Raw genomic sequence first — 58,210 nt, forward strand, 5'->3', positions numbered from 1 at the left:
GAAGAAGCGGTATAAGAGCACATTCCTGCAAAGTTTAGCTCATCATCCTCCATCGTTCCATCGGGACAACCGTCGTTACACGCCACGCTGGACTGGAATTGGAAAAAACAGCACGCCACAAAAAAAGAGGGCCGAAAGGTTCGGCAAGGACGATATGGCATATGAAATTGCGCAGCAGTAAATAAAAAAAAAGCATCAGCGTGATACGCGCGGTCGTACGTGAGCTTTGCTTCGTTTTGTTTGTTGTTGTTTTTTTTTCCCCATTTCCCGTTACACATTCGAAAAAATAAGCGAAGGCGTTCCGGTGCCCATTGGCGAACGATATATGGGTGTTACAATGGGAAACCACATTTTAAATGGCATGGCTTGAACTTTAATACTGTTTTGCAAATAAAGTTACCGCACGCGATGGAGTCCGGTGTGACGAAGGATGAAAACGGGGACCATGGGAGGATTCGGTGATGAGAAGTGAAAAATATCCCACACGCTTTCCGTATGGTATGATGATTTATGAACAGGATGGCAAAGGTTTGGTTATATTTTTTTGCTCAAAAAACATGAAAGCTTAAGCTTATACAATGCTTATGAGACAAGTTCATTTAGAGGCACACAAAAATTGATAAAACTGATTTTGAATTATGCATATTTTCTTGTGACAATAGCTGAAAAAATAAGAAGCTCTTTTTTGGTTTTTGGTAGACATTATAATAGTACTATTATATTTATTAAAATTAGCAGTAGTTGATCTGATTTCTCTACTTGGAGTGATCAATTACTATAAGGTCCTGACTCATTTTCATTTATTTATTGATCGCTGTATGAAATTTTGCATTGTCCACTTGCTTTTCGTGTAGTAGGACTGATTGGCTCATTTATATTTCATGCGCAATTTATCGTAATGATGAAGCTGACACGACATTTTGTGCTTTTCGGTTAATTTTGGATTTCATCTCACACGCAACAATGAGCCCACGTTCAATGATCGATTTTTGTGTTGAATTCTAGTAAAATTCAATAATAGAACAAGTGGTCAAAATCAATATGATGTTGTCAATAATTGATTATATTTATTTGTCAGTGAATCTGCAATGGAATTTAATCAAGATGGTTGTTCATATAAGCTGATATTTTTAAAGTGATAAACAGAACAAAAGTGTTTTTCAACTTATTTAAGGGAAATTTCTACCCCTTTTTTCTTTGATAGTTTTATATTCCAAACGAACCACATAAAACGACCGACACCTTTATTAAACTTTTCGTATGCGAATCACATTATATATATATATATATATATATATATATATATATATATATATATATATATATATATATATATATATATATATATATATATATATATATATATATATATATATATATAAACTATATATAAAAACTTAGTTCAAAACTAGTCTCAACTGCTTTTCAAATAATCATCATTACATTCAAACCACCAGAGTGATAATTCCATGTTTTTTACAACACAAGTTTAAATGGTATTAGCTCAGTTAAAACAATATACATATTTTAAAAGTAAATAACAGCTAAAGGCTTTTGTGTAGAGTGAGATGTTATATTTCAAATAGCTCTTTTACTGTATAAGTTACTTAGCTCAAGTGCTAGATTGTACGATCCATCGACTTGTTAGTGCATTAATTAAATTAGGTACAAAATTTATCTATATTTTCATTGAATATGGATTCATAACTGCCGTAATAACCTTTTGCATTGTTGATCGTCTCATTTATACGGCTTTTGAGGTAAAAATATTTAAATTTAGCTAAGCTACATGGGCTTCTTTGCAACCGTAAGGCTTCCGAGAAACCCATAATCGGTTTTAGTTACAACACACAGCACAGAGCGGTGATTTATAGCTACTGATTGATAAAGATGATGTTGCAGTTGCACTCGATTGAGCTCTTTACGGAATTTTACTGTTTGGTAGCCGGTTTGCTGCTCAACCAACCTATGACGCAGTGAGATGGGACGGTAAAGATGCATCAGGATGCCGCAGGAAGCAGATGACCGCGCTTGATGGATCATGGCGTCAGATTAATGGTGGTAAATTTTTCACACCGTACATGCGGCCATCGATTTGTGGAGCTATGAGATAAATGGTTCCATCCGATCACGTGGTGTTGCCACTTTACGCCCTTTGTAGCTGGTAACCGATGCAGTAGTTGGCTCGCGCTAATGGTTGTAAATGGTTTTGGCTATCATATTTTATTGCTCATATCAGTTTTCCGACACCTTTATTCAGCGCTATCGAATGTACCAGTGATATTAATATTTTTCATCCGTTTTCTACTTTTTTTCAGAGAAAATTACCTGCACGATAAAATTCTGACCATATATTGGTGGGGTAAGTACTCTTACGTACTTCTACTTTTCTACAATTATCGTAATTTTTGCATAAATAAAAAATGCTAACAACCAGATGATTTATTTATTCATATAATATATATTACATTTATTAGTTTGTTTATTTATTTGGATTTATGTTTCAGAACCTGTTTAAAAGAATACATTAAAAGAATCTTTGTGGCTATAAAACATTTATATATTGTTTATATTTTACCTGCCTGGTCAATCTTATCAAAATTGTGATATGAACTTTCGAATTGCTACAGTTGCAAATATTTTAGTACAATTGTCTTACCATCAGGTAACGATTCTTACTATACTTACCGATCAGGTAATGATAAAAGCTAAGGCCATGGAAAAAGATATATTATTCTTTAGGCAATTATTTGTTCGTTCTTTCAATTATCATTGATTATTTTTATTAACATGCTTGAGACTGTTATTGAAAATATGTTTAAATAACCTTACAGCAACAGTCATTTGCTGTTATTTTGTAAATAGATAATGTTGTCAGAGGATGGACTGCCAAAAAACGAAATTATGTGTTATAGTTATCTTCACGGATTGTAAGAAGAATCGTTAGGTGAAAAAAATAATATTCTAGTCACTTGGGAGAACTCCCACATATGATCTATTATCGACGATTGGACGTGAATAGATTTGAATGATTACTCCTCGTATCGTCATGACGAAAGCCGTGCTATACCGTCGGGAGGCGTATTGGTAATGAGGATTTCTGTAGGGATTGCTTCATTTGGTGAATAAGCATGATTATTATGTAGGATCACCGTTCCCACGTCGATGATGACCATATCACGCTAGGCAGAGATCCTTTCCTGCTGCATTGATTCGGAAGCGAAGAGTGTGATTTATTAGAGGACACGTACTACCGTATAATACGAATAAATCGGGTCTCGAACATCAATATTATTAAGCTATCATCAATACAGCGTGAATATTCGTCATCTAAACATAGACCTTTAGAAACGTATTCGTTTCGAAATTAAAAAGCTCAAGTACGTGAGTAAACCTAAAGCAAACAATTTTATGTATCTCAGTTATTACAGAACTTTGTGCATAATTCTGCCTCGCTAATAGCCGTGAAACCAACATCAATTCGATGCTGGGGTAAAACTTTCTCTATTTGGCTTCCATCACTCTCGGGGCGTGAGACGTGGATCCAACAATGCTCAGAACAGAGTGCTAATTAACGTTGTAACTCTTGTAACCAGCCACTGGTAGCCCTGGTTGGAACGTGAGCACAAACGATGAAACGTTCGCGAGTGTAATCTACCAAATAAAACGATACGATATGTTACCAGCAGTGATGTTGAAGGAAGGCGTGTACGAAGTTTTATTCCTTTTTTCCTGAAATACACGATCAATGATGATTATTTGGGTTGATGAAAAAGCTTGAATCCTGGTATATTTTTGTATTTGTATTATATATTCAAAACTAATTAGTTACTTTCGTGATATAGTTGTTAGATTTAACTTCATGAACCACATTTGAAGGCCTTTTTTTAATGCATTTTGTTACTGAGAAAGAAATTTTATTTAGCAGATGTTCATCATAGATCCCAAAATAATGCAGCCTTGTAATGAAAGTAGTTTGCTGTAATAAATGGTGATAGGCAAGCTTTGCTACTAGATAACAAACCGATATCATACCCAACGATAAAAGAAGATTTATTATTATGCCATATTCATGCCTTATTGACGTGCTGGTGCAGGTATCCAACAGTCGACAGCGACTGATGATTGACAAAAGAGCCCGTGTATCAATACATAAAGCTTATAGCGAACGTCGATTCACAAGCAGAACCTATGCGGTAGTCTTTCTGTAACGAAACGAATATTGCATCTTTCAATAGGAAACAGAAAAAAACATGCATTTCACGCTCGTCGCATAATGGGGCCTGCAGCGATGTGATATGGGAAAAATTCATATTGCACCAGCATTGATTGACCATAAATCGTGCGGAATATTTCGCCATAAGCTTGCGGAAGTTAGATGGGGATATTAAATTGAACCGTTTTTTTTTTGTGCTGCTGAGCATCGCACAGTTTGCGTGAAAGGAATATTATCGATCGTTGACTTGTTTTCTAGGTAAATTATGAATTCCTGAAACCTCTTAAACAAATGTAATTTAACGTTTTTCTTCTTGATTGGTGTGTCCTGGAACATCTGCTTTAGAAAAGCATACTGGAAAAGAAAATCGCTCGTTTCGATGATTGCTTGGATCATTATCTTCGTTTCATGTTTTTTCAAGTCCTTTGTTAAAATCTCATTAGCCCAATGAAGGGAACGCAGCATCCATTTGCTACGGATAAAAAGGAGAAACTACGATTCTTTAAAATCATTGCGAGCGAATTCATCATTTTCCTTTATGGTGGCTATTACGTACAAGGATAACATGATAAGCAAGTTTATATCATTCTATGGCATACATTGATACTTGAATACATAAAGGATAATATTAAGAAAAAGATAAAATATGATCCATTTTAGACTCTTCGCACGATAGGACCCTATCGATATGATATGGTGGAAATTTATATTGCACCACCATTGATTGACCATAAATTGAGCGGAATATTACTCCATACGCTTGCGGAAGTCATACTACGTGGTTGAATGGAATCGATTTTTCCACTTTACTGAAGACAACAGTACATTTTTACTTATAATTTTTCTCAACTATTTGAATCACATTATACTTATTATTATTATATGTGTAGACGAATTATTATTTTACAAAAAAAATCATCCTTTTATGAAACGCTTTAGATTGAACAAAATAAAACAATAAAATAGATTTTTTAATTAGTTATAAAAAAATGAACTGTTTTGATTGCTCATAGCAATTTAAAGCTGATCATAATATTATGGCTAGGATGCCTTTTAGGTTTATATTTATTATATACTTGTAACTTTTGGAATATTGCATAGATTATGTTTTAAAATACCTTGAAATATCAATGAATTTTATTTGCATATTCTAAACAACGTAAAAGTGCATGAACCAGTATTCTTGAAACGTCGCTACTAGTACATAGAAGGCACTAAGAAGGTATTTTAAATAGCTTACAAGGCGTAGAATGATATAATAACAAATTACAATGAGACATTTTTCTTACATTTGCTTTTGCTTAATAGAACAACTTGCCTAAAATGTGTATGGCAACAATAGCTTCTTTCCCATCACCGAACAAAAAAGAACAAAGATTCATTCCAGCTAGGATGTATCATGTCAAAGATAAACTGTGCTGCTTATCGTAATTATTGGTATGAGTTTCAACCATGAATTCCTCTACTATCTTAATAATCTAGCGGTCGTAATTATCGTTTTAACGATGGCAGATCTTCCGCTAAATTACGAGAGGTGAATAATTTTCGGCAACGCTGCCCTGCGCACGGTCATAAACTGTTTCATAGCAGATCAGTGAAGATTGCCGGGACAATTAATATAAAGTACCTTTGCCGACGTTTCTCGCCCGTAGCGGCAGTTTTGCGTGGCGCTACAAGATTAGCTTCAATTTCGTAGCCGCATTACACTTGTAAGGACGAGTAGTTTATGATCGACCAGAGCGAAGGACCTAACGCGTAGGGAATAATTTATGAATTCTCTCCTTCAATGGAACGAGCGCTCGCGAATGTCTGGCTCGTAAATTGACTCCCATTGTTCCACGGCGGAAGTGCGAAACATCATAGGAGATCCGTTTTTCTTCTTTATTTCGGACGGAAATTGTGTCGTACCGTCAATCGCATCACTTTATTAAGCTCCCATGGTTTCGGGTTTCGTCTGCGTAGTTATTTTCGACCGACAGCCCATTGCAGCCACATTGGATATCATGTTCATGTTCATTCAGCTTTGTTGTGTAATTTTACCAATGAAGAACATGTGAAAGGTATCGTTTTGAGTCGATGTAACACATGTAAAGGGTGGGGTTGATGGAAGGTTGATTACCTGTGAATTTTCCCAGAATAGGTACCAGAGTCGATGGAAGTAGTGGTTGTTGTATTCTCGGCCAAAGTTGTTTTAGTTTCATTTGCTAAGCTCGATAGCGTTGCTATGAAACTGAGAATCGGAGAGATATTTGAGTTACTAAGGAGGTCAAGCGTTATGTTTAACTTTTTCCGGTCCATGTCGTTCGAGGAAATGGAGTGCTCTTTATCGAACGGCGGTTCGGTTTTCTTTTCTCGTTTACATCCGATTACTCGAGCTTGTGCATGTGCAGTGCATGTGGGTCAATTGAACTAAATGGCAAACAATGCAGTAAAAAGTTTATCTGATACCGCGAACTCCAGCGCGTTTAGTAACACGAGGCTTGGTTGAGGTACAAACTGACGGATCCTCCGAAGTGGCAGGATAAAGTTTTACGGTTATTGGAAGCGCTTGATTAAAATTCAAAGTACGAGCTCGATGTTTAATCAGCGCTCAAGTGCATCAGTTGCAAGATGCAGCCACGTTTTCGATCGAAAATTTGCGGTAACTCTCGCCGGGTTGGCTGGTAAGGTGGTTGTAATCTAATTTAAAACATACTTCCTTTTCTGGCGTGCCATTTTCTGCTTGAGGTGGCTTACCTCTTTGAGTATACTAATTAAATCGCTTTTAATCAATTAAGAAATTCAAAGAAAGAAAAGAAAATTTAGATTAAAATTTGAGATTAAACGAAGTTAATAAACTTTCTTAAAAATGACTTACCTATTCGACAATCAATTAATTTTTGTCAAATTAATAAGCATTTTACCGAGCACTTGTTTCTATTTATCCAGTTTCTATTTATGCAATACCATGATTGAGTTAATAGGACTATGAAAGCTTACTAGCATTCATTTCCGCAAAAATCTTTATTAAATAGCCACGTTCTTGAAATAAAATAATTTAAATTATGTTTTAACTTGTTGATCCTTGTATTTTGAATGTGTGCGTCATTTTGTGACAGCAATTTTTACCAATCTGCCATCACGTTTACCAATTCTTTACGTGGCTTTGAATTTTGCAAGGCACCCGTTAGCTACATAGAAAACTGAAGGCAGCTTCTGATGCTATGCCACAACCGAGAGCCCGTTTGAGTGACGTTTTACGGACAGAAGCCTAGAGGCTGCTCCCACGAAGGTGGGAATACGCACTCGAAGAGATCAAAGGCTGTTGAACGGATTAGGGCCAAACTCGTGCTGTGCTGTCCGCTTGTAATATTTACAGTCCACCGTACACGGTGTGCTGCCTGTGCCTGTGCTTACAAACAGGACGATGCGCTTCTCGGTGGTGACAGTCTATTTTCATTACAATTCTAATTCATTCGCTACTACCTTGGGGGACCGTTAGAAGAACGGCTGTTCGTTCTGCACATTCACCGAAGGACTGCTGCTAGCAGTCATACCATTTCACCTGTGCTGTTGCGAGAAATTGTGTTACGCTTCAGTTCACCAACGAAACTGGATGTGGAAGCGCGTTCTAGCACACCTGAGCCTGCGCGAGACTGGGCCAGGCTCTTCTCCGAGCCAGGCAAGCGAACTCATCCGTAAAGGATGCCACCACTGACGTTTGCGTTGGCGTATGATGGCCGGATGGCATAAGTCAGCCAGCAGTTGCGTCGTGCTTCATGCGAGCATTCTGTGAAGGATAACAGCGCGGAGAGAACAACATTAAACAACGGCACCTGTGCGTGGTTGCAAACAATCCGTACGAGCAGCTTACAATCCGCTTTTTTTTCTGCTGACAGACGTGCTACAGACTAGCAGCAATGTAATGAAGGTGTGGGATGGTTTGGAAAGAACGCATCTCAGGGTTTTTGAGAACGATTGGAATGATTGGGGAGAGAGTGTCTGACAGTAGAAGTGGCCATTAAGCTGACATCTCGAAGAGGAAGTCTTTCCACATCCACAGGAAAGCATTCGCAGTGCAACAAACTAAGGCTGCGGAAATGGAGAAAATGGAGCTTAATTTAATATGTTTTTTTTTTACTGTTGTGATGCGTAGGATGGAGAATTTGAAATAAATGTTTTGAAAATTAATAGTAAGCTGAATAGTTTCTAGAGCTGTTGAAAACTCAGGATATAAACTACATACAAAACGTTTCTCGATATATTTTCTCTAGGATACATTTTACAATATGATGCATATGATGCATATGCAACGCTTACAGTGCAGAATTATTGGATTTATTTTCTTGATGACTAGAACAACCTTCTAGCGGACTAAAATGGACTGCAACGTGGCCATTCTTAAGTGGATTCTCCATGCTGCTTGACCAAAACCACCAACCAGCGACTACCAGTCGCAAAGTAGCCAGTTAGTACGGCTAGAGATATTGTTTGCAGAGAATCCCATTGTTTCATGACGAACGCGCCAATCCAGCAAATAGCTGCATGCATTCACAATTAGCTTCACGTGGGCAGTGGCAGTCATCTTTCCATTCGGCAGAAACGATGTGAGTTAGCCAGCAGGACAGCTGCAATAGCAACAACATTCGAGTGTTTACGCTAAGCATGTTGTGCTGAAGATTCGCCCTATCCAGAAACCAAAGAGCACGAATGCCCCTACGCTCGGTGGTCCGTAAGTGTACTTGCATAATTTGCATGATTACATTATGGTTTGTAATTGCAATGGTCTGCTAATAGGTCATGGTTCTGGCGTGGGCTGCTGTGGGGCATGATTCGCTAATTTTGCTAACGGGAACATGCAGAGCGTGTTTGTTTTCACTTTTCGGTAAATGCATATTCAATGATGCACCGCGACGTTTATGTGCGTTTTAGATGAGATGCGTTCTTAAAGGACTTTAACTCCATGAGTGGAAAGCGTTTTTTTAGGGACATTCCACCAAATGCAATGATTTAAGCGTAACATGGTGACATGGCCTCATGGAAAATTTGCCGTCACCCAATTTTTGAGTGACGCGGCGTTCAAGGTGTTAAAGGACTTTAAGGGAGGAGTGTTGTGCAATTTTTTTTTGCGGTGCATTTATAAATCCTGGTGAAATTAAATTAGCATCCTGTACCACAAACGTATGTGGATCGTATTCCCAAATATCATCAACTTTAACCGCGGTTTTTTCTTTCGGTCTACATATAAGCTTTCTAGTGTTGAATTCTAATGCGCTACCAGTCAGCTCGCAATTGAATGTTGATTAATTACCATTCTTCGTCGGATGAAATATGCGCCGGCGAAACCACCGGAATGAGCGAACCGCTCGGAAGCATTTCATTTCTGGTTTGAAAAGCTAACCATTGTTGATTTATTCCGTCCAATTACGGGAGAATGTGGGGCTGCTTTTTGCTTTGCAAATTGGTTTTAGATTGGCAGCTCCGGTGCATAAAGGAAGGTGCCGGAGCTTTAAATAATGTTGTTGAATACTAATAACCAAAACAATGGCGTCCACAATGAGACCCAATGAGCTAGGGAGTGAAAAATTCTCCATCCTTTTGTTCGCTCAACGTGATCGTTCTCGAATAATACACGGTAATTTTATTTTGTATCATGCTAATGAGAAGGCACATATCGATGAAGCGACAATTTGCCGAAAAAATCGCGCAACCCACATCAGGCTCCACTGTTGACATCCACACCCGAGTATTCACCCGAGAGACAAGGATTACGACGCGGAGAACCGATGCCATGAGTCATATCAAAAAAGGAATGGCAGCATAGAAAATCATGGTGGTACCGCAGTTTGTCTTATAGATTAAATTAAGCCACTCAGCGACTGCCAACGGGGCTGCCAAGCGCTCCCAAAAGCTCGACAGAGAGGCTGGCTTACGACGGAGGTTTGCTGATGTCTGCGTCTGGATGAGGGTTCCGGGTACGGTTGAGTTCGTGAGAAACAAAACAACCGAATCGGACGGACGACCACAAATATCCAATTGGGAACGAAGAACGGCGCACACCACAGCGAGAAATGGATTTTCCCGAGTCTGACAGAGCACTCCGGCCGGTTACACCTCGCTCAAACGGTGCTCTGGGAACGCTGGCGAAACGTGCGCTTTTCGCTTTCGTTTCGTTTCTTGCCATTTCCGAGCTTCCGCATACTGCTAGAAATCGGCAAACTTCTTGCGCGCGAACCGGATGGAACGTGGAATTACCGGAAATATTTGCTTTGTCTGTTATTTCGAACATGTGAGGAACTGTATCTGATAAGTGTAATGATGAGATTACACGACGGTACACAACTGAATTAAGTTCGTTCGGCGTACCGATACTGCCGGAAGTCCAAGACGCAAAAGCAAAGCTTGTTTTTGGGAAAGCTTTTATTTTCCGCTTTATAAGGCATGCTTTTGTTGAAACGATCGATCGATGGAGTAATAGCAATTACATCAAGCAATAACTTATTTATCTCTACGCCACAGCCATTTTAACATCATTTGTGCAGTTTTTATTATTTTATACTCATCTTTCTGTGTGACAAAATAAAACGTTTCTCAACGTGGAGATATAAAAGTACATCATATGAATCAATCTCTGAAATATTCATCACAACCTTTTTTTGGATTGATCCAGATTGATAGCCTTTCCCAGCTTGGTTCATCGATTTGAGCCAAAAAAGTTTTCAAAAGCAACGCCTCCGGGAAAATATGGTAGATTTTAGAACGAATTTCGTTGTCTTCACAAAGGTCTGCGGCCCTTCCATCTTTATTGCTCATTTCTCGAAAAGGTGTTATAGGGTTTTAAAACTTTTTTGTTAATAAAAAGCAAAAACATCTTATATAAAAGCGGAATAAATTATTAGCATGAAGAGATGAATCGTGCAAAAACGAATTATTCTTACGAAATATCATTTATTGTGAAATTGTTCCTTCAGGAAGGCACATTGAAAAACGACGCATGTGACATGAAGCAGAGAATAAATATAGTTTGATGTTTGTTCAATAATTAATTGATACACAATACCGATTGTTTATCAAGGACCAAGGTGGGTTGGGTGGCAATTGGATTGAATTCCACCTTCGGGCCACCGTACAGATTCGTTTACTGGCTTTGTGACGTCCGCATGGTACGGCGCTAATCTCCGCTATGGGTACTCTTGATAACAATTTCACGTTTTTGGCACCGGCGCTTCGCTCCCGCTAACAATCGATTTGGCGATAAATCCACTCGGTCGGGGAATACTGGCAATTCACTTGCAAGGAAACCCGTCAGGGGCGTGCCCGAAATTGAAATGCTTCGTGATCAGCAATTATCGCGTAATGAACGATTGTTTGATTTGCAATATAACACGAATGCTTGGAATTAGGTGTACCACCAGTCGACCAGCGACAGCCAACCGTAAAGGGTAGCGCAGCAGCTTGGGTTGTTGCCAAAATGCGGCTCGTAGTGCTTAGTCTCTGTGTTGTCTTGGCGCTCGTTCCCGCCAACGCCGCAACGCTGAAAGATGGTAAAGTTGATTCGTTGTATCATATCCGAGCAAAAAAAAAAAAACAAGATTTCGTCTACCACCGAGCAAGGGTTCACGTGTTAATGGCGTTATGTGTGCGACATCTGGATGTTTTCTCATTCCTCAGACCTCGACAGTGATAAACGGTATCATCCGAGGCTGCCGGACGAAACGGGCCCACGGAAACCATCAAAGGATGCTGAGCAGGAGCAAACGATCGAATACTGGCGCAATCAGGCGAAGGCAACCGTACAAAAGCTGTTGCAAAGGAAGGAAAACCGAAACGTCGCTAAGAACGTGATCATGTTCCTGGGTGATGGTATGTCCATCTCCACCGTTGCGTTGGCGCGCATTCACGCCGGTGGTGAGGAAAAACCGCTGTTCTTCGAGGACTTCCCGTACATCGGAATGTCCAAGACGTACTGCGTGGATTCACAAGTGTCGGATTCAGCGTGTACGGCGACGGCGTACCTGACAGGCGTTAAAGGCAACATCGATACCATCGGTGTGAATGCACACGTCATGGTCGGTGACTGTGTGGCAGGACAAAATAGATCCACACACACTTCCTCCATCGGACAGTGGGCTATCGATGCGGGCAAGGATGCCGGGATCGTGACAACTGCACGCGTTACGCATGCGTCCCCTGCCGGACTTTACGCTCACACGGCGTTCCGTGATTGGGAGGATGATTACTACGTGAAACAGGACGGTTGCGATCCCGAGCTTGTCGATGACATTGCGGAACAACTGGTGTATGGTGAGACGGCTTCGCGGCTACGTGTCATTTTGGGTGGAGGCCGGCGAGAGTTTATGGATCGTGATATTCACCAGGATTACGAGTATACTGACCGCAGAGGATACCGATCGGATGGCCGAAACCTGATCAATGAATGGCTCAAAAATGGTCCAGTCGGAGAGAATCGCACTTTTGTCTGGAAGCGATCGGATCTAATGGCGGTTGATCCTCACCGGACTGATCGATTGCTCGGGATGTTCGAGCAAAGCCATTGTGCCTACAATTTGGACAAAATCAATAACAATATGGTGGAGGAACCTACTCTCGCTGAAATGGTCGACAAAGCTACGGACGTGCTGAGTACGAACCCTAACGGATTCTTCCTGTTCGTTGAGGGAGGTCGTATTGATCATGGACATCATGATAATCGTGCCAAATACGCGATCGACGAAACGGTAGAGTTCGACAAAGCGATCGAGCTGGCTCGCAAGAAGTTCAGCGAAGAGGACACACTGATCGTAGTCACGTCAGATCACTCGCACAGTGTCAGTTTCTCGGGATATCCGGTAAGGGTTGAATTCGAACAAGGCTTAACTTGACACTTACTTTGGAACTTCCTTTTTTCCTTTCACCATCTGCTAGACGCGAGGAAACGATGTGTTTGGTACGGCTGGAAATGGCAGAGATGGCGTACCGTACATGACGATCAGCTACGCAAACGGACCGGGTTACAGCAAGCACATTGATGTTGAGGCTGGTGCCAGACTTGACGTGCGCCAGATGAACAGAGACAATTCGAACTTTGATTTCCCCGCGATGGTGCCACTTTCCTCGGAAACGCACGGTGGTGAGGATGTCGCTGTGTACGCTTCCGGTCCTTGGTCGCATTTGTTCACCGGTAACTACGAGCAGAGTGCCATCCCGCATATGATGGCTTATGCTGCTTGCATCGGCAATGGAATGAAGGCGTGCAATTAAACCTTGGCTGGTTTGGTGAATGAAGACTCTTGTCAATTCTCGGTGTTGGAATGGTTGTACATTCCGGGGGTCATCGCAAGAAGCAAAAAAAAAAAGAAAACCTTGAAATATTTAACTCTCTCAACAAGTTTTTACCCCAGATTACTTGAATTCAAAGGATCGAATAGTTTTTCAATGAAACAGACACTGGCCGTTTCAAACTGACGTGGAATCGTGCTGAACAAAAAAAAAGCGAGTCGTACAATTCACGAAACACAAAACATTCCGAAATCGTTCATCAAACTCATCAGGTGCGGCTGTTAGTGAAGGTCTTGTCTTCGATCAATCGTACAACAATGTAAAACGCTACGATAAGCAACTCGAATAGGGTGTTTGAGCCGCTTCGGTGGTTAAAAAAACCCCCCCACACACACACAATTGGCAGAGTTCCTGGTCGGGTGAAGAAGGAGCATGGCAGCATAGGACGAAGATAATGATAATGCCACTTCAGATGCGGTACCATCGATACTATTATCTGCAGTCACGAGAGGCTTCGCGACGGCCAGCCGCTTCATTATCTTAAAACCAACCGATTTCTTTCAACGAAAATTCATCCGACCAGTGGTTGGGGTGCTTTGAAAAGTGAGCACTTTAGTTGTCCGCTGCCATTCAATCAGTGATGAGGATGCACCGAACGTTGGGAACTCTTTTGGTGATTGCCACCGTTCTCGGGGTGGCTTTCGGATCGTTGAACAATGGTAAAAAAAGAAAGTGTGGTACCGTTTAACCAGACGATCGGTGCCGGATCTACGGCAGTTGATATTTATTATGTGCATCCTTGTTTGCCCGTTTAGATAACGATAACGATAAACGGCATCATCCGAGGTTGCCGGATGAAGGCAACTCAAAGCTCCCGAACGGCAGGATCACTGAGCAGGAACAAACGATCGAATACTGGCGCAATCAGGCGAAGGCAACCGTACAAAAGCTGTTGGAAAAGGCGGAAAACCGAAACGTGGCCAAAAACATGATCATGTTCCTGGGTGACGGCATGTCCATCTCCACCGTCGCGATGGCGCGCATTTACGCCGGTGGTGAAGAGAAACCGCTGTTCTTCGAGGAGTTTCCCTTCACCGGGATGTCGAAGACGTACTGCGTGAACTATCAGGTGGCCGATTCTGCTTGCACGGCGACGGCCTATTTGACAGGTGTGAAGGGTAATTACGAAACGATTGGGGTGAATGCTCACGTGCGAGTGCGTGATTGTGAGGCTGCTCGAAATCGCAATACTCACACGACCTCCATTGGGCAGTGGGCTATCGATGCGGGTAAGGATGCCGGTATTGTGACTACGACGCGTGTCACGCACGCGTCTCCCTCGGGTATGTACGCTCACACGTCGTTCCGTGACTGGGAGAATGATTATTGGGTGGGTCAGGATGGTTGTGATCCCGAGCATGTCGATGATATTGCGGAACAGCTGGTGTATGGTGAGACGGCACCCCGGCTTCGGGTAATCCTGGGAGGTGGCCGGAGAGAGTTTATGGACCGATCGCACATGGACTATGAGTACACTGACAAAGGAGGATATCGATCGGATGGTCGACATCTGATCAATGAATGGCTCAAAAATGGTCCAGTGGGAGAGAATCGCACTTTTGTGTGGAAACGATCCGATCTGCTAGCGGTTGATCCTCATCGGACTGATCGGTTACTGGGAATGTTCGAGCAAACCCATTGCGTGTACAATCTAGATAGGGTTCACAAAAATATGGTGGAAGAACCAACGCTCGCCGAGATGGTCGACAAAGCTACGGATGTGCTGAGTACGAATCCGAACGGGTTCTTCCTGTTCGTTGAAGGAGGTCGTATCGATCATGGTCACCATGACAACCAGGCAAGGTATGCCATCGACGAAACGGTAGAGTTCGACAAAGCGATCGAGCTAGCTCGCAAGAAGTTCAGCGAAGAGGACACACTGATCGTAGTCACGTCAGATCACTCGCACAGTGTGAGTTTCGCGGGATATCCGGTAAGAGATCATCGTGTTTTTTTGCTCTATACGTATCGTTTGCGTGACATAATACTGCTCTTTTGTGCATAGAACCGTGGGCAAGACATATTCGGAACAGCTGGCACTGGCAAAGATGGACTACCGTACATGACGATCAGCTACGCGAATGGACTCGGGTTCTACAAGCACGTGGATCCGGAGAAAGGATCTCGTTCGGATGTTCGCGAAATGGAGGATAGTGGCGCTGATGATTTTGTCTTCCCCGCCATGGTTCCGGTTGATCTAGAAACGCACGGTGGTGAGGATGTCGCTGTGTACGCGTCCGGTCCCTGGTCCCACTTGTTCACCGGTTCGTACGAACAGAACGTCATCCCACACATGATGGCGTACGCTGCCTGCATTGGCAATGGCCGTAAGGCGTGTGATGCGAAATAACGTCAGTAAACTCTTCCCGTAGTTGATAGATGTACTTTTAAATAGAAACCTACGCCTAGTCTCATGGGGGTGGTTTCATGTATATTGCCTTGAAATAAACGTTAACAATAATTTTCTGCACTCCACAAACATACGTGCTGTCAAAGAAAAGGTTAATTTGAGGTTCTCATTGAATGCGACAGCTTGACACCTGACATGCGCGGATAATGGATTGGTACCTTTTAATCGGGTTGAACGCGCGCGCGAACTGTTAAGAATAATTTACAGCCGTCTGGGTTGGTGCTCTTGACGCAGTTCCAAGCCGGCACAATCGTCGCAATGATATTGTAAAGATTAGCGGGAAATTTTACTGCTACCTTGGATAATGATAAGGGATCGTTAACGCCGTTTGAAGTGCGGGTGAGTTGTGTTTTTTTGTATGTTATTGATTGTTTGCCAACCTGCATGGCACGAGTCCTCATTTATCAATTAAGCCAATGTACTTTTGAAATTCAGTACATGTTCCAATCGGTAATTAAATGCGCAATTAGCAATTCAGCTGTTTTATTCCTGCTACATGCAAGAGCTAGCTAAACTCGATTGATAACGCGTTCTATATTGCATTTTATCTAAAGACATTTAACGAGTTCTTTCGATGAAGAAAATCAAACAATTCAAACCTCGATTTAACATGAGAGCTCTATTTACAACGCATCTATGATAAGCCATTCTGGTGCGGTCTAACCCAACCTTAATGGAAATAAATATTGCACATCGGTGAAGCGATGTCTTGGGAAGCAAGAACAAATTCCAGATGGTGAAATGAATCGGTTATCGCATCAAACACGCGACGATGGCACTTAGGATCAGAACCGGAGCAAACGAGTAAAGCCCGTTAGCACCAGAGTTCGAGCCATCGTAGTAATCGCCAATTTTTGCAATGTACGAGATGAGATACGGAATGGTGTTCTGTTCGTAAACGCCGCGGAAGAGATGAGACATCGGACCGGACACCCAAACGGCAACATCATCGCCACCGTGCGTTTCGGCATCCATCGGTACCATGGCCATGTAGCGATGATCACGCTTGGTGTAATCGTACTTGGACACGTCCTCGCGAATACCGAGATTCTCCTCCGTGTACGTCGTGTAGTACGACAACCCGTTGGCGTAGCTTAGCGTGGTGTACGGCAGGTTGTCTTCCTCGCTGATGTCACCTAACCCAAGGATATCGTTTCCACGCACCTGGTGAAGGATATTGGCAAACCACAGCATCATGCATCGGTTCCTGCTCGAGAAAAGCTTAACCCTACTCACCGGATAGCCGTTGTACGTCATCGTGTGTGCGTGATCAGCACTAACCACGATCAGGGTGTCCTCCTCACTGGTCATCTTACGCGCCGTATCAATCGCTCGAGAGTACTCAGCCGTTTCGTCCAGCGCTAACCGGGCGTACGTCTCGTGATGTGCCACATCGATCAGTCCACCTTCGACGAACAGCACGTACCCGTTCTTATTCCTCTGCAGCAGTTCAACCGCAACGCGTGTCATCTCCTCCAGCGTTGGTTCGAGTCGGCTCGCTTCACTGTTCTCCTTCAGCTCGAGGTTGTACTTCATGTGGCCACTTTCGAACAACCCGAGCAGGTAATCCGTGCTAGCGGTATCCACAGCAAGGAGTTGCTCACGATTCCACACGTACTGCGAGCGTCCCATCGTTTCGTGCGTTTGTTTCCACTGTTCGATCAGATTTTTGCCATCCTCTCGATAACCGGGCTTACCCTCTTCGTCCAGCGTGCCCACAGGGAGTAGATTAGCTCGTCCTCCACCCAACACAACGTTGAAGCGCTTCGCCATATCCTTCTCAACCAGCTGCTCCGCGATGTCATCCACGCGATCAGGATCACAATCGCCCGCACGAACCTCGACGTCATTCTCCCAGTAACGATTGGCGCTGCTGGCGTACGCTCCGGCAGGTGTTGCGTGTGTGATCTTCGTCGTCGTGATGATGCCCGTGCTTTTGCCCGCATCCTGAGCCCACTTGAGCAGACCCTCGAAGTCTGTGGCGTTGCGATCGTACTCGCAGGTGTACCGGGGTACGGAAGCGGCCACATTCACCATGCCGTAGTTGATCTTCACCCCAGACAGGAATGCGGTGGCTGTGCAGGACGAATCCGACACCTGCCGATTGACGCAGTACGTCCGCACTGACCCAAGATCCTTGAAGTGTTCGAACGATAGGCTGTTTGCTTCGTTGCCGAGGTACATGCGAGTGGCTGCAACCGTTTGCGAGGACATCCCATCGCCGATGAAAAAGATCACGTTTTTTGCGTGGTTCATGTTGTGCTGTTCGGCCAGCTTCTTGGCTAGCGTTTGCTGACCCTGCTCGAGCCAGTAATCGGTATCGAGCTCTCGCTCATGAAATCCCTGTCCCTGAGGTGGTTGGGGTTTGGTATTTGGGAGCGATTTGCCAGCTTTTCCACGCCTGGAGTGCTGATCACGCTCCCGGCCTGGGGAAACAGATCGGAGTGCATTAAAGCGCTAGCAACTCCTGGGAATGTTGCCTTAAGGAGCAGAACCATTTTCACTGCACTTACCACCATCGGGGACGCTGATAAGCTCGCCTGCAACAAGCGACAATGCCAGCAGGCACGCGAAAAGCCTCGTGAACGTTGCCATCGTTTCGCTCGTCTGCGCACGTTGCTTCAACCGCGGCCAGGCGTAAACTAAATCAAAAGGCTATTCGAGGCGTTTTCGTAAGGCTTCCGACTATCGAAGCGAATGGGTTTTATTTCTTGAACCTCGTTATCACGAGAACTGTCACAGATAAATGCTACTTAAGCGTGGAAACAACCCAGCCCAAGTGCGCCAGCACTAAGACGATGATTAGGGTTGTTCGCATCCCGATTGGGGGTGATTTTGTGATTATTGTAAATGCAAACCGAAGCAATGCTGAGCAAAGGACGAACCTCGGATCCGGCGCCATTGTCCGGCGTTGGCAACGTTTGCGTATCTTAACGGTTGGCATTACACAACCGCTCGGAACAGCCGCCAACCGAATGTACCGACCAGTGCCAGACACATGGGCAGCAGCTGGGCGACGGCCATTATGCTCGCATCCCCATTGTCATCTGGCTGGGCGTCGTTCGTCACCCAACCGAACTCGGTGCCGATATTGGCCGCGTAGGCTATCAGCATGGGTATCACGTTTTGCTCGGTGCCACCGCTGAACAGATGCGCGTTTGGACCACTGGCGTACACGCCAACATCTTCTCCACCGTGCGTTTCCGATGTTAGCGGTACCGTGGCGAGATAGCGCTGCCGGTAGTCCTTTAGATTGTAGCTGCTGATGTCGATGCGTTGGGCTGGATTGCCATCGACGTATGTCTGGTAGAAACCCTCACCGTTGGCGTAGCTGAGCGTGGTGTAAGGCAACCCATCTCGGCTGCTGATAGCCGCGATACCCAGTACGTCGTTTCCACGTGTCTGTTGGATGGAGCACAGAAAAAAAAATCGATGCCAATCAGTAACGGATTGTGCTAATGCTATTTTTTGACACTCAAGGTAACCCTTCCCGGAAGTGACGTGTGGCGCATGTGACATCTTCAATCAATACGACACACATTAACCTTCGATTGTTTTGGCTACCTAGCGGACTATAACTTCTTCAAAACGATAGCAGAAAAATGATAGTTGCAGCCCAAACAACGAAAGGATGTTTTCAGGATGTTTCTGCATCATGTCAGGATGATCAGAAAACAAACCAAGATATTGTCAGGATGCTGCTGCATCAGCCTACTACAAGCAAGTACTGCGGTTCCCATAGCAACCAGCTTTAATACGTTATATCGAGTTTGTTCTACTCACCGGATAACCATTGTACATCAGCGTGTGGCTGTGATCCGAGGATACGACAATCAGCGTATCATCAACGCTTGTGCGCTTACGTGCCAAATCAATCGCCCGGTGGAATTCAGCCGTTTCCTCCAACGAAAGCCGCGGTCGGTTCGAGTGATGTGCTGTATCGATGAGCCCACCTTCGACGAACAGTACGTAGCCCTTTTCACTGCCTTCGAGCATGTTGAGCGCAGCTTCCACCATGTCGGTGAGCTTTGGTTTTCTGTCACCCACCTGTTGCTCGTCTATCTCGAGGTTATACAGACAGTGGCTGCTTCCGAACAACCCAAACAGGTAGTCCGTCTTACCGGAGCTAGATGCCTCCAGCATGCTCGCTTTGTCGAAAACGTACTGCGCGGTGCCCATCTCGGCGTGAAGTTCTTTCCAGGCATCGATTAGGTTCACGCCATCCGATCGCGTCCCGTTGATGCCGTCTTCGTCCCGTGTTTCTTTGGGCAGGAAGTAGCGACGTCCACAACCCAGCGCTACCTTCAGGTTCTTGCCAATGTCACCGTATACGAGCTGACTCGCAATATCCCGTGGTTTCCGCTCATCAGGAGTCGTCGGACAATCGGTGTTCACCTCGGTGTCATCTTCCCAATCACGCTCTGCGCTGCTAGCATACGCCCCAGATGGAGTTGCGTGGGTTATCCGTGTGTTGGTTACAAGCCCAGTCGCTTTGCCGGCTTCTTGTGCCCACTGGAGCAGTCCTTTGAACTCGGTTGCTTCGTGATCGTAGTCACAGGTGGTACGCCGGACACTAGCCGCTACGTTGATCATGCCGTAGTTGGTCTTCACACCGGATAGGTACGCCGTTGCGGTACAGGCCGAGTCCGCCACCTGCCGATTGACGCAATAGGTGCGCGTCAGTCCGAAGTAGGGAAACTGTTCGAACGACAGGGACATGTTCTCGTTGCCCATGTACATGCGCGCAGCAGCAACCGTCGTCAGGGACATGCCATCACCGATGAAAAACACCACATTCTTCGCTCGGTGTTCATCCATTTGGCGCGTGGACTGTTCCTCCAAGAATTTCTGGCCAACACCACGCCAGTAATCGGTCTCCTCTTCATGTGCGTCGTAAATCGGTTCAGCCTTCAGCGTACGCCTGTCCGATCGAGGGTGGTGTTGATCGTCATTCGTGCGAATGTCCGCTTCCGTCGCTTGACCGACACAAGCGGATACACCGAGGACCAACAGCACCAACCGGATGCCCATTGACGGTGGCATGGAGACTGGAGAGATTGGCTAGCTGGCGCGAAACAACCACTGCAGAGGATTCCCGTGCACTGACACAACACTCGAGAGCACTCTCCACTCGAAACCTTCCGCTGCGGAGCTTAAGCTGCGTTTGAAGAGGAATTGACCGCTAAATCCTGTAAACCCTACCATTGGCGTGGCTTTGGCGTCTCGCGGTGTTCTCGAAATAATGGCACATTGTTCGATTAGGCCGGGGGGGTTGATTCGGATTCTGAAGCTGTGATTGGGGCCGTCCACAATCGCCCTAGTAAATCTGTTAATCAATCATTCAAGGCAAGGCTAATCTTGGTCTGATTCTCATCCCACCCGGATCCCGTTTCGGTGTATGTACATTTACATTCCAAAATGGGACAAAAATAAATGAAAGAAACCAACCAACCAGTTGCATGTGTACCAAAGGTTATCACGGGATCATTACTACGTGAAACGTGATTTCTTCAGCATGTCCCGGATTGGGAGATATCTATTATGCCGCCAAGCAAAGGTGCGCCAGAATACGGAACGAGATCACTCAAGGAGGCAATCGAAATCACGAGGTGTCTCGTTTGGAAATAATTACGAGCACGTGTGATAAGGAATATTGTTCACCGCCGGGGAAGCAACCGATTAGTTAGGAGACTGCGCTACCAGTAAGATTACATTTGGCGTGAAGAAAACGGTTGTCATCGTCTGGCGCAGTGCAGCTTTATCAACGCAGAATAACACACGTATTGGTTGCGTATAATGTGGCGCCCAAAAGCGCCACTGTATCGATTCGCAGGTATTTCAAGGCAAACATGATGGATTGACGGTGTGGCTCGATTAGAAATACATGTCGATGATGGACGGTATTTTCAATTGCCTTTCAAACAAAGTCTGAGTAGGCGGAAAAGCCTTCAAAATGACGGATATATTCGACGCAGATAATTCGGCGAAAGACTCCTTGTTTCATTTCCTGGTAGTGGTAGTGCTGCCCGTTAGGAACGCGTTTAAATGCTCCGAGCTCGTTCCTCTGTGGCAGCTGGCAAAGATGGCGCGAATGTCCAACGCGCTCGCAACGAAGGCAACCATTCATTAATCATACAAACCGTTACTGACAGCTTGTGAAAAATGGCCGAACACGATTCTTGAGGACAACCCTTTTTCGGAAGTCAGACCAAAGCCCAACCACTCGAGTCATGCCCGACGCGTAGCGTGTTACCGGGAAGCAGCATCTTAGGGGGATAAACTTTTAAAAAACCGAACCCCACCCCGATCGGGCGGCAACCCTTGCTCGGGTTCTCGCTCCTTTTTCCCAGACCACAATGGCACCGTAAATATCTTAATCATCTTCCGGCGGGGTGGTTCTATTTTTCCGGCTGACGTCTGACGGCCATTGTTGCCGGTTTGTCGCCTGACTGGAGGAAAATAGGGTGCTGCACGCGTAAGCTTTTCGACCCTGGCTTGCTTCGGTTAGTTTCGGATTAACTTACGGTATGGTGTCGTAGTGGAGCTGTGCAAAACGGGGTGTTTAACCCCGTCCTTTGTGTTGACCATCAACGGCTGTTTGGCAGCCTTATGGGTTGCATGATAATTCGTTGGCTAGAAGCGGCCAGTCTGCACCGTAGCATCTATCGACAAGAGCGAGATGAGGAGCATTGTTTTGTGGAACGGTTTTAAATTTTGATTCCACAATTCGGAAGCTTTAAAATGATAATAGGAGGGGATTTATTTCATAGAAAAGGATCTCTTTTGGGATGATTTGGTGGTGATTTTTGGGCACTATTATATTTTGAGTCAAAAGAAAATAATATACTTAAATGAATGATGCTACCTCGCTAAGGATATGTAGTTTATCAATTACATATTGATTTACTAATGACATAGTAATTACTATAATGTAGTGGTACATATAATTTTAAAATTGGGTTTTACAACAATTTCATTTAGCACATATGTTGGTATTTAAAATTTGAACAGCTTGTAACTGTCAACCTTTTTGGTTATGCATCAAATGTGTTTTGTTTTACTTAATAGCTGTTTATTAAAATAATATCAATAAAAAGTTTTACAGTAGAATGTTTTATACTAAGCACTTTTTTGTAAGTACTAAGCACAGATATTTTAAACATTCAACTCATTTTAAATGTTAAATTAGTATTGTTTTTAAATGGTTTTGTTTTATTTTAATTATCCTTTTGAACTCCTGTCGAAAGGTAATGCTCACGGTTTTTCTTGGAAACGGTTCTGAAGATCGTTCCAGAAAAAATTACACCTGGCATTATCAAAGAGGCGAATCTGTTGTGAATCGATTCCAAATAGATAGACGATAATAATAAAACGCTGCCGATATTTTCCGAACCAACGAAGATAGTAACTCATTAGCATAGCTCCCGTGACCTGCCCACGGTTTCCAGCGCCAGCATCATAAATTAATTATTACAAATTCCTTTATCGGCCGGTAGTTCGCTTCTGATTACCAGGTGCCATTTTTTTATTTGAGTTGTATTCCTTTCGTTCGTTACATCGTCCAACGGTTATTACCAACCACCGCCGGGTGGCTGCAGAACTTCCAACCATCTCGAAATCGTGCTCGTCCTGGGTGCTAATTAAAATTCAGCAAATAATTCATCTGCTTGCGAAGCGTGAACTCCACCTTCGCCTTCCGCTTCACTGTCTGGCCGCAAACTGGGAATGTCCTTTCCGGTACGGATGAAAGGTCATCGCCAGCGGCAGTTTCCTTAACGCCGCGAAGCGCCTCAATGCGGTAGGCTTTGGGCGCTTTTTTTGTGTGTGCCGAACGGCACGAAAGGAGAACGATCACGGGTGAAAAAAATCAATTATCGACAGGAAATTGATATTCGAGCGTCCCCAGCGTTTGGCTGGAGGGAAATCGATTGGCCGGGAAATTACTTTGGCCGGGTTGCATTGGCATCGTTTCGGTCTAAGCGAATTGAGGGTGCAATGGTTTGATGCTTCGATTGTGGTTTGAGCAAGCATAATCATGTCCATTTGCTTTTTACTTCTCCACCAATCGATGCCATCCCGAGCGGATGGTTCGTTCACTTACGCTGGCGGCCTGACAAACTTCTGGTCGATCGATCGATGGGAACAGATGTTTTGAATACCTCGCATCTAGCCACGTTTTGCAATGCGCTGTGAAAACGAGCACCAAGAAACAATTTATGAGCGGACACATTTGTTTGCTGTTCGTCGTAGGATTGCGCACAGATGCTGTGTGGCATTTCCATGACATTAGTTACATCGCAGTTCGCAGTTCAACCGCGCGAAGTAGCTTTGTGCAGTACGTTTGCGTGATTCCTGCCCAGCTGGGAATGCTAATTTGAGTGATGAGCGAATGCAGGTGATGAGAATTTAATAGCATGCATAATTGAACCATTGGCCACGGTGGTGCGTGTGACGAGGTTCCTTTTTCTCCCATCGTACTAATGGAAGAAAAGCGCGAAAGCTCGCAACTGCAGCTGTAATGACATTTTCCACCCACGCAAGAGGCGTTCACCGACGTCGAAACGGAATGCGGGGCACACGGAATGAGCAATATTATCAACAATTAATGCTCGACAGCATGATGTGCTTGATTACGGTACACGGTGCGAAGTGCACCGGGTGGCGAATGTTGCGCACTAGGAATCGTCGGGAATTAGATACAAACCACTCGAACGGTTTGAGCTCACTTATACGGCAATCATTTACCGATCGGTTGGTTTGCGATGGTGGAATGTTCGCCGCAGTTCACGGAGCACCGACAGGATCAAGTGCAGTGCGGGAAACGACCGTATTGGATGCAGTTTTATAACGGGTGAAATATAATCCACGACTCGCTACGTAATTGGCTGTTTAGACTGATGAAGTGATGTACGATTCGAACCACTTTCGAGCGTGCTAGCGATCATAGTAAGTGGGTGTGCTATCATCAAACATCAACCGGTATTATCACATGATTTTGAATGTATCGGGTAAAAAAATGATAAATGATCCATAAATGAATTGGAGGTTGTTTATTGCAGTACAATTGTCATAAAATTCACATATAAACTATATTCTAAGGAATGTTTCTATCCACATACTTCAATGGGTCTCGATATGCCAATAATCTCACAACTTTGTGTAGAATATGTTGCACAGATGCTCACCCGGGATGCTCCTTCATTTTAGCTGCCAGAGAGCAACTTTAAAGTGTGCTTCTCTGCGCACGCAAACCTCCAACAGCTTTAATTTTTATCACATTAATGGCATTAAATCATTCTGCATTCTTAAGCGGCTAAATCAAATTCCAGCCAACGAGAGAGCGGAAAATTAGTAATTAGTTTCCCATCAGCCTCAGTATCACGCAATCCCTGACCAGTGCGTCCCGGAGCAATGCGAGAGATGCGGCTCGGAACAGGAAGATATTTTATTATTACCGGACAAACATTATCCTCCGGTGCACGTCCAAGATGCTACGACGGATGAATATTATTATTTTCTGCCTCTGTTTGCATTTGTTTCTGGAGGTTTTTGAAAACAGACTTCAAAATTGCCTTCACACAGTGCAATGATAAGAGCCAATGGCCAGTTTGAATTTGCAGAGCTTTTTAAGGATATGAAGCATCAGAATAGCATCAGTGTACATTGCAATGAAAAAACTGTAAATTTATCGTACGTTTGTTGTCTTTTAAGATTTTTACAATGTTTTGGCAATAATGAAAATAATGCAATTTATTTTTATTTCAGAATAACGAGAAATTACACGCCATTAATATACTATTTCCCGAGGATTTCCTGTAAAATCGGCTTGCAGACCCAGCAAGACCCAGAAAAAAAACACAGTAAAAATGAAAGGACGGCATCTGCGACGGCGGTTCAGTCTGCAGCCGTCGTTTATGAAGGACGACTCAACCGAGGAACGGCCAAAGCGAGAAAAGTAAGTTAAACCAGCATCATTTACCGTGTGACTTTCACAGATCCCGGTCAATGTTACGATTTTCTTTTGTCTATGGAAGCTCTTGTCAGCTGTTAAATAGTGAAGCTTTATTTCTGGTGTGACCCCACGAATCCAACAGAAGTCCGTCGAAATACGTCGCCAAAGTTATGGGGTAATGAAAGGCGGAACATTTGTTTTCGCCATGCTGAAACATGGCACGCTGCTTAAGCTTCTCTAAGCTTCATTAATGTCGCAGAAAAACTAGACTAAAAAAACCTAATACAATTTAAAAATTACGAGACTATATCAAGAGCCAGAGGGAACAGCGCCACATGAAACATTGCGTAGATTATCCTCCAAAAAGTAGAATGATTTATAGCATTTTTAAAACTCCTACGGCTTGGTCTTATCACATCGTTGACATTTAGTGCGAATGAAAGAGCACGCAGAAGAGAGAGAGAGAGAGAGAGAGAGAGAGAGAGAGAGATTTATCCGTCAGGTTGTAAGTTTATTTCGCATAACATGGCTTCTGCGATCTCGGTCTCGTGTTCAAGCGAGATAGCAAATAGCAAGGACTATGTCGGAGTTTTGCAAGAGGATTAAAACGAAAGCTCAATACGGGTGTACCCTTATAATCCCAAAGCCCATTGCTTTACCGAGGACATGGACCGTACAAAAGATCAGGTGCCGATTCGAAAAATTAAAGATATTCAAAGTAATGAATCTAATTTCTTTCTAAACTTCAAAGGTGCTAGATCGAGGTGGGAAAAGCCCCAATTAGTGCTAAGTTGGTTTAATGCGGTCATTTATCTTTTCAGACGGTATTATTAAGGACGTTTAGCTGGCTTTTGTGTTATTTTTTAAGGGAGGACTGTTAACTTTTGATGTATAATATTTATGTTTAAAATTGTTTTAATCTACACATGTGCAACATGGTTGCTATTATGCTAGATTAAGAAGTAGATTGTTTGGTTTTATTAGAGCATTTTTAATATGCTGAATAGTTCAAACTTATCTGTGAAGCGAAAAAATGTTACATATGTGAAAGTAATATGTTTTGAATCATGATGAAAACAATAATAACGTAAGCTCAATGTAAATGATGAAAGAAAGTTTGAAATCAATACACATCAGGGAAAATGAAAAAAAGGTAATTTTAAAAGCTTACTTTTGCTAGAACAAAGCGCTAGTTTTCAAGCATTGATTGATGGATCATACCAAACGAAAAACTGATCGGACCGAAGGATGGAATGTTGCTACAGCTGCAGTAAAAGTCCATACTTCATTGATGTTCGCATATTTTGTAGTGTGGAATTGTACAAACTTTACAGAAGCTAGCCACAGGAGAAGTTTGAAATTCCCAGCTGTGGTCATTTTCCTTCCAGCATACTTAGTACTAGCGTAACGAAAGCAATCAATTCCATTCCATTAATGTATTTACATTCCACAACGAATCACTCAGATGCATTCCAACGGATCTTTCATCAAACACTCATTGTGTTTTTGTGTGTTATTTCAATGATTTAGTATCGGATATTTTCGCTATTTTGCAATTTCAAAACACATTTCAAGCCAAATCGCTTTCGTCGGCACCGGATCGATCTGATTGCTGGCAAAATCAGAGAACATGCTACCCGCAGGTAATTTGCTTAGGAATTTGGATTTTCTTTTGCTTTGATTGCCATTAGAGTGATTTTATTACCACACAATGTTGAGCGAAGGTGTGCCTGGGGAAGATTATGCCACGCTCGGATGGGAATACCGAGCACAAAAAGAAGAAGAAAAAGAAAATAACAGCCTGGCCCATAATGGAGCGAATGCCGGAGCAGCAACGATAAAGAACTTCCCGCCGGCGTTCGAGGCAATTCGAATCTGGAGGGGTTTTTGTGAGAAGATGAAAAAAGCTTCGTCATTCGCGCGACCGTGTCGAGCGTTCGAAATATTTGAGAACACGGTCACGGACTTGGGCGGGCGGTCTCCACCATAATGCGACCGTCTCGGCAAACCGAGTCCCTCGGGTACTTTGCGTAGTCGTCGAATGCCGCGTTCCTAGATAGCAGCTGGCCGAGTGATGGGGAGATATTTCCTATTGACATTTTCCTCATCTTTTCCCATTCGGATGCTTTTGCGCTTCGCAAATTAATCTCACTGTCCGGCGAGCCTTATTTTCCGGCGGTGCCGTCTCGCTTTTTGTTCCAGGAGAAATTCCCTTTTTACTCAACAAATAGAAATTTTATGCTTTTTGATGATATTATTATTTTACATTCTTCTGCATTTGACCTGTTCTGGTTATGACAAGGCTCTTCACGAGAATCGAACCACAAAATCAGCACCGCTATTTTGAACTTTGAATAACAAAGCTATTTTTTTTCTCTCTGGAAATGTTCAAATATATCTGCGTGCCGATTGATTAACTTACGCAAAGACAACAAAGTTAAATTATTGCAAACAGCACGCCCGCGATATCAGATATTATATTCATATTGATTGACTAGGTTATGATTTTTAACACAATAAGTTTTTTAGCACTGTTTTAATGCAATAAAACGTTGATTAATCAAAATAATTTAAACGATCTTCATTGAATCTTCAAGAGTACAATTATGAGCAATCACACATAGGTGCGTGGTTAGATTTATTTTTGCACTATATGTCTCAAATTATTTCGCCTTCCCCGATAAACTTTATTTTGATGTTATTGCAAAAAGCTTCTAATTTTATCTGAAGTGCTTTTAAGCACTTTTTTCTCTCTCCTTTCAAATGAACGTCTTATCATCGCTTCCTCTCACGTATTGTTTAAAATTGCATTGCATTGAAAAGCAAAAGATGTGGTTCTAATGCACTGTGTCTCCGATGTGAAAGGAGGCTACGAGAACTTTAGTATGAACTCTTATCTCATGGAAACTTTTGTAATGTTACCGTGCTAAAACAATTGTGCTTCGACCATCTTGCACATATGTCTGCCATTAGAACGTGGAAGAAATGTGCAATGATCCTAGGATACATTGTGTATTGTTGAAATTTAAATTGTTTTGTTGCGTGATACATTCTACTGCATTTCCACTCCATATGGAAAATAAAACACATTCTTGTATGAAATAGATGCTAAACAAAAGAAACAATAGAGGAAAATGAAAGAATTACCAATTGTTCTGTGGACTTGGAAAAAAAATAGTTGTATATTCATATGCACATAAATTTAATTTAAGATCACGGCTCTAAATATGAATAAATATAAATATTTGAATTCATTTAAAAGATGGTTTAGAAACACTTTTAAACAAATAATAGATAAGCGTACAATTCAGCATTTTTCATGGATAGTATATATTTACACTTTTCCTCTATAATAGGCCTCTGAAGAATGATGAAAACTCCATAAGCTCCAACGTGCGACACAAGATTGTCATGATGGGCGCGGCAAAGGTGGGCAAAAGCTCGCTTATCACACAGTTCCTGTACAGCAGCTTTTCGCCAAAGTACAAGCGCACAGTTGAAGAGATGCATCACGGTCACTTTTCGGTTGGTGGCGTAAATTTGACGCTCGACATTCTCGATACGGCAGGATCCTATGAGGTGAGTAGTTGCGACACGAGTGCACGCGGTTCCGGGCAGATGAAAGTGGCGTGTAAATATATACGGACACATCTCAGCACCGGGCCAACAACGACCCCAGTCAAGGGACATTCGATAGACAGAAACGATGCTGTTGTGCTGACATTTCTCTGGAGAGCAGGTTCCTTTTAGATGTTTTCGATGTTTGCTGATATCATCCTGAATGATGCACAACAGTACCCTTGATCTGTTGTTGTTTTTAGCCTGTGTTTGTTTGTGTTTTGGATACCGAACGGTCTGCGTGAAAAGCAGACGGGAATAGTGGGAACGTGTTTCAATGAATGGGAGTAAAATGTATACTCTTGCGTATTTCATTAAATGTTTTCACGCTAGCCGTAACATTAACAATTTTCTATGGCATGGTTTTTTCTGTTACACTTTACTGTAGAAAGCTCTTAAAAATGAGCTTTTTCCGGTTTGATCATTGAAAACAAACAATAGATTGTATTCCAGACGCGAATATCAGATGACAATAGAAACATTTAATACAACCTGATCTAAAGCATGTAACATCCTTTGAAACAGTACAAACAAGGCCGTTTTTTCTTTAATCAGGGGTAATTTTCTGGCTATAAAAACTAACTAATAAATTTATTTTGAATTTATTATTTGATTTTTTTCGTGAAATGGGTGCCGGTATTGTGAAAATTAAAACAATCAAGATACTAATTGAATAAATTAATGAAAAAACGAAACAATCAGAATGTTATCACAAATTGTTTCAAAACAAATCTTAATCATTGCTTGTTTTAAGATTATTTTTTGTCAAATAATATCAAATGATCCCGGATTTCCGTTCACTAGTTTTGCTTTTTAAAATTAAATGACCTCCAAAAGCTAATATGGTTTTCTCAATATATTTGAATATAATAATATTTAGACATTTATAATTTAGAATGACGTATTTCATTTAAGATTATATTTATAGCTATAATAAAGCGTGCTTTATACTACACGGTATCTTAACATCGTGTTAAATGGTGAATCTCCCAAACGTTCAACATTAAAAATAGCCATTTGTACAGACAAAATAGAACAATCGTAGTCCCCACAAAGCATATCTTTTTTTGCACTGATCCGTGCCGCCGGAAAACAACCTGGAGGAATTTTCCAAACATCCTACGACCGTGTTGATGCGTCATTGCCTCAAACCGGCTACAGGGCGTGCCGGTCAAGGTACAGTCCTTTTTTCATTCCGTTGTCGAATTAATACAGCACGCAGGTTAAAAGCGTTTTGCATGGAGCAGCTCACCGGAAAACGGTTCGGAACGGTCAAACCAATATTTGCACGCTCAACTCATTTTTTTCCCGTTCGCTCACCGCGCCATAACAAGTCGTGCGCGGGTGCTTTGCACGAGCAAGAGTAAAGACGGACGAAATGGGCGACTGAAGCAAAAAAACTTTTCTTTTCCGGATTGGTACCTTCGCCGTGCGATCCACTGATAGCGGAACGTTTTATTTGATCAATTCGTACAGCTATCTTACGCTTTTCGTGTTCTGCATCCTTCAAGGATACGTGATGAAAAAAGTTGATCGTTTCGAGATAGTACCAGAGGTTTGCAGACGTAACTATTTTTTCATCGACGTCCCTCGGTACCGACAAAAATTGCCTTGCAAATGCTACCCTTTTTTCCGGTCAACCTTTGATCTCCTTCTGGTTGCCGCTTATCAGAAGACTTGAGCTAAATCGCATAAACTCCCCGAGGAGCGAAGCAAACCCAATCAAATGAGTAGCCTGGGGCTTTAATTTCCATGACAAAGCACAAATATGGATTGCGTCAGTGGTGAAGAAACCAACACGCCGGTGCAAAAGACACGGGCCAGAAGCTAAATGAGCCGTTCACTACCTTCACGATCCTTTCACAACGAATCATTCACGGCGTAGCTAATAAGCCGGAAAAAAGGTGTGATATAATTTGCGGAACCCAAATTATGTTACCAAACAACAGGCACAGGCTTGGGACATGGTGACGCCATCGGATTTGTGCCGTTGGGAAGGTCACCGTTTTTGGCTGGTGCGGATCGGAAGGATGCCTTCGGAAAGCCATTAAAAATTTAGCTTTAATCTAACCCACTTTAATCGTTTGCTGACTCTATTCCGAGATGATGCGATTTCTGGGATGGTGCATAATTTAGGAACACCTTTTCCTTGCCTCCGGCCAGGGGTAAATATTTGCGATACTGCTTGCTAAATTTAACCTGCAGCAGCATTACAACGATTGAAAAATGCGTAGAATGTTGATTTTTTAAAGAGTTTCTCGTGTTATCTTTAGCATGATAACCCTTTAATAATGGGAAATATTTGCATTAATTTTGCAGCAAATTTATTCTTGTTATGCTTTTCGATCCAAATTTGACTTGTCGATAAAATATAACAAAATGGGCTCTCAAACAGATATCAGAACAATGTTTAAGAATACGAGGCAAGCGGCCGAGAAATCTTTCCAAAGTCATACGTTTTAGGCGAAATGGTGCTTTGATCCAATTAAAAGTATTTTACACCACAGATATGTCTCGGATACGTATAAGTTTAAAACGGGTGTTATAGCATAATCTATTTCCAGTATAGAAAACTCAGTTGCACTGGCAACGATGGCAAAAAGATTAATCAATACGTATGCAGAAAGTTCAAAATCAATTACGAACGATGCGTCTCGCCAGTATCGTAAAAGCTTACGTGGCCTGGTTCGCTATTTCTGTACCTGTGAGAATATACCCATAAGAGATTCGCACTCGTTCACGTTGGATCAGATATTTTGAGAAAGCAAAAAAAAAAAAAGAAAGCACCTACGAATTCCCCTTACTCGCCGCTAAGCATGGCGATTACATGATTTTTCAATACATTTTGCAATTCCGTTTTGTCGCTTTTCCATGTGCTTCCGTTCCAATATCAGTTCCCGGCGATGCGCGCGCTCTCAATCTCATCAGCGGATGCATTCATCCTGGTGTACGACGTCACCGACACTGTCACGTTCGAGGAAGTGAAAGCGATACGTGAACAAATTCACGAGATCAAATCCACGACGGCGGTGCCGATTGTGGTTGTTGGCAACAAGACGGACCTAAGTGACGACGACGAGGATCTGCGGCAGGTAGGTGCATCTCTTTTACCGAACGAGTGCTTAAACATTTTGTAATTGAAAAACCTTCTTTGCGTGCGCTTATTAACATGATGTGTCATATTTTGAGATTAGGAATCATGAAAGCTACTTTGAGCTTTCAATGAATGGAAACATATCCATCTATTTGTAACTGACAGTATCGTTTTTATATATATTTTGAAATTTGCAATGATTTATTTCCTTTTTCAATGCATGTTCGTTTTATATCATTTTTAAAATAGACATACTTACATCAAAAATAAACTATAAATCCGTAGACTGTATTTTTGTTAAATAAATTAGAGCTTAGGCTAGGTTAAACTAGATGCTTTACAATTCGATGGCAAATAAATGCAATCGTTGATTATTGCTTCTTCGGAATGAATTCATTGAGTTTCCGAAGAATGCTACCGGAAAATGCGGGTACAGGTATGCACAAGAATACGGTGGTTAAATCGTTTTCCTGTTACATAGTCATGTCAAACGTAACAGGTAACGTTAGGTAGCACATTTTCGGAGAATACTAATTGGTAGGAATTTTGTTAGCCGGAAAAATGTACGATTGGCATACGCCGTTTCGATAGATAACAATGTAATAGTTTCTGATCTGTAACAGTTTCTAAGAAATTTTGTGAGGTTGTGCAAGTATGGTAGCTAACATATATAAAAGCAGCAATAACTAATATCTTTGCTATGCTATTTTAAGCTTGAGAAATATTCAAGAAATATAAAAATAGTTTCAATTTGTATTGAACCAGTTTACAATCCAATTATGCATCATAATTGTAAATATTTTGGGTGAAAAATGTTAAAATATTTATACGAAAATGTATTTAAAATTTGATATTATTTTTTTCGATGTGTGCAATATAAATAAATTTGCAAATGTGTATAATATCACTTCAGAATAACTTGTGAATAAAATGAAATAAATGTTAGAAACGAAAACGTTCGCCATGAACTTGGCTCATTGTATCTGTTATATGCATGTATCATGTGCACAATTATCTAGCATAGAGCTTAGCTTATTTAGAATCATGATTCCACGTGACATTCGCTTTGAATGTCTGTCAGATTGTCATGTATGTGTTACCATTCATTTACAATATGCTTCTTTTTCCTAAAAAAAGTTTTACGTTGCGATAGCACATGTCCAGCCACTTTCAAAGTCATGATCTCTACGTTCCCCGTCAAATCTCTCATGTGTACAGAAACATTGCAAACGAAGAACTTTTTATAAAAGAAACAATGTACGTACGTCAAGTGGTTTTACAAATTCAGTTCTGTCACGCTGATTTCTTTAAAAGGTGATTTAAATTGTTCAATGTGAGAGTGTTTAAATGTGAATATACGTTTGTGTTTAGATTTGATAGGCATTTTTTGATATAGCATAGAGTTAAAAGTGTTGTATAGGAAATACTCTTTTAAAAACTTTCGATCTATGAAAGTGAAACTAATGAGCAAAATTAATGGTAAAATAACGATGGTTCACAATTGAGTATAAAACTTAAAATTCGCTAATATATTTTAGGAATTAAGTTAAAATGAAAATTTAAATGGATATTAATTTACAACATGATTATTGCCGAATTTAACATTGATTCTTCGTGGCTTATATTTATTACTACATCATAAAAAATTAGGTTTGCCATGGGGTTATTAGATACACAAGACTGAATGTTTACGAATGTTTCTGTTGGTTAAACCACGTTTTTACAATTTGAAATGTCGTTTCGAAAACTGCTATAAAATATGCTCATATTGATGAAATCTGTCCTGGTGAAATATTTCACGTTTCAAATTTTCCTCCTTTATCAACAGGTGGCACGTGACACGACCGAATCCATGGTAACGGTGGACTGGGAAAACGGTTTCGTTGAAGCATCAGCAAAACTAAATCGAAACGTGACTCAGGTAATATAATAAAAAAATCAACGACAAAGACCGTTCGACATTCGTTGGTAATACGTGCGATCTTTTCATTACAGATTTTCAAAGAGTTGCTGGTGCAAGCGAAAATTACGTACAATCTAAGTCCAGCGCTTCGGCGAAGACGACGCCAGTCACTACCCCAACAGGCTAGCACTGGAGGAACTGGAGCTCCACCGACGCCCCAAGCTTCACCAAGCGTACACGTTCCATCCGTTGCCCAGTTGCAGCACTTGCAGCAAATTCAGGACAAAAGTCTGGGAGGCAAACGCAATTCATGTATTCTTTCCTAATCGATTTATCGTGCGACTGCTTGAAATGCAATCATCCCATCTATTGGACCTCCTATGATAAAGCAGCAAATCAGCATGAAAAGAAATCTCGTTAAACACATGGAGTTGTGAAGATTTCCGTTACAATCGGTGTGCATTTTGCTTGCTCGAGCAGTCGATGCAAATAAGCAACATAGCTCTATCACAGGCGCTTTCTCCATACATTTCTAAGTAATATGAAATCAGCAACAAATGGGCTTTTGCAAACCATCTCCGTTCCATGATAGTTGTATCCTTTTCATTGCAAAATGTTGAGATGTATAATGTGAATATTTACCCATCAAGCCGTATAGTATACGTTTCGAATTTAAAAAAAAAAAAGAAACGACGGAAACCACTAGCGAACCCGTCAATTTTTATCGATAATTTTTGAGTTCAGCTTTTCATAGACAACCGGTTTGGCAATGTTCAATTTTGAACCATGCCGAATCGGCCAAAACCAATGTGTAAAGTATCGAAGTGGAGAAATACGGGTAACAAAGGGAACGGCTGAGGGTTTTCAACAGTAGAACGGTATGATGCCGGATAGTGCTAATTTTGGCAGGAAGCAAGAGGGCAGATGCAGCAAGAGAATGAAACTCGCAAAACGAGATAAATTCAAAGAGATGTATAACTTCGTGTGTTAGAATTACTTAAGCTGGTATAGCGTATTGCGTTTGCCATTGTCAGTGCAGTTTTATATTTCCTTGCGTTCGTACAGTACAATAACTTGGTGAATCATACGATCATAAAGATAGAATTTTAAGCAAACTCCGAATGAAGCGATAAAAAAATGCGAAACTGTTTCATGTGAATGTTGATGTGTGTTAGTGTTTTGATATTAAATCTATTCCACTTCCAGAACTATATTACAACTCGCAATTGCCAAAACTATAAGCCATTAAAATGGAGCAGTTTATCATTGTCTAGAACGAAACACTCCAGTAACAAATTTTCAGCTATATTTCCATACTTCACTCTCATATCGGGCTGTCTGTTGCGTTACGTCCTGTGCGTTTCAGGTTCTGGCTTTGCGCTCTAATGAAACTATACAATGATCTTTGAATGTCTTCGAACAAACTTACACTCACCAAGGATCGACGTAGTAGCTGAGTAAGAGACGATTAACGATTAAACTTGATGTTTCGAAACAAAAGCAGAACGAAAAACGTTAAATCAAAATATAATAAAAACATTAAACACCATCTCTAGCTATAAAGTTGATGAAGACTACAACAGAAGGCGAACATGAAATGGATCGTGTGTTATGTTCAAAAAGCAAATCACTGTAAGCCATCATCCAAGCCAAGATTGACGTTACTGTTACATACCTTCGAAAGAACTCACATAATATCGATAAAGTGTAGAAAGAAATGATAATAATTTCTTTGCAAAGAATGCATGAAATGAGTTGAATCCTTGTTGAAGCTACGGAGAAAACGGTATGATTTGAAATATTAAAGAAAAATGAATAATAGATCATTAAAATGTGTAACCATATGCAAATCATGCGCTCATACTGAGCTAAACAATACATGTACTATGGCGAACAAACACAGATAAGACGGATAGATTATAAATCGATGAATTCAAGTTGAAAGTAAATAAAAATAACCCATGTAACTGGTGGATTGTTGTGTAATAAATAGCTATTTTCAAACGGATTATTTTTGCAGGCTAAACGAAAATGTTCTATATGTTACATCACGACCATTTTTATTTTCTTAAACTATCTTCACTTTATATTAATGGTTCATTTTAAATACAATATTTTATTCTGCTTTCTTTTCAAAGATGATAAATGTGTTGACATCGTAGGCGTATCAAGCTAGTATGTAAATATTGTTTGATCAACTACCATGAGGCATATTGGATTCTCCATTCCTTTAGGACAATTTCTTCAAGACCTCTTTTCATTACGCTGTTTATGGTAGGCACCCTTAAATGAGCAGATTTAAGAATTATTATATTGTGAATCATATTTTACTAAAAATTGATACCACAGATAGACTGATAATTTTTTGTAACAGTAAGGACTTTACATTCGATTGTTTTTTAATGAGTTTAAATTCAAGCCTATTCGAACATGTTTTTTTATTATTAACACAATTAAAATTAAATCCTAAGTAAATACAAGTATGAAACAAAGGAAGACACTTTTGTAGTGAGTTTAAATATAGAACTTTCTTCAAGGGTTGATATGACCCTATTAATATGTTCCACACATTTCATGCGCATCGGTTTCCCTTAGATGCCGGGCTGCGAATAATATGAACATTGGTGATAACTGCGTGGCTTTCACTGATTCCTTCCATCCAACATCGTTATCCAAAATCACGAACACCGCAGTCCTTTGAAGTATGGTCCTTTGTTTACATTTACCGTTGCCAGGTACTCCATGAAACGTGTGCGTGCCCCGTTTCCCTAGCAACCGTTGCTAGCCAAGTAGTTCCATGCGTAGGCAAACGTATTCAGTGCAGCTGACAGGCGAATGAACGTGGCTCGTATCGCTTGCTCAGTGCTAGAGCAATTTTAGACATTTTCAGTAATTCGCTAACAATAAATAATCTAGTTTTGTTTACTGTGTAATGTGTTCGATCAACAAAAGCCGGAATTGATATGTTTTATAGTGAAAACGTGCTGTGAAAACTCATACATTTCCTAGCACGTGTTTCTAAAGGGTGTTATCGTTGTCGAATCACAACAAAGATTAAGTTTCGTTTATCTTCGTTTCCTAAAATCTTCAGCCGGATCGAGTGTCGAGTATGTAAATGTAGCTGAAAAAGGTTGAAAGTTACTTGTAATCATAAATTGTGTATTAAGAAAATTCACCTTGAACTTGGAATACCTGCTACTGTACAAAACGCAATCCGGCAAAATGGTTTCTTTACAGCGATTGCTCTTCTGTCACATGAAGGTGAGTAACACAATCCACTGTCCACTCGCTGGCGAATCTTCCTCTATTAGGACGACACTTCCCTTATCATCAAAGTTGCTTCCTTCAAACCTTGAAGGTCGTCGCGAAAACCGAACCAGTTCATTGTAAAATTTTGCGGATCGTTACGCTGATAAAGTCCATTGAGATTGCTATAAAATAAAAAAGTGTAGCTTACGATAGGGATGATGTCTTGCCGTTAACAGTGAAGAGCAACTCACGCATTCATACAGTTCCTATACCACCACCCACTAGCGTAGTAGGCAGCGCATGATCCCGCATGCTCATCATTATCCCGATCGGGTGTAGAAAACATCATCCCAGCACTGATTCGCAGCGAATCCTTAGCGTTTCCATCGACAAACGCACCCAAATGCAATCGGTAGCCGCTGGCTTCGTTGCCGATCTCGAACTCATCGTACAGGGCTGTCTTGATCGTTCCTTCGTAGTCCTTAAGATGTACCAACAGCTGGAAGTAGTCGGAACCGGTGATGCGGTGCATCTTTTCCAACCCCAGCCAGTACTCGCCCTCGACCGTTCCAAAACCGTCGCGATAGTCCACCCAGTCGCGGGTGAAATTTAGCGAACCATCAAACCTTCGGCTCAGCACAATCCAGCCACCCTTCCGGTAGCTCTGTTCGCAGTACACTTTGAAAGGGGAAACACTCGACGCAGGCGGTTTGATCGTGTAAACGTCACTCAACATGGCCGGGGCTTCCTGGCACGAACCGTAGTACGTACCCACTGGGAAAGAAGAGCGTGTAACAAAGCGATAACAAGCAAGGATCTTTGGTGCAACGACATTCGCAAGGACGTACCGTTTTGACGCAACGTTTTATTGATGCTCTCGAGCTTATCTGCAAAACGAGAAAAGGGTGCTCATGTAGTGAGCTGGAACGGTACCGCGGTTAGGGTTAAAAGATGACTAATACCACTTATTTTCTCCAGCTTTTCAATGAAAACCGACGTGGCAATGTGATGATTGTTTTGCATTCTGCGTGTTGTTGTAGTGTAAAGAAAACAGAGGATCATTCAAAGTACAATTTACATGAGCTGCTGTTTTGTGCATACCTGCGTTCGAGGTGGCTTATCCGCTGATCAATCTCGTCGAGCCTCTTCAATACCCTAGAGTGCAGAATATGGCACATTTACCTTTCATTTTCACACCTTTGAAACATACTTACTGAAGCATTAGGTTACTTTTTATGCTTTGAAATGGTTCCGTTCCATTGGAGATTTCTCCCCGTACGAGCAGTAAACACAGCACTAGGCATAACCCAAACACGGTTTGAGCCGCTGCGGCCATCGTAGAGTTAACGTCGGGCAAGTTGACCTGGTCGAAGTTAATCAGAGACTGGAAAGATTACGCACGATCGCGCGCATGGCATTAATTTTGAGATGCTTACACTAATACACTTGGTTGTGTTACAAATGCGAGTGTTGTTCAAGCTTGCCGTAAGAATAGTAATTAGGAGAGACATTTTGGAAAATATATAAACCCTTTTCATTCGAGAAAACCGCTCTAGCAAATAAAGATAATTTTTATTAAAAATATGGGTCTTTTTGAACAACAAAATGTTGTATTTGATTAGTTGAAAAATTGTTGTAATTGTAGTTGATTGGTTAAAAAAATAATTACTTATTTATGCAACTTCTTGAAAGATTTATCAAGTCGATATACATTCAAACAAAATTCAAAATAGTGCCCTGGATCTTTGATGTATGGAAACACAACGGTTTATTTTTTCAAATAGTAAAAATCCTTCATCCAGCAGAAGCGCAGCCGCACTCCATCTATCGTGTGCTAGTCAAACAACTGTAATCATTGCACAGCGGGAAAATAGCTCTAAATGGGGGAGAAATAGATATATGCTAGGAAACAACATAATATTAAATGCTTATAAGCATGGAGATTCCTTATTTAATTCTGCATTTATTCAAACAGCATAATGTTCGACAGTTTGAGTACTCTTATACCTTTCTTAAGAAAATCCTAGAAAAAACCTAGACTGCAAACTAAACAATTACATTATATAAAATTCACTGGTACTTGTATTCGTATCTCATACATGTATTTTTTCCTAAAACCTTATTTTTCCTTCTTACAGTCGAAATGAAAACATAGCGGGCTCTACTTTTATATTACTAGCTGATTTAAGTAAAAACGATGTTAATGCATGTTCAGGGTCATTTTTATGATTTATTTATTTTGTTACACATGAATTGATTCAAAAAAGGATCTACAAAACGAGCGTGCTAACTCATAAAAGTGCTCAACTTATGTTGTAAATTCATTCTAAATAAAGCCAACATACATTTTCCAGCACAGGTCATATTTGAAACTATCAATGCTTGATGAGAAGCTTGAGTAACATATATTGTAAAATGAAATGTTAGTACAGCTTAATCTAGACTTGATTGAAATAATGCGCATTAACCATATAAATCTAACAAAATCTGTTATCCTTACATACCCACTGTGCTGAGCGAATGGGGGAGCAAAATGCGAGCAGAGCGTCCTTACCGAACGCTCTCATTGGGGTTGGTTTTCACCGCTAGTAAACAGTGGCTCTTTCTCATTGATTCGCCACGGGGAGAAAGGATCAAAACATTAGTGGTACGCGAAACATCTGCGTTACATCAGCCACCAGTATGAGTCGTACCGCGTTTGGAGCTGCAGGCAAAGCACGTTTGCCGCATTTAGCTAGCACCAATCTGTGTAAAGTTTGCTGGTGTGTTTTTTTTTTGTTGCTTCGTTCGACCCAACACACGTACCAGTACACGCCTCTTTCTGTGAACGCAAACGAATGTCCTGAAAGCGTAGCTTGCTGCGAGCGAATGGATGGGAAAAGATGATTTTTCCTCCGTAGCGTATCGTGAAGAATTTTGCTTGTGTCTTTACCCGTGTGGGTGTGTGCGAAACGGAGTGCATCTCCTAGATAACAGGTGCTCTGAGTCTCTTTACGATTGTGGTTTGTGCAGCACAGCGCTTGTAGTGCTGAGTGAAAATTTGTGGCTGGATCAGATGGACCACACATTACAGGACATTTGGTGCAATTAGCTGTTCATTTGTGAATCGAGAACATATCTTTTAGAGGGTGAAAAGTGAATGAAAATAATACAAAAATCCCCAGCAGATGGAGGTTGTCGCCCATTATCGCCCCTTCTCGCAGTCACTTTCCGAGAATAAAAAAGGGCAAAAATGCGGCATTCGCTTTGGCTAACGAGTGAGGAAAACTAAGATATAACCTCCCACGTACATTCAATCCCAGTTGTGACCTGTGTCGATATTGCACCGGGGTTGATTGGTCGATGCAACGAATCTTGTAACCAACCGCAGGCGCAATTGAAGCAAAGAAAATATGCTCCGAAGCGCCAGCTGTACGTGGGTTTTCCGGTGAAAAATTTAACGAATACCATTCCGCAGAGGACACCGAGCGCATCTAGCATTCCAGCTATGTTTTGAGGTGCTGGAAACAGCATACGACATAGACGGAGAAGATTTATGTGCAGCTGTACGGCGTAGAATCCTTCGCGCTCCAGCGGTGTTCCGTTCAGTTTATGCAACGCAGTGTAAGTGCAAGAAAAGTAACGTGGAAAACCATTATTGTGATTGATGGCAGCAAAGCTCTGTCTTTCCTGCGGCTGGTATTGCTGTAGAAAAATGTTATTACGCTGCTGTAAGGATTGGTATTCTACAGTCATATTATTAATAAAAATATCTATGTCTCTCAAATATCCTAGATTTGCCGTAATGGTTCCATGAAATGAATAATATGAATAATTGTTTGTATTTTGTTCAAGAACGATGCTAACAAATCTGATGCAACTTGTTGCTTTTGTGCCAAGTTTTTGTGTTGATTATAGTTGTAACATAATATTGAAATTCAGACAGCTCTGTAATGATTGTAGCTTATTGCAAGTCTCTGCTTTCCTTAGACTAAACACTTATCGTGAGCAATACGTCATAGCTTGTGATTATTTGAGCATAACTTAAGATTACTAACCGCTAGTCTAAAAAGTCCTTCAAAGCTTGCAAACATTGGCTCAAACTTGGGCTAAGGTCAATAGCATGAAAACATGTACTAAAAGGAAAGTCAGTGTCGTGATATCATACGGTTTATAAGTGTTGTTTGGTGTAATGTTCATTTATTCATTATCCATTTTGAAGGATATGTGGTTTTGGTATCAGGTCACAACTTACCATGTTAGTGGGATATGCTATCGAATAAGTTCATAATTTATACTTTTATTACCAGAATGTAAGTCCATAAAAATGTTTATCTTTTGCTTAGAATTTTAATTTTGAGTTACTTTACAGGTGGGAATGTAGATGAACTTTTTGCAAAGTTTTATCTTTAGCTTTAACGGGTTTCTTCCATTAATATTTGACGCGCAATACTATAATCTGAAAGCTTGCCGCTGAGTTTTAATTTCATTCCTAAGTTATTGTATGAATACAGCTCTGCCATTGTATTGATAGAAATTTCCTCCCTGGATTTATGACGAGATCTACAATGTTTGCGTCTATAAATAGATTTTATTCCTAGGATTTCTCTTACCGTTTGATGCTGTGTACCCTGACGTTTGTACCTTTCTACAGCTTTTCAATTCATAGAAAAAATCATAAGATAATTGGTGGTTCGTCATAAATTATTCATATTGAGAGCGCGAGAATAAACTGCACGAATTAAATGAAGAGAAGCTCTTCATACTGAGCTAAAACGAATGGCCAAATTTCAGCCCAAATAACATTTCCGACGGAGACTACAAATTTTGTTTTTATAAGAGATCTTTTCAAATAGCATTAATTTTGCTGCTCTTTTGCAATCATTTCATTGTCGCTCTCGAATGTTTCCTTATTCACTATCATTTGGGAATGCAAACAGCGACGAGATCGAAGAGAATCGAGAGTTTGTCATGATTAATTATCATAATAGACGCTATAATACGCTGCTTATTGAATAGTCGGCTTCATCTCGAACAACAGCCAGGCCTTACCGCAGGAAGGGGCTTTTTAGCCATCGGAAGAAGCTTATTCCGAGCTCGGAGTACGAAGGCCGGACCAGCACGTCCCGCATCCGGGGTCACCTGTATTACATTTTCCCCCCGGGGGGATGTTATTTATAGCCTGATGGAAAGCAACCGTGCTTGTGCAGACATCGAGCCCGTTCCTGTCGGCACGGATCCTTTACGGCTTCATACTAGCGATTCTTTTGCCTGTCGTTTATTTTTGTTCTCTATCCGCCTGTGGTTTACAAGGAATCGTACGCACTCTTCACGCTACATGCCGTGGACAGTGCAATCGACTTATCACTCTATAATGTGTGCGGGGCAGCTTTTTTTTAGTCCTATTTTAATGCAACAGTCATTTGACCTTTGCTTCTGCCTCGGACGATAAAATGTGCAATGTTTCCGTATTGATCTTTGGTCTGTGAAATAGCGTCAGTAAACTGTGGGGGAATTTTTCAGATTGGAAGAGCGAGGGCGATAAAAGGCCAACACAGGACAGGTTACTATAGCGCTTAATAAAGATTTTCCGATTTATGTTATTTCCCACAGCAATGAGAATCTTTAAACTAAGAAAAACATTATTTTTACGATTTGTTGTATACTTATTTTTCTCTTGTCAAGGAATGGAAATTCTTAAACAGCAAAAGCAAGTGAATGTACTCAATATGCTGCTTTGAACATCCGTCTTCCATTACCGTTATCGATGCCGAGATAATATAAACAACATAGCATATTGATATTCATATAAATGATTAAATTGTTTTATGCAACTATTTAAGAGAAAAGCCTTCGATTCATAAAATCCAAGAGAATCTATGAAATACTATAAACTTTTGAGCATTCTACTAAAACCCCTTCTTTTTAAAATCTGAACTCAAAGATTAAAACACCAGCATAAAAGTAACAACAACTCTTCCTAGAAATAGCCAGCCGTTTTGAAGGCCTAATTTAAGCGGCTATTTAATTTCGGTAGCTTGTTATTCTTTAATCTACCAATGGAAATTGATGGAGTGAATTCAAATGAAAAACGCGAGCCATCAGCGGTTCACCATGATTGTTGATAGGTTATTTATTTTACGAAAGCAACTGATGTCTCAGGAAAAAGGTAAACCCTTCCCACAAGATGATCAACATCTGACTATTTGTTCATACCACTTTTAAGTATTAAAAGAGGTGTTCCATGGAAGAATCTGTTTGCTGTTTTACGAAAGGATATTGGTTTTTACCATGACATACATGTTTTCTGTAGTATATTACAAAAAATAGTCCTGTATAATCGTCACTAGTTTTAAAATACCTGCCTCAGCAAAGTGAACAGTTGCATTTGTCGTATTAATTTGTTCGATATACCAGACATTATTAACCCATCTTCAATCATTGTACATCCTGTTAACAGCTTTTTGATTCGTAGTTTGATCCTACTGATTTTACAGTACAATAGTCTTACTGTTTTTATAGTAAAGCAATAATTTCCAATTTACTAGGTCGTCCACCTACAAGAGTAATTTTTAATGTGATGAAGCGCTGGTGTATCCCGTCAATTATTCATTCTAGTCGAGATGCTGAGCTCATGCCGAGGATTGTCCCAAAAATGAAATTTAAATACTGCAACAATGAACAGGGATCATAACTAATTCATAGACCATAAATGTTTCATTAAAAGAGCTTAATTCATTAAAAGAGCTAATGTTTTAGGAACAATAACTAAAGCATGTCACAGTTAACAAATCAAAAGGTTTCGATGTGAACATTCATTCATCATTTTTGTAACATTTAAACTAAAGAACGGTGTCTAATTGTCATGTTTATTATAGTTTTTTAAAGCTTCAAACCCACTTGCTTGCTTCTTTATTCAGCTTGCTACTAAAGCTCAATCATTAATTCCTTTAACACGATACGATACGTTAATCTGAAAAGTGTTTTTTTTAATTAATCATATTCAACATTCATCAAGCACCATCGACTTGATCTTACAAATAAATTATACGCATACTTTTATAATAGATAGTTACGTTGAATCTTCCACCCTCATATAGCGTTGTAAGTGTATTTATGACACAAACCTGAACCTGAAATGGAAATAATTGTCTTACCAAGGTGGTTCGTGCTTTTCAACGGCGCGCAAAAATCCTTGCATCAAGTAGTGTAGTTTAATTGGGTTAAGGACTTCATCTACCACTAATAGCTTTGCACGTTGCGATTCTGCGGCGGAGCAATTATTCCGAAGGATGCTTGTGAAACCTCGAAAGTTTTTTTCCCCCCGCAACGCAGGCAGGCATGTTGTGTAGCTAAAAGCAAGACCATCTGAAAACGATGTTATTAGATGGATGATTAAAAGTTTCTCCACGAACGGAGCTCACCATATGCATAATAAACCATAACACGCCGTGGGATAAAGCCTTTCAAATGCAACCAATGAAGCACCGTGTGACCTTGACCATGGAGGCCAGCGAGGTCGGTGCTGTATGAAGCTGAATAAACTATTGAAACTGTCTCAAACTATTTTTATCAGAGCTAAAGTAAATAAATCTCCACCAAAAGCCTTGCTTTTACATGCTGCATGTTTATTTTACTTTTACTCTTGCTTGCTCAACAGTCGAATTGTTATTTTTAACTTAATTTGTAGCTCATAGCTAACGATGTCCATGGTGTATGGCTAACAAGCCTAATTGGATGGCATCGCTGACAACGGCGATACCATTCAACGGGGGATAAAAAAAAATGAATAAATAAACGGTGAAACAAAATTCGGCGAAATGCCAGCTGTTGAACCGTTTCTACAGAGATGGGATAAACGTTCCGGTGTGCAAATGGAATGAAGATTGATATGCATCCGTTGGAATCAGCATGTTCTCTAACAATTTACTAAGTAATTTTGTATCCAATTTATTTTTGATTATTCTATAGAAAATTTAAAAACAGCTTTTGATAAACCACTGCATATTTATTATAACACATTTCAGAAGTAAAACAAATTTTCATCAAATTATACCATCAAAAATCGCGGTTGTAATGCAAATCTAAACTCTAAAAAGGAAAGGCAAGAACTCATCAACTTTTAACATATGCAGCAGAAATGTCTCCCTTTCTGACTTATTTTTTTGTACTACACACCCACGGTGAACGATTTTAATGTTAAACAAAATCTTATAACATAAATTTATAAGTGCAGCACCTTTTAAACATCATTTGCAGCATAATGCATTTATACCAGAATCATTTGCAATTAGCACAATAAGTGTGTTCATCATTTAGCTTACTTACATGTATGTGATAACGTTTTTGTGGAGCTATACTACATCTGTATATAGAATAAATTGTGTTGATAATTAAAATTATGTTGCATACTATTTTTGCATCAGAGCAAAGATAGAAAAGAAGCAAACGGTGGCCGAGCAAATCGATCGCAGAGAAGATGGCACATTTGTATCAAAGTTGAACGCAGACAAAAACCAAATGAGCTTTACAATTTGTGCTCATTGCGGGAATTATTCAAACTAGTATGATTTCAGCTCTCACAATGGCATGAGCTCCCTGGAAAGATTTTCGCATTAATTCTTTGTTTAACATTTTTGCCTGTTATTTTATTTCCCAGCATCCATTAGTGCGATCGTCATGAGTGAATTATTGCAACGACCATCCTCCTTTGGGACATCCGTGCGACCAGATGGATCGGCACGGCCAGTCGTACGGTCGAGTTGCGTACTGCCCGTACAGTGACTCCAGCTCATCGGAGTTACAATCGTACGTGCGTCCGTTCGACACCGTCAGAGCACTACACGAAACGGTCGTCTCACTGCGGACGGCATTAGAGGAATCACGCCGAGAGGTTGACCAACTGCGCCAGCAGATCAATGTTCGGGACACCGTCGAACAGGGTCGATCAGTGAGCAGAGCCAGCGTAAGCAAAGACCTACCATTGGGCATTGGAGATCGCCTCAGAAGAGACACAGCTGCTGGTCAAGATACTACCAGTCGTGGTCACTCATCGGCAGCAGGTCTTCCGAAACACACGCCAAACATCAACGCTAGTCGAGAGTCACTGGAAGAAACTGCCTCAGCGGTGGGTGAGAAAAAATCAAAACGATTAAAGAAAAGAAAAACCAAACCTCAACAGCTGCCCGAGGAAAGCGAGGTCTCTTCCCCGGTGACGGGTGAGCAGGAAAAAGAACCAGCTGCGGAAGAGCCGGTGCGTACGAAAAAGACACCCCAAAAAGATGGTAACACGACGCACCAGAAAGTGTCCGTAGTTCCTGACATCCAGATAGTTTCGCACCCCGGTGCGGGTTCGCATTCGGCGATGGCGTCGCGGATAGATGTGAAAATTAAGGTCTCATCAAATATCAACATGGACGAAAGCAGCTCCGAAGCGGATAGTTCCGAGTGCCCGAAGGATGCACCAACGACACTGGACACCACCGATGTCGCCGCCGATTGCACTCCAGAAGATGACGAGAAGACACTTTCGGAGCCCGCAGAGCGTGTAGACGATGATGTGACTGTGCGCGAGCAAGTAGTCAAGACCGAGGGCACTGAGGGTTTGCAAGTGAGCACGACCAACGAGGAACAGCTGAGTGTGCACCGAAGTTCGGAAGCGATCAGTCTCCGGCAGGTGTCTTTTGAAAATCTGCAAGTAGACACCGACCGTCAGTCGAATGCCTCCATCTCGGAGGGTGACAACTCGGTGTTTGCAGAAGATCCAACCGCCACCGAGGTGGAATCAGAGACGCATGGTACTGGGCCAGCCACGGGCAGCTATTCGGTTACGGACCTCTCGGGAGATGCCCGGCGGAGGATGAAGAAAAGTGAGTCTGAAAACCAGGAGGAGGTGGATGACATCGAGCTGATCTTTTCCTCGGACGACAACGCGAAAGACATCACCCAGGAGGATCTGGTATCGATTTCGGACTGTGAACCGTGGCACGAGGCTGGCCAATCGGGTACACCCGTGCTGGTGAGCTTCACCAAGCTGGGTTCGGATCAGGAAAAGCTGAGCTCTCTCGAACGCAGCGACAGCGAGGTCACGGAAGGATACGAGCTGGCGAAGGGCAAAAGTCTCGAAAGCCAGGACTCGCTGAGCTTGGACAACATGAAGAAAAGTATGGACTTTAGCGAGAAGTCACCGAGTTTGGAGAAGGACTCTAGTCTGGACAATGGTGGTGGTGGGAACTCCGGGTTGGTACGTGCCGGCGACAGCCAGGACGAAGATGGCAAGCAAGATGACAGATTTGATACGGTCGGGATGAATCCGTTAGCGACCGCTGGTGCCCTTGGTCGACGCTGGACCAACTATAATGTGCTCATCGAAACGGACATCTCCAAGTGCGGTATTACTGAGGAGAACATTTTGGAGATGGGACGTCGGAATACCTGCCCGAATCCACCCGCGTATCGGTAGGTTCTTCACACAAGTAGGGTAATCGATAGCGAATTCTTCACTGAAATTGTTTCTATTTTTTGGGTTCTTCAATTATGACGCTCTCTCTCTTCCACGCATAGTCCCATCATTCATTCGGGCAGCCGCATGCAAGCGTCATCTGTCGCCAACCGGAGCCCGCTGGCGGTGAAGTTTTCTCGCTCTCCAAGGACCTACTCACCCCACCAGTACCTGCCACCGGGGAAAACGCTGCGAACCGTGATAGCGGCCGAAAGTGGCGTCCGAGGAGCGACCGGTGACGAGGTGAAGCGTTCCCGGGCGGCCCAAACCGATATATCTGCCCTCGCGCAACAGTGGCGCTCCGAGACCCACCTCGCGGGTTCCGAGTACGTTCCGGGGTTATATACGCTTCCGTCGAAGTTTGTCCCACCCGTGGCCGGTGGAAAGGGCAAATTCCCGCTCAGGTATGGCAAACGGCGATGCTTATTAGATTTACAGTTCTTGGCGAGTGGAAGCAAATATTTGCTTCGGTCCAGTCGTGTTGGGTTTCCAGCGCGATTCTTCGCTTTCTTTCTACAGTAATTGTGTAGTTTCACCATACAAAAAAACACCATACTCTAATCACGCCACTGACACACAACTTAGCATGACATTTTAACTAATGTAGCAAATTTAATGCCCCAACGCCACGGTATCCTAACGATGACACACACATATCATTGTTCATGGCATGCTGCCATTGCCAACATGACAGCCTGCGGAGGAGACTAAGTAAATGAGCTCCTAACTCCAAGATGTCGCCGTAGTAGGCGTTGCGACGTTCGCAGGACGTTCTGTCATAAGCACTACTGCAGTGATCATACCGACACGTTCGACGTTCTGCCGTCATCACCCTCGCCGTGTGCGCGATGATTTTGACTTATCGATACTTTATTTCGTCCGTGTCGCATCGATCCATCGGTAATGACAGGCAGTTGCGCTGGGCTTGGGTGGCTTGGATGCCGTTGGGTGGTTGCCACTTAGTTGTGGTGCTTTTTTCTTCTTCTTCTTCTTCGTTTCCCATTTCATCCCACCCGAGGAGAAGCGAGCAACCGGAGGCTGCGTTACGTAAGCTGCCACGAGCAGGCTATGGCGTGGAAATGAAGCTCGGGTGGATTGAACGAAAAAGAAAACGAAAAGAAAATCAACCCAGCAAGGACTTTTCAAAACCAGAAAAATTGGCATGCTGGAGTTTGAATGACATTAGCAACGGCGCTGAGAGTTGGGCGAGTTAATTGAATGTTTTAATTTACCCCGCGGGGCAGGTTTTTTTCATGAATGAATGTTGTCAATTAAATCATGTTTAACACCCTTGAGGTTTTCAACATTTTAGTTATTCTCTTTGAAAATACTCATAATTCAAGCAATTTCAAATGTTGAAACTCTCTCGGGTTTCGTCTTCCTTGTTCATTTTGTTATATATGTATTATTATACCATCAACTCAATGTGGTTAGTATAAACGATCTTTTAAGGACCTTCGTGTTCATATAAAAGATTAAGCAAACATTTCTTATACCTAGGATCGTAATGAAGTATGTATCTTATACCTTAATTCCTTTTATTACGCAGTATCGCTTTCATACGTTCATCTAATGCAACTTTCGATCGGAAGCCGCTCGCCGAATCCTTTCACCCTTAATGATGGCATAAGACGGTACAGCAAGTGAAAAATGTAATTTGCCGCCACAACACCCGGGGCAATGCGAACACCCATTCGTCAAAAAAAAAAGAGAAAATAAAGACCAAAAGAGATCGTTTCTTAGCAATGCTTCCCACTGCCTGTTTGTCCATAAAGAAAAGGAAGACAAACTCTCGGCAGGAAATTGATATCGCTTTATTTGGCAACGCTTTTTGGCAAACGTCGTTGGTAGCTCGGTGTTTAGCAGCGGTACCCAGCAACCGACGCAAATACTAGCCTCGGGAAAACATCTCCATCCAATGGGAAAGTTTTGTCGGGTGACGTGCGAAGGGAAACGATCACCCACGAAAAAGGATAATATATTTAAATCACGCCAAAACCCGGTCCGGTCGGTCTCGAACGTTTTTTGTCGTCCCGTCCCGGTGGCACCTTTCGGTCATCAAACGAAATGTCAGGAATGTTTGCGTTTATTTGGGATCGAAACGAGTCGTGAATACGTATCATTTTCGGTGCCTTCTGCTTCATTCGAGCTGGTCCCGCAAAGATCATCATCGGCTGGTATTCTATGAGACTTGATACCATTCATAGCGCAAAAGGGATACATTCGATCGGGTGATATTTGTGGAGCAGTTTTTTTTCTGTTATTTGTTTTTCGCTTCTGGAATTTGGTGGAAAGCAACTTACTGGATGTCGTTAAAATACTCGCAAGGTGATATTCGCCGTAAATTATTATCCAATTCATGCGTTTATTAAGGCAGACTAATATATATTAATTTTTTTGTTATGTTAAAACATACGATGGAAACTTGATCCTAATTTTATGATTATTTGTCTTGGTGAAGAGCGTTATTTAACGAACCCTAAACATGTATTAATAATTACATTCATCAACAGCCACCATACACGAAGAGTCACGACCCGATACGCGCATGTTACAACAAAATACTGCCATCGATTCGACTCCCAAGAAAACAAATAAGCTTAATCGATAAATGGTGCGGTCAAGGTTGTGTGAGGCAAACCGTAAGCGTAGCTAAAAGCGCTTTTCATCAGCACCTGTTGCTGGGTGTGTGATTCGCTTGGTTGAACAACCCGTCGGATGTTAAGCTGTGAGGCTTTTCTTTCAGCCTATACAACGTGTAATGCGCTAAGTCGTAGCATTACGGAGCAAAACATGTAACAAAACCTTACGAACCCAAGCGATCTGGTTTCGACAAATGGACGTTTTCCATTCGCAATTCGGCGTACTACACGCCAAGGGTGTCTTGGAAGGCTTTCACGGCCATTTGCCTAATGCTTCTGCCCAAAACCCGGCTATGCTTCTTTACCTTTTTTGGATTTTTCCCGGGAATGCATTCTTCTTCTTCGTCGTCCACCCCGGATGGATGCTAAAACTGTTGCTAAATGAGAACGGGTAATCGACATTTTTTCATAGCTGAGACTTGTCAAGAGTCCGCCCTTCCGTCGATTCCCCGGCCGATTTGAGCCGTTCGTTGGAAACGCTGATTAAATGCGCTATCGAAACGTCAAGAAAATCCCACCGACGCAGAAACCGAGCTTTCCGAGCGAACCGTTCACCTTCCAGCGCGCCAAGGTCACTGCTTGCTTACTGATAAGGTGCTTTACAAAAAAGGATGCTGTGGGTTGACGGGCAAAATAAGCTGACTGTGCTGCGACCGTCGGCAGTCGGGCAGGGCTGGAAAGTTTTATTTATTACGTCGCTTTTCCGAAGCCATGTGTGGTCCACTGTCTGGCGCCCAAAATGGTGACGCCGGTTTTTTTCCCCGCGCGGGAAAGCTGTTGTTTTGTTCTGTGGACCATCCTCGTGGGATATGGGCATGTGTGGGAGGCAACATGGGAACTGCCAATGGTGGTGCATGTGAAGAACCGGCCATAAATTCACGACGAGTCAGAAGGAGTTCATATTCGACAGGGAATCGAAACGTGCTTTGGAAATAATTGATCGAAACAACGGGCTTAAAGACGTATATAATGCACACTTACGGACAGGACAGGTTTAAGGGCTGTTGTACTTCGGTTTCAGTTATAAACTTATTTTCTTTTCGATGCACAAACATTGATGGATTTTCCTCATCACTATCTAAATAGACTGCTGGATTGTAAGATCACCTCCGGAAGTCGTTTGATATTGCGTTTTGAAGGTCCTCAAAACCTCTAAGAAGTATAGACGAGCCTTCTCAGCTACATCCTCCGTCAGGAATGCCCCGGGAAAAATGGTGAACGAAAAGGCACCCCTAGAGCATCGCATTGTAAAGATTTTTATGGTGCACAATTTAATAACAAAAATTCTAATAACCCCATACACCACCACCAATAAGCATTTGCTCGGCTTGGTTCGCTCGCCATGGCCACTGTTCCCAAGACACCACACGTTCGTCCTTTCGTCCTTTGGCTGCAAGCTCCGATGAAGTACGCAGATACAGCTAACAGGTCCGTCGTTCGTCTCACACCTCAAACCCATGCCTTCTACTCGGTGAAAATGCCCGGCAGAGAAAGGATTATCAGCTGCATCAGCACGTTTTCAATTGTCATTGCCGTTGGTGCCTTGGTTCGTGCCATCGAACAAGAGGATGTTGCGCTTTTGTCTGTTGCCTGGGTGTGTTGCATTCATGCGATGCGGCACTTCAGAACTGCTCCGGTGGCTTCTTTTGTCGTGTAGTGTGAAGGCTTGCTTTCGAGCAACGAACGTTAGCGTGACTGCTACCCATTTCGCTGCAAACGCTCACAATCCGGACGTCCGAGCCATCCGGGTTCTCAAAAAGGACCTTCCACTGGTGGCGCTGTAGAACACGCGGCGTGGAATCTTAATTGTTTGTGCGAATCAACCCGCCCTCCCTTATGGGGGTCTTTCTGTGTGTGTGTGTGTGTGTGTCACTCTCCAACACAACCGCCATTTGTTGGCCGGGGTCCTCCCTCCTCTTTCTAATGTCTTTATCTCGTTAATAAGTTTAAATATCACCGTGGGCGAGTTTGTAGGGGTTTGTTTTTTCACCAGTCCCGCGTTTTTGTTCGCGCCTTTCCATGAAAATGTCAAACCCCAAAGCAAATGGACCGGAAGCACCTTCGCTAGGGTCCAAAAAGGATGCTAATGCAACCACACATTCGCGAACAAACACAAAGCCACACAATCGTTTGCAAAAAAACACCTACACCCACTAGGCTAGGGATGTCCTGTCACTCGTCGCCTCGTTTGTTAATCGTTAAGGACACACCACCGTAATGTCGTGGTGGTGTATCGTTTGATCTCTTTCGCTCATTTTGCTGCTGCTCGTTGGATCGTTCGCGCCGCAGACCATCGGATAAGACGCAGGAAGCCCGCCGGGTGCTGCTCAGCGATATTAACTTCACCAGCATGGTCCCGGAGCTGTCCCGATCGGCCGATCACCTGTGCCAGCATCAGCAGGACGAAAACGGTGACCCAAACCGGTCGCCCAACTACTGCAAAGGAAACCTGCTGCGGACACCGGAAGCTACCAAAGGGTATGGATGCATGAGCGCAGCGCAGTGAGGCATATTACTTGTATGTGGGTGAGAATCGGAATCTCAGGTCGCTCACGAGGCTGCCAAGATTCCGAGAAAGGCAAAGTGCGTCTCTTTTGCGAACAGTAGCCAGCCAAATAGCCTTCAGGAAGAACAAACACAATAACAAGGATCTTCCTGTGCGCCAGACAAACGCTCGCAGGCGTATCAGAAGACCGGCTAGACGCAAATGAAAATGGAGACGCCACTGGACGCCGCACAGATTTGGCTCCTGTTAATGTCCTGGTGACCCGAACAAAAAAGGGCAACCGTGTATTTCCACCCGCCCATTCGTCTACGGTGGTGCTACGAGTCTGGCATCGTTCCCGACGATGGTGATCATTTTCAAAACATACACTCCTGGCCGGGATTAAACGCGATTTGGAATGAGATTTTGGAGCGGCAGGATATGCTGAATTTTTTGTCTCATTTTGTTGGAAGAGGGCCAGCATATTTTAATTTTTTTTATTATTTATTATTCCCAGTTTTCCGCTTCCGCTTTAGAAATATTTCACATGTTTTTTATTGAATCTCCCCAATGGGCAGTTTTTGTTAGATGTTTATTTGAAGAAAAAAGGTTCAGTATAATAAAGCTCTTTTCAATTTTTTGCTACTCAAACACTCATCTAAAATGAAACTTTTCGTTCTTAAAATGTTGATTGCAATGGTTATAATATTAAGCATAATATTGTGCGGTAAATACTAATGAAAAACCCTTATACCTGGGATTATTTGTTTTCTTTAAATGAATTTTCAATTAATAGCAATATTTATTATTATGGTTTTGCATTCGTAGTTTACTGTCGGTTTTTTTTTTATTATTTGTTTCCTATTCCACCTAACGCTGTTTGTACACCATTATCTGCTGCTCCAGCGCAACCGAAATAGCGCAAATGATTGCAGTTTTTAAACAACTTACTTTGGCTTTAACCATCGAGCGTTCATAACGACCCAAAGGGGCATTCATTTGTAAGCGCGAACTTTGCGAAAACGTGGCATTAATTAATACGCGTTTCGTCGCACGCCCACCCAGTAAACCAGACCGGTAGGTCGCCAGTAGGTCGAATTCTGCGCCAATGCAAATGAATGAAAATCCCCCCCCCCCCCCCCGGTTCCTGCTTTTCAGCTTTCAGCTTCCGAAAGCAAAGTCAATCGAATTATTCGTTTTGTTATTGCATAAGAGAACCTGCGTGCGTGTAGGTTTTCCCTTTTTCGAAGGAGCCGCGTATACTTAGCCGAGTATGATTTACGATTGCCCTGGGACACATAAGCCCCACCCGCGTCGAAACCCACGGCCCTTCGGTCTAAAGGCTAATTAGTAATACGAGCGTTTTCTTCGTCTTCCTTCCGGAAAATTTCCACCCAACCGGCAGCATTCCGCCCAGCTTCAGCATGACCTCGCCGGGTGTGTCCCAGTGGACGGTGAACGAAAGCAGCATCGCCACCCAGACAACGCAAACGGACGCGTTCTGGACGAACCGGGGCGATTCGTTCGACTCCTCGAAAAGCTACTCGGCGTCAGGATCGCGATATTCCACGCTCAGCAAGCACCACCGCTCGCGCAGCGTGCCATCGATGCGGTGCGCCATCTGCAGACAAACGCACCAAAACACGGCCCTACGTCCGTCCGAGAGCATGCATTATACACCACGTGTCACCTTCCAGGAGCAACCGGTGCACAAGATCCGTGGCTCGCTGCCGGACCTACGGCATGACTGTAACTGTCCGCGTCGGTACGGTGGTCCATCGCTGTATCGCATCCATGGTGATTCCGGTGGATCGACGGATAGTTTGCTTGAGGAGGCTGAAGAGTTCCTGCGTCGGTCGCTCGAGGGTGGTAATATGCTTGCGATGGAGGACTCGCTCGGGCAGCTGGATGTTGGTGTGCCACCACCGGCAACGGCGGGTTTACCACCGCACGGTGGGGTTCTGCACGGACATGGACATGGTGGGGTGTATCCTCATCCGGTGCTGCATCATCCGACGGCCAAACATCGGCGGTGTTCCGAGAACGACATTCAGAGGGGTAAGTCTTGGTTCTGGGAGAGCTAATGCTTTCTTGTAGCAGGTTGAAAATTGTGCGTCAGTATTCATTTTCGTAGATTGGCGAGCTTTTTCTTTTCGTAGAATACGTGAAGGAGAAGCGATATCCTTCATGATATAGCTATTATAGCTACAACGGGTATATCATGTAGAAGAAATATTGACCATTTAAGAACATACCTTCCAAAAAGAGCCTTCTTGTGGCCACGTTTCAGTTGAATTACAGTTTGACAGCTTCCTTAACGCATCTGCCAGATCAATTCCACAAACCCTGAAACCGTCCTTCATGCTACTTCAATTGCAGACTACATCCCATCCAAGCAGGCGCTGCCATTTTTGCCGAAAACGTCCAAATGCCTCAAACCGGGCCATCTGGCGAAGGTAATTTCGCGGAACGGTCGCATCGTAGTTGGCAGGGTGCGCTACATCGGTCCGCTGGCCGGGTCCGACATCGACGACAGCTACGTTGGGTTGCAGTTACCGAACAACCTGGGCGACTGTGACGGTACCTTCGATGGGAAGCGATTTTTCGAGTGGTAAGTGCGCCATTTGGTGACGTCAAAACGGGAGCTGGGAAATGGGCTCGAGTTGCACTAACGCCAAAAAAAAAAAAAAACTTTAATTCTTCCTTCGCACAGCGAACCGCTGCATGGCATCTTCGTGCCGTTCAAGAAGGTCGTCATGGCGTGGAACTCATAAGAAAAACAAAAAGGATGGATCGATGGACGATCGATGAAGCGAAAAAGGATGAAATTAACGATGTGATACAGGGAAATACGATGATGGATTGTTGCGACGAGGAGGACGATGAGGCGCACCCGAGGGGGTAGCTAGTTTAAGTGGGTAAGTCTGAAGGGATTGCTGGTGGAGAGGTTACATCCCACAATATTACACCGTTACAGCATGGCGAAGAGCGCGCCATTTTGATTGCGAGCTTTCGCAAATTGAAACAAATCACTGTCCGTTATCCCATCTGCATTACAAAGATAATAATCAAAATTGGCGTATGGAACACTTGAAGCGAAGCTGCTACTGTTTGCTGATTGGTAAATTGCGATATTTAAAGTTAAATACGAAAGCAAAACTTTCAAGGATTGTTGCCCTTTATGAAAGTCATAAGCTACAGATGAATCGCAAGGGCGTATCATGAGAAAACAATCCATTTGGGTTTGATACCGCGTACGTCGTAAAATCGATGCTCGATTGCACAAGACATTGCTATGCCGTGAGCGAACAGGCGTTGGGCAAAGGAAAATATATATTTTATTTTTGATATCGATGTTTGTAGTGAATCGGTATAAGGTAACTTCACCAGAAATGTATTATTGTTGTTATCTCTTAGATGTACGATCACCAAGAGAGAAAGAGAGCATGAAAAAGAATCGCAGGGATTGTTTGTACGCATGCATGCAGGTATCTATATAAAGGAACTCTGGAAGGTTTCGGTAGGTTTGACTCGAAAGGATTTGCGACGAGTACATTAGAAGACAGAAACGCACGAAGACTCTTGAGAGAATATTTGAATATTTACAGAGGAAACTATTAAATGTGAAACGATAGTTGTATTAGCGTATATACATACATATTGTATTGATCGTTTGCAGATCATTGTATCGGGAAAAGGCTTTTTACAGTTGGTCGGTGTTTTTTTTTGTCAAATGACCAAATAATAACCGTGTAGCAGTTGTTGTAGCACGTGATCCATAATATGATAAAAACCGTCTACGAAAGGTATTTGCGAAAAGTTTCAATCATTTAAGATGTAACTGCTAATCAGTAGTGCAATGTTTGCTAGCTCTACGCAAAATGAGTGTAAATATATTTACTTATAGTGACGACAATGCTTTTCCGAAAATGGATTTAGTATTCTTATGTACTTTTCCTAACGGTTTTCTGTTACTATGTAGCTGTGCCTAATCCATTCACTGTGCAATAGTTGCGAATTTATTGCGAGTAAAATATTTTGTGAAAGTGACTGACGCGAATATACAATATGTATACTTCAAGAAAAGAAAGTAAAAATCTACAGCAAAACATGAACAACTGGAAACTAAAAGAAAAAGAACATTCAGTTCAACATCGATTGATCATCCATAAAGGGCTAGGAATCAAAAATCAAAACCAGTCAAGTCGACAATGGAAATATCGTATATCTAACAAGACAAATAAATAACGAATCAGTACGATATACGACAGACACTTTTGTTCACAGTATAGCATAGATAATTGAATGTATAAACCTCCTTCTAAAAGGAAGGAAAAAAATGAGTATAAATGGCTTCTTTGCTCAGTGATGTATTATATCTCCAATAGGCATGAGGCGAAAATACTATATATCAGAGATAAATGCAGCTGTTAATCTAGCATACGCGTCACAAAGGAAACCCTAGCTCAGGTTTCGGTTTTGAGTTTGATCCAATGGAGGATATTTGATGGATTTAACGGACAAGGTACCGCACTGCAGAATGCGCTGTAGTTTGTAAGCGTATAATTGTTGAATAATGTGTTACCCCCCTTGATAGATTCCCAAAGTAATGCTAATACGAGGTGATGAAAGAAAACTAGCTGAGGCTGGAAATGGAAACAAAAACATGCTGGAAAAAAAAACATGAACACTAGTCATCATGAGGGATGTTTATATGTACCGCATATATAAAAATATAGTTATATTTTTCACCACGATTCGTATGCATTACACCAACTATGGGGAAATCGTTCTATGCCTCCAACCGTACCCACGTAACAACATGTAAACGTGTATCAATTCA

At 42.3% G+C, this 58,210-nt stretch overlaps 7 protein-coding genes across 7 annotated transcripts; 4 read left to right on the forward strand and 3 right to left on the reverse strand.

Moving 5' to 3' along the window:
* The first annotated feature begins 11,877 nt into the window (after positions 1–11,877).
* On the forward strand, positions 11,878–13,456 carry LOC128730621 (membrane-bound alkaline phosphatase-like). The gene is made up of 2 exons (XM_053823698.1): positions 11,878–13,044; positions 13,121–13,456. The coding sequence occupies exons 1-2, from the start codon at positions 12,043–12,045 to the stop codon at positions 13,454–13,456; spliced, it is 1,338 nt and encodes a 445-aa protein (XP_053679673.1). The 5' UTR covers positions 11,878–12,042.
* A 664-nt stretch (positions 13,457–14,120) lies between these two features.
* Positions 14,121–16,002, forward strand: LOC128721667 (alkaline phosphatase-like). The gene is made up of 3 exons (XM_053815446.1): positions 14,121–14,193; positions 14,290–15,467; positions 15,540–16,002. Exons 1-3 carry the CDS (start codon positions 14,121–14,123, stop codon positions 15,882–15,884), a joined length of 1,596 nt encoding a protein of 531 aa, XP_053671421.1. The 3' UTR covers positions 15,885–16,002.
* A 692-nt stretch (positions 16,003–16,694) lies between these two features.
* Positions 16,695–18,539, reverse strand: LOC128727101 (membrane-bound alkaline phosphatase-like). Its single transcript, XM_053820971.1, has 3 exons — positions 18,458–18,539; positions 17,181–18,370; positions 16,695–17,108 (listed from the first exon to the last, which is right to left on the reverse strand). Exons 1-3 carry the CDS (start codon positions 18,537–18,539, stop codon positions 16,695–16,697), a joined length of 1,686 nt encoding a protein of 561 aa, XP_053676946.1.
* A 348-nt stretch (positions 18,540–18,887) lies between these two features.
* On the reverse strand, positions 18,888–20,987 carry LOC128727111 (alkaline phosphatase-like). Its single transcript, XM_053820983.1, has 2 exons — positions 19,728–20,987; positions 18,888–19,346 (listed from the first exon to the last, which is right to left on the reverse strand). Exons 1-2 carry the CDS (start codon positions 20,985–20,987, stop codon positions 18,888–18,890), a joined length of 1,719 nt encoding a protein of 572 aa, XP_053676958.1.
* A 4,823-nt stretch (positions 20,988–25,810) lies between these two features.
* Positions 25,811–34,837, forward strand: LOC128732228 (ras-related protein Rap1). The gene is made up of 5 exons (XM_053825400.1): positions 25,811–25,899; positions 29,253–29,475; positions 32,409–32,606; positions 34,437–34,529; positions 34,604–34,837. The coding sequence occupies exons 1-5, from the start codon at positions 25,811–25,813 to the stop codon at positions 34,835–34,837; spliced, it is 837 nt and encodes a 278-aa protein (XP_053681375.1).
* A 2,981-nt stretch (positions 34,838–37,818) lies between these two features.
* On the reverse strand, positions 37,819–39,271 carry LOC128727122 (ryncolin-1-like). Its single transcript, XM_053820993.1, has 7 exons — positions 39,197–39,271; positions 38,975–39,123; positions 38,862–38,915; positions 38,723–38,784; positions 38,609–38,647; positions 38,012–38,534; positions 37,819–37,942 (listed from the first exon to the last, which is right to left on the reverse strand). Exons 1-7 carry the CDS (start codon positions 39,269–39,271, stop codon positions 37,819–37,821), a joined length of 1,026 nt encoding a protein of 341 aa, XP_053676968.1.
* Positions 39,272–41,220: 1,949 nt separating this feature from the next.
* On the forward strand, positions 41,221–56,141 carry LOC128720703 (uncharacterized). Its single transcript, XM_053814396.1, has 7 exons — positions 41,221–41,363; positions 46,399–48,197; positions 48,303–48,644; positions 53,172–53,360; positions 54,773–55,425; positions 55,747–55,978; positions 56,081–56,141. The coding sequence occupies exons 2-7, from the start codon at positions 46,471–46,473 to the stop codon at positions 56,139–56,141; spliced, it is 3,204 nt and encodes a 1,067-aa protein (XP_053670371.1). The 5' UTR covers positions 41,221–41,363; positions 46,399–46,470.
* Positions 56,142–58,210: the final 2,069 nt, after the last annotated feature.

This window comes from Anopheles nili, chromosome 2 (genome assembly GCF_943737925.1).
Source record: "Anopheles nili chromosome 2, idAnoNiliSN_F5_01, whole genome shotgun sequence".
Classification (NCBI taxonomy): Eukaryota; Metazoa; Arthropoda; class Insecta; order Diptera; family Culicidae; genus Anopheles; species Anopheles nili.

Bases quoted from the DNA above. Each gene is read 5' to 3' on its own strand.
- LOC128732228 (XM_053825400.1), top strand. From the start codon at position 25,811: ATGAAAGGACGGCATCTGCGACGGCGGTTCAGTCTGCAGCCGTCGTTT. The intron at 32,607-34,436 runs GTAGGTGCATCT...CTTTATCAACAG, and splicing joins ACGACGAGGATCTGCGGCAG to GTGGCACGTGACACGACCGA. The intron at 34,530-34,603 runs GTAATATAATAA...TTTTCATTACAG, and splicing joins TAAATCGAAACGTGACTCAG to ATTTTCAAAGAGTTGCTGGT.
- LOC128720703 (XM_053814396.1), top strand. From the start codon at position 46,471: ATGGATCGGCACGGCCAGTCGTACGGTCGAGTTGCGTACTGCCCGTAC. The intron at 53,361-54,772 runs GTATGGATGCAT...CCCAACCGGCAG, and splicing joins ACACCGGAAGCTACCAAAGG to CATTCCGCCCAGCTTCAGCA. The intron at 55,979-56,080 runs GTAAGTGCGCCA...TCCTTCGCACAG, and splicing joins GGGAAGCGATTTTTCGAGTG to CGAACCGCTGCATGGCATCT.
- LOC128721667 (XM_053815446.1), top strand. From the start codon at position 14,121: ATGCACCGAACGTTGGGAACTCTTTTGGTGATTGCCACCGTTCTCGGG. The intron at 14,194-14,289 runs GTAAAAAAAGAA...TTGCCCGTTTAG, and splicing joins TTTCGGATCGTTGAACAATG to ATAACGATAACGATAAACGG. The intron at 15,468-15,539 runs GTAAGAGATCAT...TTTTGTGCATAG, and splicing joins TGAGTTTCGCGGGATATCCG to AACCGTGGGCAAGACATATT.
- LOC128727101 (XM_053820971.1), bottom strand. From the start codon at position 18,539: ATGGCAACGTTCACGAGGCTTTTCGCGTGCCTGCTGGCATTGTCGCTT. The intron at 18,371-18,457 runs GTAAGTGCAGTG...CTGTTTCCCCAG, and splicing joins TATCAGCGTCCCCGATGGTG to GCCGGGAGCGTGATCAGCAC. The intron at 17,109-17,180 runs GTGAGTAGGGTT...ATCCTTCACCAG, and splicing joins TGACGTACAACGGCTATCCG to GTGCGTGGAAACGATATCCT.
- LOC128730621 (XM_053823698.1), top strand. From the start codon at position 12,043: ATGTTCCTGGGTGATGGTATGTCCATCTCCACCGTTGCGTTGGCGCGC. The intron at 13,045-13,120 runs GTAAGGGTTGAA...ACCATCTGCTAG, and splicing joins TCAGTTTCTCGGGATATCCG to ACGCGAGGAAACGATGTGTT.
- LOC128727111 (XM_053820983.1), bottom strand. From the start codon at position 20,987: ATGCCACCGTCAATGGGCATCCGGTTGGTGCTGTTGGTCCTCGGTGTA. The intron at 19,347-19,727 runs GTGAGTAGAACA...TCCATCCAACAG, and splicing joins TGATGTACAATGGTTATCCG to ACACGTGGAAACGACGTACT.
- LOC128727122 (XM_053820993.1), bottom strand. From the start codon at position 39,271: ATGTCTCTCCTAATTACTATTCTTACGGCAAGCTTGAACAACACTCGC. The intron at 38,916-38,974 runs GTAAGTATGTTT...TCTGCACTCTAG, and splicing joins AAAAGTAACCTAATGCTTCA to GGTATTGAAGAGGCTCGACG. The intron at 38,535-38,608 runs GTACGTCCTTGC...CTTCTTTCCCAG, and splicing joins TAAAACGTTGCGTCAAAACG to TGGGTACGTACTACGGTTCG.